Genomic DNA, 72,089 nt, shown 5'->3' with positions numbered 1-72,089 from the left:
TGCAAAACTGCTGCTAGAAGCAGAAGCATCTAGCACATTGTTTCCCTGCAAATCTTGAGTTAGTTTTTGAAAGAAATACTTCCTGTAACTTAGGTGTTTCAAGGTGGAGATAGGTGCAGTTTATCAAAATAGGCACCTTCAGCAGAATAGAAGAAACACCTATATCTCTTAAAAGAAAACCCTATGTGTTAGAGGAAGGAGCATCTAACACATTGTTTCCATGTGAGAACTGCGTCAGTTTTTGAAAGGAATGCTTCCTGCAAATCATAGTTTTCAAGGTGGTGATACTTTAATTTTGCCGCAAATAGACCTATGCAACTAAGTTGATGAAACACATGTATCTCTCGAAGAAAACCATCTGTGTTAGATGAAAGAGCATCTAGCACTTTGTTTCCCTGTGAGAATTGAGGTGTTTTTTAAAAGAGCACTTCCTACAGCTTAGGTCTTTCAAGGCAGAGATAGGTGATGTTTGCTCCAAATATGAATATTCAGCTGAGTTTAAGAAATACATGTGTCTCTCTAAAGAAAACAATCTATGTTATCAGCACCATATTTGGGCATTGTTTTATTGTGAGAATTGTGTTAGTTTTGGAAGGAATACTTCCTGCAAATCATAGTTTTCAATGTGGAGAATAGCTCATTTCCATGCAAAAAGGCCTATTCAGCTATGTTGAGGGAACACAAGAATCTGACGACTTAAACCATCTGTCTTAGAAGAAGAAAGTTGTAGCACATGGTGCAACTGTGAGAATTGCGTTAGCTTTTGACAGAAATACTTGGTGAAAATCATAGTTTCCAAGGTGGATATCAGCTCATTTTGTTCCAAATAGGACTATTCAGCTAGGCTGAGAAACACATGTAACTCTCGAATAAAAACACTGTGCTAGAAGCAGGAGCCTCTAGCACATTGTTTCCCTGTGAGAACTGAGTTAGTTTTTGAAAGGAATACTTCCTCCAACTTTGGTGTTTCCAGGTGGATATACACACTTTTTGTTACAAATAGGGTTGTTCATCTGATTTGAAGAGACACATGTATCTCTCCAAAGAAAACCATCTGTGTTATAAGCTGCAACATCTAGTGCATTGTTTCCCTGTGAGGAATGAGTAAGTTTTGGAAGGAATGCTCCCTGCAAATCATAGTTTTCAATGTGGTGAAATGCTCATTTTGTTGCAAATAGGCCTATACAGCTCAGTTGAAGAAACACATGTACCTTTCCAAAGAAAACCATGTATTTTAGAAACTGCACCATCTAGCCCATTGCTTCTCGGTGAGAATAGAGTTACTTTTTGCATAGAACACTTCCTGGAACTTACATGCTTCAAGGTGGAGAGAGGCTTTGTTTGCTTCAAATAGGCCTATTCATCTAAGTTGAAACACATGTATCTATTGAAAGAAAACCATCTGTGTTAGAAGAAGGAGCATCTAGCACATTGTTTCCCTGTGAGATTGATTCAGTTTTTAAAAAGAAAACTTCATGCAAATCATAGGTTTAAAGGTGGAGAAACACTACTTTGTTGCAAATAGGCCTATTCAGCTATGTTGAAAAAACACATGTATCTCTCAAAGAAAACCATCTCTGTTAGGTGCAAGACCATCTTGCACATTATTCCTCTTTGAGGATTGAGTTAATTTTCATAGGAATACTTCCTACAGCTTAGGTATTTCAAATTGGACATAGGTGCTGTTTGTTCCAAACAGGCCGATTCAGCTGAGTTGAAGAGACAAATGTATCTCTCCAAAGAAAACAATCTATTTTATAAGCACAGACACTAGTGTATTGTATCCCTTTGAGAACTGAGTTTGTTTTCGGAGGAATACTACCTGCAAATGATAGTTTTCAGTGTGGAGAAAGGCTCATTTTGTTGCAAAATGTCCTATTCAGCTATGTTGTAGACACACATATGTTTTCGAAGAGAATGATTTGTGTGAGAAGCAGGAGCATCTAGCACATTGTTTACCTGTGAGAACTGAGTTAGGTTTTGAAAGGAATACTTCCTGCAAATCATAGTTTTCAAGGTGGAAACATGTTCTTATTGTTCCAAATAGGCCTACTCAGCTAAGCTGAAGAAACACATGTATCTCTTCAAGGAACCCTCTCTGTTAGGAGTTGAAACATCTAGCACACTTTTACACTCTGAGAATTCAGTTCGTTTTTGAGAGAATACTTCCTACAACTTACATATTTCAAATTGGAGATAGGTGCTGTTTGTTCCAAATAGGCCTATTCAGCTGAGTTGAAGAGACAAATGTATCTCTCCAAAAAAACAATCTATTTTACAAGCACAGAAACTAGTGTATTGTATCTCTGTGAGAATTGAGTTAGTTTTCAAAGGAATACTACCTGCAAATGATAGTTCTCAGTGTGGAGAAAGGCTCATTTTGTTGCAAAAAGTCCTATTCAGCTATGTTGGAGAAACACATGTGTCTATCGAAGAGAATGATTTGTGTTAGAAGTATTAACATCTACCACATTGTTTACCTGTGAGAATTGAGTTAGGTTTTGAAAGGAATACTTCCTGCAAATCAGAGTTTTCAAGGTGGTGACATGATCATTTTGTTGCTAATAGACCTGTACAACTAAGTTGATGAAACACATGTATCTCTCGAAGAAAACCATCTGTGTTAAATGAAAGAGCATCTAGCACTTTGTTGCCCTGTGAGAATTGAGTCAGTTTTTCAAAAGAATACTTCATGGAAATCATAGGTTTAAAGGTGGAGAAATGCTCATTTTGTTGCAAATAGGCCTATTCAGCTATGTTGAGAAAACACATGTATCTCTCAAAGAAAACCATCTCTGTTAGATGCAAGACCATCTAGCACATTATTCCTCTGTGAGAATTGAGTTAATTTTTGATAGGAATACTTCCTACAGCTTAGGTATTTCAAGTTGGAGATAGGTGTTGTTTGTTCCAAATAGGCCTATTCAGCTGAGTTGAAGAGACAAATGTATCTCTCCAAAGACAACAATCTATTTTATAAGCACAGAAACTAGTGGACTGTATCCCTGTGAGAATTGAGTTAGTTTTGGAAGGAATACTACCTGCAAATCATAGTTTTCATTGTGGAAAAAGCCTCATTTTGTTGCAAAAAGGCCTATTCAGCTATGTTGTAGAAACACATGTGTCTATCGAAGAGAATATTTTGTGTTAGAAGCAGGAGCCTGTGGCACATTGTTTCCCTGTGAGAACTGAGTTAGTTTTTAAAAGGAATACTTCCTCCAACTTTGGTGTTTCCAGGTTGAGATAGACACTTTTCGCTACATATAGGACTATTCATCTGATTTGTAGAGACACATGTCTATCTTCCAAGAAAACCATCTATGTTATAAGCGGCAGCATCTAGTGCATTGTTTCCCTGTGAGGAATAAGTAAGTTTTGGAAGGAATGCTTCCTGCAAATCATAGTTTTCAATGTGTTGAAATGCTCATTTTGTTGCAAATAGGTCTATACAGCTTAGTTGAAGAAACACATGTACTTCTCCAAAGAAAACAAGATATTCTAGAAGCTGCAGCATTTAGTCCATTGTTGCTCTGTGAGAATTGAGTTACATTTTGAATGGAACACTTCCTACAACTTACATGTTTCAAGGTGGAGAGAGGCTTTGTTTGTTTCAACAGTCCTATTCATCTGAGTTGAAACACATGTATCACTTGAAAGAAAAACATCTGTGTTACAAGAAGGTGCATCTAGCACATTGTTTCCCTGTGAGAATTGAGTCAGTTTTTCAAAAGAATACTTCATGCAAATCATAGGTTTAAACGTGGAGAAACGCTCATTTGGTTTCAAATAGGCCTATTCAGCTATGTTGAAAAAACACATGTATCTCTCAAAGAAAACCATCTCTGTTAGATGCAAGACCATCTAGCACATTATTCCTCTGTGAGAATTGAGTTAGTGTTTGGTACAAATACTTGCTACAGATTAGGTATTTCAAATTGGAGATAGGTGCTGTTTGTTCCAAATAGGCCTATTCAGCTGAGTTGAAGAGACAAATGTATCTCTCCAAAGACAACAATCTATTTTATAAGCACAGAAACTAGTGTACTGTATCCCAGTTAGAACTGAGTTAGTGTTGGAAGGAATACTACCTGCAAATCATAATTTTCAGTGTGGAGAAAGGCTCATTTTGTTGCAAAACTTCTGCTAGAAGCAGAAGCATCTAGCACATTGTTTCCCTGCAAATCTTGAGTTAGTTTTTGAAAGAAATACTTCCTGTAACTTAGGTGTTTCAAGGTGGAGATAGGTGCAGTTTATCAAAATAGGCACCTTCAGCAGAATAGAAGAAACACCTATATCTCTTAAAAGAAAACCCTATGTGTTAGAGGAAGGAGCATCTAACACATTGTTTCCATGTGAGAACTGCGTCAGTTTTTGAAAGGAATGCTTCCTGCAAATCATAGTTTTCAAGGTGGTGATACTTTAATTTTGCCGCAAATAGACCTATGCAACTAAGTTGATGAAACACATGTATCTCTCGAAGAAAACCATCTGTGTTAGATGAAAGAGCATCTAGCACTTTGTTTCCCTGTGAGAATTGAGGTGTTTTTTAAAAGAGCACTTCCTACAGCTTAGGTCTTTCAAGGCAGAGATAGGTGATGTTTGCTCCAAATATGAATATTCAGCTGAGTTTAAGAAATACATGTGTCTCTCTAAAGAAAACAATCTATGTTATCAGCACCATATTTGGGCATTGTTTTATTGTGAGAATTGTGTTAGTTTTGGAAGGAATACTTCCTGCAAATCATAGTTTTCAATGTGGAGAATAGCTCATTTCCCTGCAAAAAGGCCTATTCAGCTATGTTGAGGGAACACAAGAATCTGACGACTTAAACCATCTGTCTTAGAAGAAGAAAGTTGTAGCACATGGTGCAACTGTGAGAATTGCGTTAGCTTTTGACAGAAATACTTGGTGAAAATCATAGTTTCCAAGGTGGATATCAGCTCATTTTGTTCCAAATAGGACTATTCAGCTAGGCTGAGAAACACATGTAACTCTCGAATAAAAACACTGTGCTAGAAGCAGGAGCCTCTAGCACATTGTTTCCCTGTGAGAACTGAGTTAGTTTTTGAAAGGAATACTTCCTCCAACTTTGGTGTTTCCAGGTGGATATACACACTTTTTGTTACAAATAGGGTTGTTCATCTGATTTGAAGAGACACATGTATCTCTCCAAAGAAAACCATCTGTGTTATAAGCTGCAACATCTAGTGCATTGTTTCCCTGTGAGGAATGAGTAAGTTTTGGAAGGAATGCTCCCTGCAAATCATAGTTTTCAATGTGGTGAAATGCTCATTTTGTTGCAAATAGGCCTATACAGCTCAGTTGAAGAAACACATGTACCTTTCCAAAGAAAACCATGTATTTTAGAAACTGCACCATCTAGCCCATTGCTTCTCGGTGAGAATAGAGTTACTTTTTGCATAGAACACTTCCTGGAACTTACATGCTTCAAGGTGGAGAGAGGCTTTGTTTGCTTCAAATAGGCCTATTCATCTAAGTTGAAACACATGTATCTATTGAAAGAAAACCATCTGTGTTAGAAGAAGGAGCATCTAGCACATTGTTTTCCTGTGAGATTGATTCAGTTTTTAAAAAGAAAACTTCATGCAAATCATAGGTTTAAAGGTGGAGAAACACTACTTTGTTGCAAATAGGCCTATTCAGCTATGTTGAAAAAACACATGTATCTCTCAAAGAAAACCATCTCTGTTAGGTGCAAGACCATCTTGCACATTATTCCTCTTTGAGGATTGAGTTAATTTTCATAGGAATACTTCCTACAGCTTAGGTATTTCAAATTGGACATAGGTGCTGTTTGTTCCAAACAGGCCGATTCAGCTGAGTTGAAGAGACAAATGTATCTCTCCAAAGAAAACAATCTATTTTATAAGCACAGACACTAGTGTATTGTATCCCTTTGAGAACTGAGTTTGTTTTCGGAGGAATACTACCTGCAAATGATAGTTTTCAGTGTGGAGAAAGGCTCATTTTGTTGCAAAATGTCCTATTCAGCTATGTTGTAGACACACATATGTTTTCGAAGAGAATGATTTGTGTGAGAAGCAGGAGCATCTAGCACATTGTTTACCTGTGAGAACTGAGTTAGGTTTTGAAAGGAATACTTCCTGCAAATCATAGTTTTCAAGGTGGAAACATGTTCTTATTGTTCCAAATAGGCCTACTCAGCTAAGCTGAAGAAACACATGTATCTCTTCAAGGAACCCTCTCTGTTAGGAGTTGAAACATCTAGCACACTTTTACACTCTGAGAATTCAGTTCGTTTTTTAGAGAATACTTCCTACAACTTACATATTTCAAATTGGAGATAGGTGCTGTTTGTTCCAAATAGGGCTATTCAGCTGAGTTGAAGAGACAAATGTATCTCTCCAAAAAAACAATCTATTTTACAAGCACAGAAACTAGTGTATTGTATCTCTGTGAGAATTGAGTTAGTTTTCAAAGGAATACTACCTGCAAATGATAGTTCTCAGTGTGGAGAAAGGCTCATTTTGTTGCAAAAAGTCCTTTTCAGCTATGTTGGAGAAACACATGTGTCTATCGAAGAGAATGATTTGTGTTAGAAGTATTAACATCTACCACATTGTTTACCTGTGAGAATTGAGTTAGGTTTTGAAAGGAATACTTCCTGCAAATCAGAGTTTTCAAGGTGGTGACATGATCATTTTGTTGCTAATAGACCTGTACAACTAAGTTGATGAAACACATGTATCTCTCGAAGAAAACCATCTGTGTTAAATGAAAGAGCATCTAGCACTTTGTTGCCCTGTGAGAATTGAGTCAGTTTTTCAAAAGAATACTTCATGGAAATCATAGGTTTAAAGGTGGAGAAATGCTCATTTTGTTGCAAATAGGCCTATTCAGCTATGTTGAGAAAACACATGTATCTCTCAAAGAAAACCATCTCTGTTAGATGCAAGACCATCTAGCACATTATTCCTCTGTGAGAATTGAGTTAATTTTTGATAGGAATACTTCCTACAGCTTAGGTATTTCAAGTTGGAGATAGGTGTTGTTTGTTCCAAATAGGCCTATTCAGCTGAGTTGAAGAGACAAATGTATCTCTCCAAAGACAACAATCTATTTTATAAGCACAGAAACTAGTGGACTGTATCCCTGTGAGAATTGAGTTAGTTTTGGAAGGAATACTACCTGCAAATCATAGTTTTCATTGTGGAAAAAGCCTCATTTTGTTGCAAAAAGGCCTATTCAGCTATGTTGTAGAAACACATGTGTCTATCGAAGAGAATATTTTGTGTTAGAAGCAGGAGCCTGTGGCACATTGTTTCCCTGTGAGAACTGAGTTAGTTTTTAAAAGGAATACTTCCTCCAACTTTGGTGTTTCCAGGTTGAGATAGACACTTTTCGCTACATATAGGACTATTCATCTGATTTGTAGAGACACATGTCTATCTTCCAAGAAAACCATCTATGTTATAAGCGGCAGCATCTAGTGCATTGTTTCCCTGTGAGGAATAAGTAAGTTTTGGAAGGAATGCTTCCTGCAAATCATAGTTTTCAATGTGTTGAAATGCTCATTTTGTTGCAAATAGGTCTATACAGCTTAGTTGAAGAAACACATGTACTTCTCCAAAGAAAACAAGATATTCTAGAAGCTGCAGCATTTAGTCCATTGTTGCTCTGTGAGAATTGAGTTACATTTTGAATGGAACACTTCCTACAACTTACATGTTTCAAGGTGGAGAGAGGCTTTGTTTGTTTCAACAGTCCTATTCATCTGAGTTGAAACACATGTATCACTTGAAAGAAAAACATCTGTGTTACAAGAAGGTGCATCTAGCACATTGTTTCCCTGTGAGAATTGAGTCAGTTTTTCAAAAGAATACTTCATGCAAATCATAGGTTTAAACGTGGAGAAACGCTCATTTGGTTTCAAATAGGCCTATTCAGCTATGTTGAAAAAACACATGTATCTCTCAAAGAAAACCATCTCTGTTAGATGCAAGACCATCTAGCACATTATTCCTCTGTGAGAATTGAGTTAGTGTTTGGTACAAATACTTGCTACAGATTAGGTATTTCAAATTGGAGATAGGTGCTGTTTGTTCCAAATAGGCCTATTCAGCTGAGTTGAAGAGACAAATGTATCTCTCCAAAGACAACAATCTATTTTATAAGCACAGAAACTAGTGTACTGTATCCCAGTTAGAACTGAGTTAGTGTTGGAAGGAATACTACCTGCAAATCATAATTTTCAGTGTGGAGAAAGGCTCATTTTGTTGCAAAACTTCTGCTAGAAGCAGAAGCATCTAGCACATTGTTTCCCTGCAAATCTTGAGTTAGTTTTTGAAAGAAATACTTCCTGTAACTTAGGTGTTTCAAGGTGGAGATAGGTGCAGTTTATCAAAATAGGCACCTTCAGCAGAATAGAAGAAACACCTATATCTCTTAAAAGAAAACCCTATGTGTTAGAGGAAGGAGCATCTAACACATTGTTTCCATGTGAGAACTGAGTCAGTTTTTGAAAGGAATGCTTCCTGCAAATCATAGTTTTCAAGGTGGTGATACTTTAATTTTGCCGCAAATAGACCTATGCAACTAAGTTGATGAAACACATGTATCTCTCGAAGAAAACCATCTGTGTTAGATGAAAGAGCATCTAGCACTTTGTTTCCCTGTGAGAATTGAGGTGTTTTTTAAAAGAGCACTTCCTACAGCTTAGGTCTTTCAAGGCAGAGATAGGTGATGTTTGCTCCAAATATGAATATTCAGCTGAGTTTAAGAAATACATGTGTCTCTCTAAAGAAAACAATCTATGTTATCAGCACCATATTTGGGCATTGTTTTATTGTGAGAATTGTGTTAGTTTTGGAAGGAATACTTCCTGCAAATCATACTTTTCAATGTGGAGAATAGCTCATTTCCCTGCAAAAAGGCCTATTCAGCTATGTTGAGGGAACACAAGAATCTGACGACTTAAACCATCTGTCTTAGAAGAAGAAAGTTGTAGCCCATGGTGCAACTGTGAGAATTGCGTTAGCTTTTGACAGAAATACTTGGTGAAAATCATAGTTTCCAAGGTGGATATCAGCTCATTTTGTTCCAAATAGGACTATTCAGCTAGGCTGAGAAACACATGTAACTCTCGAATAAAAACACTGTGCTAGAAGCAGGAGCCTCTAGCACATTGTTTCCCTGTGAGAACTGAGTTAGTTTTTGAAAGGAATACTTCCTCCAACTTTGGTGTTTCCAGGTGGATATACACACTTTTTGTTACAAATAGGGTTGTTCATCTGATTTGAAGAGACACATGTATCTCTCCAAAGAAAACCATCTGTGTTATAAGCTGCAACATCTAGTGCATTGTTTCCCTGTGAGGAATGAGTAAGTTTTGGAAGGAATGCTCCCTGCAAATCATAGTTTTCAATGTGGTGAAATGCTCATTTTGTTGCAAATAGGCCTATACAGCTCAGTTGAAGAAACACATGTACCTTTCCAAAGAAAACCATGTATTTTAGAAACTGCACCATCTAGCCCATTGCTTCTCGGTGAGAATAGAGTTACTTTTTGCATAGAACACTTCCTGGAACTTACATGCTTCAAGGTGGAGAGAGGCTTTGTTTGCTTCAAATAGGCCTATTCATCTAAGTTGAAACACATGTATCTATTGAAAGAAAACCATCTGTGTTAGAAGAAGGAGCATCTAGCACATTGTTTCCCTGTGAGATTGATTCAGTTTTTAAAAAGAAAACTTCATGCAAATCATAGGTTTAAAGGTGGAGAAACACTACTTTGTTGCAAATAGGCCTATTCAGCTATGTTGAAAAAACACATGTATCTCTCAAAGAAAACCATCTCTGTTAGGTGCAAGACCATCTTGCACATTATTCCTCTTTGAGGATTGAGTTAATTTTCATAGGAATACTTCCTACAGCTTAGGTATTTCAAATTGGACATAGGTGCTGTTTGTTCCAAACAGGCCGATTCAGCTGAGTTGAAGAGACAAATGTATCTCTCCAAAGAAAACAATCTATTTTATAAGCACAGACACTAGTGTATTGTATCCCTTTGAGAACTGAGTTTGTTTTCGGAGGAATACTCCCTGCAAATGATAGTTTTCAGTGTGGAGAAAGGCTCATTTTGTTGCAAAATGTCCTATTCAGCTATGTTGTAGACACACATATGTTTTTGAAGAGAATGATTTGTGTGAGAAGCAGGAGCATCTAGCACATTGTTTACCTGTGAGAACTGAGTTAGGTTTTGAAAGGAATACTTCCTGCAAATCATAGTTTTCAAGGTGGAAACATGTTCTTATTGTTCCAAATAGGCCTACTCAGCTAAGCTGAAGAAACACATGTATCTCTTCAAGGAACCCTCTCTGTTAGGAGTTGAAACATCTAGCACACTTTTACACTCTGAGAATTCAGTTCATTTTTGAGAGAATACTTCCTACAACTTACATATTTCAAATTGGAGATAGGTGCTGTTTGTTCCAAATAGGCCTATTCAGCTGAGTTGAAGAGACAAATGTATCTCTCCAAAAAAACAATCTATTTTACAAGCACAGAAACTAGTGTATTGTATCTCTGTGAGAATTGAGTTAGTTTTCAAAGGAATACTACCTGCAAATGATAGTTCTCAGTGTGGAGAAAGGCTCATTTTGTTGCAAAAAGTCCTATTCAGCTATGTTGGAGAAACACATGTGTCTATCGAAGAGAATGATTTGTGTTAGAAGTATTAACATCTACCACATTGTTTACCTGTGAGAATTGAGTTAGGTTTTGAAAGGAATACTTCCTGCAAATCAGAGTTTTCAAGGTGGTGACATGATCATTTTGTTGCTAATAGACCTGTACAACTAAGTTGATGAAACACATGTATCTCTCGAAGAAAACCATCTGTGTTAAATGAAAGAGCATCTAGCACTTTGTTGCCCTGTGAGAATTGAGTCAGTTTTTCAAAAGAATACTTCATGGAAATCATAGGTTTAAAGGTGGAGAAATGCTCATTTTGTTGCAAATAGGCCTATTCAGCTATGTTGAGAAAACACATGTATCTCTCAAAGAAAACCATCTCTGTTAGATGCAAGACCATCTAGCACATTATTCCTCTGTGAGAATTGAGTTAATTTTTGATAGGAATACTTCCTACAGCTTAGGTATTTCAAGTTGGAGATAGGTGTTGTTTGTTCCAAATAGGCCTATTCAGCTGAGTTGAAGAGACAAATGTATCTCTCCAAAGACAACAATCTATTTTATAAGCACAGAAACTAGTGGACTGTATCCCTGTGAGAATTGAGTTAGTTTTGGAAGGAATACTACCTGCAAATCATAGTTTTCATTGTGGAAAAAGCCTCATTTTGTTGCAAAAAGGCCTATTCAGCTATGTTGTAGAAACACATGTGTCTATCGAAGAGAATATTTTGTGTTAGAAGCAGGAGCCTGTGGCACATTGTTTCCCTGTGAGAACTGAGTTAGTTTTTAAAAGGAATACTTCCTCCAACTTTGGTGTTTCCAGGTTGAGATAGACACTTTTCGCTACATATAGGACTATTCATCTGATTTGTAGAGACACATGTCTATCTTCCAAGAAAACCATCTATGTTATAAGCGGCAGCATCTAGTGCATTGTTTCCCTGTGAGGAATAAGTAAGTTTTGGAAGGAATGCTTCCTGCAAATCATAGTTTTCAATGTGTTGAAATGCTCATTTTGTTGCAAATAGGTCTATACAGCTTAGTTGAAGAAACACATGTACTTCTCCAAAGAAAACAAGATATTCTAGAAGCTGCAGCATTTAGTCCATTGTTGCTCTGTGAGAATTGAGTTACATTTTGAATGGAACACTTCCTACAACTTACATGTTTCAAGGTGGAGAGAGGCTTTGTTTGTTTCAACAGTCCTATTCATCTGAGTTGAAACACATGTATCACTTGAAAGAAAAACATCTGTGTTACAAGAAGGTGCATCTAGCACATTGTTTCCCTGTGAGAATTGAGTCAGTTTTTCAAAAGAATACTTCATGCAAATCATAGGTTTAAACGTGGAGAAACGCTCATTTTGTTTCAAATAGGCCTATTCAGCTATGTTGAAAAAACACATGTATCTCTCAAAGAAAACCATCTCTGTTAGATGCAAGACCATCTAGCACATTATTCCTCTGTGAGAATTGAGTTAGTGTTTGGTACAAATACTTGCTACAGATTAGGTATTTCAAATTGGAGATAGGTGCTGTTTGTTCCAAATAGGCCTATTCAGCTGAGTTGAAGAGACAAATGTATCTCTCCAAAGACAACAATCTATTTTATAAGCACAGAAACTAGTGTACTGTATCCCAGTTAGAACTGAGTTAGTGTTGGAAGGAATACTACCTGCAAATCATAATTTTCAGTGTGGAGAAAGGCTCATTTTGTTGCAAAACTTCTGCTAGAAGCAGAAGCATCTAGCACATTGTTTCCCTGCAAATCTTGAGTTAGTTTTTGAAAGAAATACTTCCTGTAACTTAGGTGTTTCAAGGTGGAGATAGGTGCAGTTTATCAAAATAGGCACCTTCAGCAGAATAGAAGAAACACCTATATCTCTTAAAAGAAAACCCTATGTGTTAGAGGAAGGAGCATCTAACACATTGTTTCCATGTGAGAACTGCGTCAGTTTTTGAAAGGAATGCTTCCTGCAAATCATAGTTTTCAAGGTGGTGATACTTTAATTTTGCCGCAAATAGACCTATGCAACTAAGTTGATGAAACACATGTATCTCTCGAAGAAAACCATCTGTGTTAGATGAAAGAGCATCTAGCACTTTGTTTCCCTGTGAGAATTGAGGTGTTTTTTAAAAGAGCACTTCCTACAGCTTAGGTCTTTCAAGGCAGAGATAGGTGATGTTTGCTCCAAATATGAATATTCAGCTGAGTTTAAGAAATACATGTGTCTCTCTAAAGAAAACAATCTATGTTATCAGCACCATATTTGGGCATTGTTTTATTGTGAGAATTGTGTTAGTTTTGGAAGGAATACTTCCTGCAAATCATAGTTTTCAATGTGGAGAATAGCTCATTTCCCTGCAAAAAGGCCTATTCAGCTATGTTGAGGGAACACAAGAATCTGACGACTTAAACCATCTGTCTTAGAAGAAGAAAGTTGTAGCACATGGTGCAACTGTGAGAATTGCGTTAGCTTTTGACAGAAATACTTGGTGAAAATCATAGTTTCCAAGGTGGATATCAGCTCATTTTGTTCCAAATAGGACTATTCAGCTAGGCTGAGAAACACATGTAACTCTCGAATAAAAACACTGTGCTAGAAGCAGGAGCCTCTAGCACATTGTTTCCCTGTGAGAACTGAGTTAGTTTTTGAAAGGAATACTTCCTCCAACTTTGGTGTTTCCAGGTGGATATACACACTTTTTGTTACAAATAGGGTTGTTCATCTGATTTGAAGAGACACATGTATCTCTCCAAAGAAAACCATCTGTGTTATAAGCTGCAACATCTAGTGCATTGTTTCCCTGTGAGGAATGAGTAAGTTTTGGAAGGAATGCTCCCTGCAAATCATAGTTTTCAATGTGGTGAAATGCTCATTTTGTTGCAAATAGGCCTATACAGCTCAGTTGAAGAAACACATGTACCTTTCCAAAGAAAACCATGTATTTTAGAAACTGCACCATCTAGCCCATTGCTTCTCGGTGAGAATAGAGTTACTTTTTGCATAGAACACTTCCTGGAACTTACATGCTTCAAGGTGGAGAGAGGCTTTGTTTGCTTCAAATAGGCCTATTCATCTAAGTTGAAACACATGTATCTATTGAAAGAAAACCATCTGTGTTAGAAGAAGGAGCATCTAGCACATTGTTTCCCTGTGAGATTGATTCAGTTTTTAAAAAGAAAACTTCATGCAAATCATAGGTTTAAAGGTGGAGAAACACTACTTTGTTGCAAATAGGCCTATTCAGCTATGTTGAAAAAACACATGTATCTCTCAAAGAAAACCATCTCTGTTAGGTGCAAGACCATCTTGCACATTATTCCTCTTTGAGGATTGAGTTAATTTTCATAGGAATACTTCCTACAGCTTAGGTATTTCAAATTGGACATAGGTGCTGTTTGTTCCAAACAGGCCGATTCAGCTGAGTTGAAGAGACAAATGTATCTCTCCAAAGAAAACAATCTATTTTATAAGCACAGACACTAGTGTATTGTATCCCTTTGAGAACTGAGTTTGTTTTCGGAGGAATACTCCCTGCAAATGATAGTTTTCAGTGTGGAGAAAGGCTCATTTTGTTGCAAAATGTCCTATTCAGCTATGTTGTAGACACACATATGTTTTTGAAGAGAATGATTTGTGTGAGAAGCAGGAGCATCTAGCACATTGTTTACCTGTGAGAACTGAGTTAGGTTTTGAAAGGAATACTTCCTGCAAATCATAGTTTTCAAGGTGGAAACATGTTCTTATTGTTCCAAATAGGCCTACTCAGCTAAGCTGAAGAAACACATGTATCTCTTCAAGGAACCCTCTCTGTTAGGAGTTGAAACATCTAGCACACTTTTACACTCTGAGAATTCAGTTCATTTTTGAGAGAATACTTCCTACAACTTACATATTTCAAATTGGAGATAGGTGCTGTTTGTTCCAAATAGGCCTATTCAGCTGAGTTGAAGAGACAAATGTATCTCTCCAAAAAAACAATCTATTTTACAAGCACAGAAACTAGTGTATTGTATCTCTGTGAGAATTGAGTTAGTTTTCAAAGGAATACTACCTGCAAATGATAGTTCTCAGTGTGGAGAAAGGCTCATTTTGTTGCAAAAAGTCCTATTCAGCTATGTTGGAGAAACACATGTGTCTATCGAAGAGAATGATTTGTGTTAGAAGTATTAACATCTACCACATTGTTTACCTGTGAGAATTGAGTTAGGTTTTGAAAGGAATACTTCCTGCAAATCAGAGTTTTCAAGGTGGTGACATGATCATTTTGTTGCTAATAGACCTGTACAACTAAGTTGATGAAACACATGTATCTCTCGAAGAAAACCATCTGTGTTAAATGAAAGAGCATCTAGCACTTTGTTGCCCTGTGAGAATTGAGTCAGTTTTTCAAAAGAATACTTCATGGAAATCATAGGTTTAAAGGTGGAGAAATGCTCATTTTGTTGCAAATAGGCCTATTCAGCTATGTTGAGAAAACACATGTATCTCTCAAAGAAAACCATCTCTGTTAGATGCAAGACCATCTAGCACATTATTCCTCTGTGAGAATTGAGTTAATTTTTGATAGGAATACTTCCTACAGCTTAGGTATTTCAAGTTGGAGATAGGTGTTGTTTGTTCCAAATAGGCCTATTCAGCTGAGTTGAAGAGACAAATGTATCTCTCCAAAGACAACAATCTATTTTATAAGCACAGAAACTAGTGGACTGTATCCCTGTGAGAATTGAGTTAGTTTTGGAAGGAATACTACCTGCAAATCATAGTTTTCATTGTGGAAAAAGCCTCATTTTGTTGCAAAAAGGCCTATTCAGCTATGTTGTAGAAACACATGTGTCTATCGAAGAGAATATTTTGTGTTAGAAGCAGGAGCCTGTGGCACATTGTTTCCCTGTGAGAACTGAGTTAGTTTTTAAAAGGAATACTTCCTCCAACTTTGGTGTTTCCAGGTTGAGATAGACACTTTTCGCTACATATAGGACTATTCATCTGATTTGTAGAGACACATGTCTATCTTCCAAGAAAACCATCTATGTTATAAGCGGCAGCATCTAGTGCATTGTTTCCCTGTGAGGAATAAGTAAGTTTTGGAAGGAATGCTTCCTGCAAATCATAGTTTTCAATGTGTTGAAATGCTCATTTTGTTGCAAATAGGTCTATACAGCTTAGTTGAAGAAACACATGTACTTCTCCAAAGAAAACAAGATATTCTAGAAGCTGCAGCATTTAGTCCATTGTTGCTCTGTGAGAATTGAGTTACATTTTGAATGGAACACTTCCTACAACTTACATGTTTCAAGGTGGAGAGAGGCTTTGTTTGTTTCAACAGTCCTATTCATCTGAGTTGAAACACATGTATCACTTGAAAGAAAAACATCTGTGTTACAAGAAGGTGCATCTAGCACATTGTTTCCCTGTGAGAATTGAGTCAGTTTTTCAAAAGAATACTTCATGCAAATCATAGGTTTAAACGTGGAGAAACGCTCATTTTGTTTCAAATAGGCCTATTCAGCTATGTTGAAAAAACACATGTATCTCTCAAAGAAAACCATCTCTGTTAGATGCAAGACCATCTAGCACATTATTCCTCTGTGAGAATTGAGTTAGTGTTTGGTACAAATACTTGCTACAGATTAGGTATTTCAAATTGGAGATAGGTGCTGTTTGTTCCAAATAGGCCTATTCAGCTGAGTTGAAGAGACAAATGTATCTCTCCAAAGACAACAATCTATTTTATAAGCACAGAAACTAGTGTACTGTACCCCAGTTAGAACTGAGTTAGTGTTGGAAGGAATACTACCTGCAAATCATAATTTTCAGTGTGGAGAAAGGCTCATTTTGTTGCAAAACTTCTGCTAGAAGCAGAAGCATCTAGCACATTGTTTCCCTGCAAATCTTGAGTTAGTTTTTGAAAGAAATACTTCCTGTAACTTAGGTGTTTCAAGGTGGAGATAGGTGCAGTTTATCAAAATAGGCACCTTCAGCAGAATAGAAGAAACACCTATATCTCTTAAAAGAAAACCCTATGTGTTAGAGGAAGGAGCATCTAACACATTGTTTCCATGTGAGAACTGCGTCAGTTTTTGAAAGGAATGCTTCCTGCAAATCATAGTTTTCAAGGTGGTGATACTTTAATTTTGCCGCAAATAGACCTATGCAACTAAGTTGATGAAACACATGTATCTCTCGAAGAAAACCATCTGTGTTAGATGAAAGAGCATCTAGCACTTTGTTTCCCTGTGAGAATTGAGGTGTTTTTTAAAAGAGCACTTCCTACAGCTTAGGTCTTTCAAGGCAGAGATAGGTGATGTTTGCTCCAAATATGAATATTCAGCTGAGTTTAAGAAATACATGTGTCTCTCTAAAGAAAACAATCTATGTTATCAGCACCATATTTGGGCATTGTTTTATTGTGAGAATTGTGTTAGTTTTGGAAGGAATACTTCCTGCAAATCATAGTTTTCAATGTGGAGAATAGCTCATTTCCCTGCAAAAAGGCCTATTCAGCTATGTTGAGGGAACACAAGAATCTGACGACTTAAACCATCTGTCTTAGAAGAAGAAAGTTGTAGCACATGGTGCAACTGTGAGAATTGCGTTAGCTTTTGACAGAAATACTTGGTGAAAATCATAGTTTCCAAGGTGGATATCAGCTCATTTTGTTCCAAATAGGACTATTCAGCTAGGCTGAGAAACACATGTAACTCTCGAATAAAAACACTGTGCTAGAAGCAGGAGCCTCTAGCACATTGTTTCCCTGTGAGAACTGAGTTAGTTTTTGAAAGGAATACTTCCTCCAACTTTGGTGTTTCCAGGTGGATATACACACTTTTTGTTACAAATAGGGTTGTTCATCTGATTTGAAGAGACACATGTATCTCTCCAAAGAAAACCATCTGTGTTATAAGCTGCAACATCTAGTGCATTGTTTCCCTGTGAGGAATGAGTAAGTTTTGGAAGGAATGCTCCCTGCAAATCATAGTTTTCAATGTGGTGAAGTGCTCTTTTTGTTGCAAATAGGCCTATACAGCTCAGTTGAAGAAACACATGTACCTTTCCAAAGAAAACCATGTATTTTAGAAACTGCACCATCTAGCCCATTGCTTCTCGGTGAGAATAGAGTTACTTTTTGCATAGAACACTTCCTGGAACTTACATGCTTCAAGGTGGAGAGAGGCTTTGTTTGCTTCAAATAGGCCTATTCATCTAAGTTGAAACACATGTATCTATTGAAAGAAAACCATCTGTGTTAGAAGAAGGAGCATCTAGCACATTGTTTTCCTGTGAGATTGATTCAGTTTTTAAAAAGAAAACTTCATGCAAATCATAGGTTTAAAGGTGGAGAAACACTACTTTGTTGCAAATAGGCCTATTCAGCTATGTTGAAAAAACACATGTATCTCTCAAAGAAAACCATCTCTGTTAGGTGCAAGACCATCTTGCACATTATTCCTCTTTGAGGATTGAGTTAATTTTCATAGGAATACTTCCTACAGCTTAGGTATTTCAAATTGGACATAGGTGCTGTTTGTTCCAAACAGGCCGATTCAGCTGAGTTGAAGAGACAAATGTATCTCTCCAAAGAAAACAATCTATTTTATAAGCACAGACACTAGTGTATTGTATCCCTTTGAGAACTGAGTTTGTTTTCGGAGGAATACTACCTGCAAATGATAGTTTTCAGTGTGGAGAAAGGCTCATTTTGTTGCAAAATGTCCTATTCAGCTATGTTGTAGACACACATATGTTTTCGAAGAGAATGATTTGTGTGAGAAGCAGGAGCATCTAGCACATTGTTTACCTGTGAGAACTGAGTTAGGTTTTGAAAGGAATACTTCCTGCAAATCATAGTTTTCAAGGTGGAAACATGTTCTTATTGTTCCAAATAGGCCTACTCAGCTAAGCTGAAGAAACACATGTATCTCTTCAAGGAACCCTCTCTGTTAGGAGTTGAAACATCTAGCACACTTTTACACTCTGAGAATTCAGTTCGTTTTTGAGAGAATACTTCCTACAACTTACATATTTCAAATTGCAGATAGGTGCTGTTTGTTCCAAATAGGGCTATTCAGCTGAGTTGAAGAGACAAATGTATCTCTCCAAAAAAACAATCTATTTTACAAGCACAGAAACTAGTGTATTGTATCTCTGTGAGAATTGAGTTAGTTTTCAAAGGAATACTACCTGCAAATGATAGTTCTCAGTGTGGAGAAAGGCTCATTTTGTTGCAAAAAGTCCTTTTCAGCTATGTTGGAGAAACACATGTGTCTATCGAAGAGAATGATTTGTGTTAGAAGTATTAACATCTACCACATTGTTTACCTGTGAGAATTGAGTTAGGTTTTGAAAGGAATACTTCCTGCAAATCAGAGTTTTCAAGGTGGTGACATGATCATTTTGTTGCTAATAGACCTGTACAACTAAGTTGATGAAACACATGTATCTCTCGAAGAAAACCATCTGTGTTAAATGAAAGAGCATCTAGCACTTTGTTGCCCTGTGAGAATTGAGTCAGTTTTTCAAAAGAATACTTCATGGAAATCATAGGTTTAAAGGTGGAGAAATGCTCATTTTGTTGCAAATAGGCCTATTCAGCTATGTTGAGAAAACACATGTATCTCTCAAAGAAAACCATCTCTGTTAGATGCAAGACCATCTAGCACATTATTCCTCTGTGAGAATTGAGTTAATTTTTGATAGGAATACTTCCTACAGCTTAGGTATTTCAAGTTGGAGATAGGTGTTGTTTGTTCCAAATAGGCCTATTCAGCTGAGTTGAAGAGACAAATGTATCTCTCCAAAGACAACAATCTATTTTATAAGCACAGAAACTAGTGGACTGTATCCCTGTGAGAATTGAGTTAGTTTTGGAAGGAATACTACCTGCAAATCATAGTTTTCATTGTGGAAAAAGCCTCATTTTGTTGCAAAAAGGCCTATTCAGCTATGTTGTAGAAACACATGTGTCTATCGAAGAGAATATTTTGTGTTAGAAGCAGGAGCCTGTGGCACATTGTTTCCCTGTGAGAACTGAGTTAGTTTTTAAAAGGAATACTTCCTCCAACTTTGGTGTTTCCAGGTTGAGATAGACACTTTTCGCTACATATAGGACTATTCATCTGATTTGTAGAGACACATGTCTATCTTCCAAGAAAACCATCTATGTTATAAGCGGCAGCATCTAGTGCATTGTTTCCCTGTGAGGAATAAGTAAGTTTTGGAAGGAATGCTTCCTGCAAATCATAGTTTTCAATGTGTTGAAATGCTCATTTTGTTGCAAATAGGTCTATACAGCTTAGTTGAAGAAACACATGTACTTCTCCAAAGAAAACAAGATATTCTAGAAGCTGCAGCATTTAGTCCATTGTTGCTCTGTGAGAATTGAGTTACATTTTGAATGGAACACTTCCTACAACTTACATGTTTCAAGGTGGAGAGAGGCTTTGTTTGTTTCAACAGTCCTATTCATCTGAGTTGAAACACATGTATCACTTGAAAGAAAAACATCTGTGTTACAAGAAGGTGCATCTAGCACATTGTTTCCCTGTGAGAATTGAGTCAGTTTTTCAAAAGAATACTTCATGCAAATCATAGGTTTAAACGTGGAGAAACGCTCATTTTGTTTCAAATAGGCCTATTCAGCTATGTTGAAAAAACACATGTATCTCTCAAAGAAAACCATCTCTGTTAGATGCAAGACCATCTAGCACATTATTCCTCTGTGAGAATTGAGTTAGTGTTTGGTACAAATACTTGCTACAGATTAGGTATTTCAAATTGGAGATAGGTGCTGTTTGTTCCAAATAGGCCTATTCAGCTGAGTTGAAGAGACAAATGTATCTCTCCAAAGACAACAATCTATTTTATAAGCACAGAAACTAGTGTACTGTATCCCAGTTAGAACTGAGTTAGTGTTGGAAGGAATACTACCTGCAAATCATAATTTTCAGTGTGGAGAAAGGCTCATTTTGTTGCAAAACTTCTGCTAGAAGCAGAAGCATCTAGCACATTGTTTCCCTGCAAATCTTGAGTTAGTTTTTGAAAGAAATACTTCCTGTAACTTAGGTGTTTCAAGGTGGAGATAGGTGCAGTTTATCAAAATAGGCACCTTCAGCAGAATAGAAGAAACACCTATATCTCTTAAAAGAAAACCCTATGTGTTAGAGGAAGGAGCATCTAACACATTGTTTCCATGTGAGAACTGAGTCAGTTTTTGAAAGGAATGCTTCCTGCAAATCATAGTTTTCAAGGTGGTGATACTTTAATTTTGCCGCAAATAGACCTATGCAACTAAGTTGATGAAACACATGTATCTCTCGAAGAAAACCATCTGTGTTAGATGAAAGAGCATCTAGCACTTTGTTTCCCTGTGAGAATTGAGGTGTTTTTTAAAAGAGCACTTCCTACAGCTTAGGTCTTTCAAGGCAGAGATAGGTGATGTTTGCTCCAAATATGAATATTCAGCTGAGTTTAAGAAATACATGTGTCTCTCTAAAGAAAACAATCTATGTTATCAGCACCATATTTGGGCATTGTTTTATTGTGAGAATTGTGTTAGTTTTGGAAGGAATACTTCCTGCAAATCATACTTTTCAATGTGGAGAATAGCTCATTTCCCTGCAAAAAGGCCTATTCAGCTATGTTGAGGGAACACAAGAATCTGACGACTTAAACCATCTGTCTTAGAAGAAGAAAGTTGTAGCCCATGGTGCAACTGTGAGAATTGCGTTAGCTTTTGACAGAAATACTTGGTGAAAATCATAGTTTCCAAGGTGGATATCAGCTCATTTTGTTCCAAATAGGACTATTCAGCTAGGCTGAGAAACACATGTAACTCTCGAATAAAAACACTGTGCTAGAAGCAGGAGCCTCTAGCACATTGTTTCCCTGTGAGAACTGAGTTAGTTTTTGAAAGGAATACTTCCTCCAACTTTGGTGTTTCCAGGTGGATATACACACTTTTTGTTACAAATAGGGTTGTTCATCTGATTTGAAGAGACACATGTATCTCTCCAAAGAAAACCATCTGTGTTATAAGCTGCAACATCTAGTGCATTGTTTCCCTGTGAGGAATGAGTAAGTTTTGGAAGGAATGCTCCCTGCAAATCATAGTTTTCAATGTGGTGAAATGCTCATTTTGTTGCAAATAGGCCTATACAGCTCAGTTGAAGAAACACATGTACCTTTCCAAAGAAAACCATGTATTTTAGAAACTGCACCATCTAGCCCATTGCTTCTCGGTGAGAATAGAGTTACTTTTTGCATAGAACACTTCCTGGAACTTACATGCTTCAAGGTGGAGAGAGGCTTTGTTTGCTTCAAATAGGCCTATTCATCTAAGTTGAAACACATGTATCTATTGAAAGAAAACCATCTGTGTTAGAAGAAGGAGCATCTAGCACATTGTTTTCCTGTGAGATTGATTCAGTTTTTAAAAAGAAAACTTCATGCAAATCATAGGTTTAAAGGTGGAGAAACACTACTTTGTTGCAAATAGGCCTATTCAGCTATGTTGAAAAAACACATGTATCTCTCAAAGAAAACCATCTCTGTTAGGTGCAAGACCATCTTGCACATTATTCCTCTTTGAGGATTGAGTTAATTTTCATAGGAATACTTCCTACAGCTTAGGTATTTCAAATTGGACATAGGTGCTGTTTGTTCCAAACAGGCCGATTCAGCTGAGTTGAAGAGACAAATGTATCTCTCCAAAGAAAACAATCTATTTTATAAGCACAGACACTAGTGTATTGTATCCCTTTGAGAACTGAGTTTGTTTTCGGAGGAATACTACCTGCAAATGATAGTTTTCAGTGTGGAGAAAGGCTCATTTTGTTGCAAAATGTCCTATTCAGCTATGTTGTAGACACACATATGTTTTCGAAGAGAATGATTTGTGTGAGAAGCAGGAGCATCTAGCACATTGTTTACCTGTGAGAACTGAGTTAGGTTTTGAAAGGAATACTTCCTGCAAATCATAGTTTTCAAGGTGGAAACATGTTCTTATTGTTCGAAATAGGCCTACTCAGCTAAGCTGAAGAAACACATGTATCTCTTCAAGGAACCCTCTCTGTTAGGAGTTGAAACATCTAGCACACTTTTACACTCTGAGAATTCAGTTCGTTTTTGAGAGAATACTTCCTACAACTTACATATTTCAAATTGGAGATAGGTGCTGTTTGTTCCAAATAGGGCTATTCAGCTGAGTTGAAGAGACAAATGTATCTCTCCAAAAAAACAATCTATTTTACAAGCACAGAAACTAGTGTATTGTATCTCTGTGAGAATTGAGTTAGTTTTCAAAGGAATACTACCTGCAAATGATAGTTCTCAGTGTGGAGAAAGGCTCATTTTGTTGCAAAAAGTCCTATTCAGCTATGTTGGAGAAACACATGTGTCTATCGAAGAGAATGATTTGTGTTAGAAGTATTAACATCTACCACATTGTTTACCTGTGAGAATTGAGTTAGGTTTTGAAAGGAATACTTCCTGCAAATCAGAGTTTTCAAGGTGGTGACATGATCATTTTGTTGCTAATAGACCTGTACAACTAAGTTGATGAAACACATGTATCTCTCGAAGAAAACCATCTGTGTTAAATGAAAGAGCATCTAGCACTTTGTTGCCCTGTGAGAATTGAGTCAGTTTTTCAAAAGAATACTTCATGGAAATCATAGGTTTAAAGGTGGAGAAATGCTCATTTTGTTGCAAATAGGCCTATTCAGCTATGTTGAGAAAACACATGTATCTCTCAAAGAAAACCATCTCTGTTAGATGCAAGACCATCTAGCACATTATTCCTCTGTGAGAATTGAGTTAATTTTTGATAGGAATACTTCCTACAGCTTAGGTATTTCAAGTTGGAGATAGGTGTTGTTTGTTCCAAATAGGCCTATTCAGCTGAGTTGAAGAGACAAATGTATCTCTCCAAAGACAACAATCTATTTTATAAGCACAGAAACTAGTGGACTGTATCCCTGTGAGAATTGAGTTAGTTTTGGAAGGAATACTACCTGCAAATCATAGTTTTCATTGTGGAAAAAGCCTCATTTTGTTGCAAAAAGGCCTATTCAGCTATGTTGTAGAAACACATGTGTCTATCGAAGAGAATATTTTGTGTTAGAAGCAGGAGCCTGTGGCACATTGTTTCCCTGTGAGAACTGAGTTAGTTTTTAAAAGGAATACTTCCTCCAACTTTGGTGTTTCCAGGTTGAGATAGACACTTTTCGCTACATATAGGACTATTCATCTGATTTGTAGAGACACATGTCTATCTTCCAAGAAAACCATCTATGTTATAAGCGGCAGCATCTAGTGCATTGTTTCCCTGTGAGGAATAAGTAAGTTTTGGAAGGAATGCTTCCTGCAAATCATAGTTTTCAATGTGTTGAAATGCTCATTTTGTTGCAAATAGGTCTATACAGCTTAGTTGAAGAAACACATGTACTTCTCCAAAGAAAACAAGATATTCTAGAAGCTGCAGCATTTAGTCCATTGTTGCTCTGTGAGAATTGAGTTACATTTTGAATGGAACACTTCCTACAACTTACATGTTTCAAGGTGGAGAGAGGCTTTGTTTGTTTCAACAGTCCTATTCATCTGAGTTGAAACACATGTATCACTTGAAAGAAAAACATCTGTGTTACAAGAAGGTGCATCTAGCACATTGTTTCCCTGTGAGAATTGAGTCAGTTTTTCAAAAGAATACTTCATGCAAATCATAGGTTTAAACGTGGAGAAACGCTCATTTGGTTTCAAATAGGCCTATTCAGCTATGTTGAAAAAACACATGTATCTCTCAAAGAAAACCATCTCTGTTAGATGCAAGACCATCTAGCACATTATTCCTCTGTGAGAATTGAGTTAGTGTTTGGTACAAATACTTGCTACAGATTAGGTATTTCAAATTGGAGATAGGTGCTGTTTGTTCCAAATAGGCCTATTCAGCTGAGTTGAAGAGACAAATGTATCTCTCCAAAGACAACAATCTATTTTATAAGCACAGAAACTAGTGTACTGTATCCCAGTTAGAACTGAGTTAGTGTTGGAAGGAATACTACCTGCAAATCATAATTTTCAGTGTGGAGAAAGGCTCATTTTGTTGCAAAACTTCTGCTAGAAGCAGAAGCATCTAGCACATTGTTTCCCTGCAAATCTTGAGTTAGTTTTTGAAAGAAATACTTCCTGTAACTTAGGTGTTTCAAGGTGGAGATAGGTGCAGTTTATCAAAATAGGCACCTTCAGCAGAATAGAAGAAACACCTATATCTCTTAAAAGAAAACCCTATGTGTTAGAGGAAGGAGCATCTAACACATTGTTTCCATGTGAGAACTGCGTCAGTTTTTGAAAGGAATGCTTCCTGCAAATCATAGTTTTCAAGGTGGTGATACTTTAATTTTGCCGCAAATAGACCTATGCAACTAAGTTGATGAAACACATGTATCTCTCGAAGAAAACCATCTGTGTTAGATGAAAGAGCATCTAGCACTTTGTTTCCCTGTGAGAATTGAGGTGTTTTTTAAAAGAGCACTTCCTACAGCTTAGGTCTTTCAAGGCAGAGATAGGTGATGTTTGCTCCAAATATGAATATTCAGCTGAGTTTAAGAAATACATGTGTCTCTCTAAAGAAAACAATCTATGTTATCAGCACCATATTTGGGCATTGTTTTATTGTGAGAATTGTGTTAGTTTTGGAAGGAATACTTCCTGCAAATCATACTTTTCAATGTGGAGAATAGCTCATTTCCCTGCAAAAAGGCCTATTCAGCTATGTTGAGGGAACACAAGAATCTGACGACTTAAACCATCTGTCTTAGAAGAAGAAAGTTGTAGCACATGGTGCAACTGTGAGAATTGCGTTAGCTTTTGACAGAAATACTTGGTGAAAATCATAGTTTCCAAGGTGGATATCAGCTCATTTTGTTCCAAATAGGACTATTCAGCTAGGCTGAGAAACAAATGTAACTCTCGAATAAAAACACTGTGCTAGAAGCAGGAGCCTCTAGCACATTGTTTCCCTGTGAGAACTGAGTTAGTTTTTGAAAGGAATACTTCCTCCAACTTTGGTGTTTCCAGGTGGATATACACACTTTTTGTTACAAATAGGGTTGTTCATCTGATTTGAAGAGACACATGTATCTCTCCAAAGAAAACCATCTGTGTTATAAGCTGCAACATCTAGTGCATTGTTTCCCTGTGAGGAATGAGTAAGTTTTGGAAGGAATGCTCCCTGCAAATCATAGTTTTCAATGTGGTGAAGTGCTCTTTTTGTTGCAAATAGGCCTATACAGCTCAGTTGAAGAAACACATGTACCTTTCCAAAGAAAACCATGTATTTTAGAAACTGCACCATCTAGCCCATTGCTTCTCGGTGAGAATAGAGTTACTTTTTGCATAGAACACTTCCTGGAACTTACATGCTTCAAGGTGGAGAGAGGCTTTGTTTGCTTCAAATAGGCCTATTCATCTAAGTTGAAACACATGTATCTATTGAAAGAAAACCATCTGTGTTAGAAGAAGGAGCATCTAGCACATTGTTTTCCTGTGAGATTGATTCAGTTTTTAAAAAGAAAACTTCATGCAAATCATAGGTTTAAAGGTGGAGAAACACTACTTTGTTGCAAATAGGCCTATTCAGCTATGTTGAAAAAACACATGTATCTCTCAAAGAAAACCATCTCTGTTAGGTGCAAGACCATCTTGCACATTATTCCTCTTTGAGGATTGAGTTAATTTTCATAGGAATACTTCCTACAGCTTAGGTATTTCAAATTGGACATAGGTGCTGTTTGTTCCAAACAGGCCGATTCAGCTGAGTTGAAGAGACAAATGTATCTCTCCAAAGAAAACAATCTATTTTATAAGCACAGACACTAGTGTATTGTATCCCTTTGAGAACTGAGTTTGTTTTCGGAGGAATACTACCTGCAAATGATAGTTTTCAGTGTGGAGAAAGGCTCATTTTGTTGCAAAATGTCCTATTCAGCTATGTTGTAGACACACATATGTTTTCGAAGAGAATGATTTGTGTGAGAAGCAGGAGCATCTAGCACATTGTTTACCTGTGAGAACTGAGTTAGGTTTTGAAAGGAATACTTCCTGCAAATCATAGTTTTCAAGGTGGAAACATGTTCTTATTGTTCCAAATAGGCCTACTCAGCTAAGCTGAAGAAACACATGTATCTCTTCAAGGAACCCTCTCTGTTAGGAGTTGAAACATCTAGCACACTTTTACACTCTGAGAATTCAGTTCGTTTTTGAGAGAATACTTCCTACAACTTACATATTTCAAATTGGAGATAGGTGCTGTTTGTTCCAAATAGGGCTATTCAGCTGAGTTGAAGAGACAAATGTATCTCTCCAAAAAAACAATCTATTTTACAAGCACAGAAACTAGTGTATTGTATCTCTGTGAGAATTGAGTTAGTTTTCAAAGGAATACTACCTGCAAATGATAGTTCTCAGTGTGGAGAAAGGCTCATTTTGTTGCAAAAAGTCCTTTTCAGCTATGTTGGAGAAACACATGTGTCTATCGAAGAGAATGATTTGTGTTAGAAGTATTAACATCTACCACATTGTTTACCTGTGAGAATTGAGTTAGGTTTTGAAAGGAATACTTCCTGCAAATCAGAGTTTTCAAGGTGGTGACATGATCATTTTGTTGCTAATAGACCTGTACAACTAAGTTGATGAAACACATGTATCTCTCGAAGAAAACCATCTGTGTTAAATGAAAGAGCATCTAGCACTTTGTTGCCCTGTGAGAATTGAGTCAGTTTTTCAAAAGAATACTTCATGGAAATCATAGGTTTAAAGGTGGAGAAATGCTCATTTTGTTGCAAATAGGCCTATTCAGCTATGTTGAGAAAACACATGTATCTCTCAAAGAAAACCATCTCTGTTAGATGCAAGACCATCTAGCACATTATTCCTCTGTGAGAATTGAGTTAATTTTTGATAGGAATACTTCCTACAGCTTAGGTATTTCAAGTTGGAGATAGGTGTTGTTTGTTCCAAATAGGCCTATTCAGCTGAGTTGAAGAGACAAATGTATCTCTCCAAAGACAACAATCTATTTTATAAGCACAGAAACTAGTGGACTGTATCCCTGTGAGAATTGAGTTAGTTTTGGAAGGAATACTACCTGCAAATCATAGTTTTCATTGTGGAAAAAGCCTCATTTTGTTGCAAAAAGGCCTATTCAGCTATGTTGTAGAAACACATGTGTCTATCGAAGAGAATATTTTGTGTTAGAAGCAGGAGCCTGTGGCACATTGTTTCCCTGTGAGAACTGAGTTAGTTTTTAAAAGGAATACTTCCTCCAACTTTGGTGTTTCCAGGTTGAGATAGACACTTTTCGCTACATATAGGACTATTCATCTGATTTGTAGAGACACATGTCTATCTTCCAAGAAAACCATCTATGTTATAAGCGGCAGCATCTAGTGCATTGTTTCCCTGTGAGGAATAAGTAAGTTTTGGAAGGAATGCTTCCTGCAAATCATAGTTTTCAATGTGTTGAAATGCTCATTTTGTTGCAAATAGGTCTATACAGCTTAGTTGAAGAAACACATGTACTTCTCCAAAGAAAACAAGATATTCTAGAAGCTGCAGCATTTAGTCCATTGTTGCTCTGTGAGAATTGAGTTACATTTTGAATGGAACACTTCCTACAACTTACATGTTTCAAGGTGGAGAGAGGCTTTGTTTGTTTCAACAGTCCTATTCATCTGAGTTGAAACACATGTATCACTTGAAAGAAAAACATCTGTGTTACAAGAAGGTGCATCTAGCACATTGTTTCCCTGTGAGAATTGAGTCAGTTTTTCAAAAGAATACTTCATGCAAATCATAGGTTTAAACGTGGAGAAACGCTCATTTGGTTTCAAATAGGCCTATTCAGCTATGTTGAAAAAACACATGTATCTCTCAAAGAAAACCATCTCTGTTAGATGCAAGACCATCTAGCACATTATTCCTCTGTGAGAATTGAGTTAGTGTTTGGTACAAATACTTGCTACAGATTAGGTATTTCAAATTGGAGATAGGTGCTGTTTGTTCCAAATAGGCCTATTCAGCTGAGTTGAAGAGACAAATGTATCTCTCCAAAGACAACAATCTATTTTATAAGCACAGAAACTAGTGTACTGTATCCCAGTTAGAACTGAGTTAGTGTTGGAAGGAATACTACCTGCAAATCATAATTTTCAGTGTGGAGAAAGGCTCATTTTGTTGCAAAACTTCTGCTAGAAGCAGAAGCATCTAGCACATTGTTTCCCTGCAAATCTTGAGTTAGTTTTTGAAAGAAATACTTCCTGTAACTTAGGTGTTTCAAGGTGGAGATAGGTGCAGTTTATCAAAATAGGCACCTTCAGCAGAATAGAAGAAACACCTATATCTCTTAAAAGAAAACCCTATGTGTTAGAGGAAGGAGCATCTAACACATTGTTTCCATGTGAGAACTGAGTCAGTTTTTGAAAGGAATGCTTCCTGCAAATCATAGTTTTCAAGGTGGTGATACTTTAATTTTGCCGCAAATAGACCTATGCAACTAAGTTGATGAAACACATGTATCTCTCGAAGAAAACCATCTGTGTTAGATGAAAGAGCATCTAGCACTTTGTTTCCCTGTGAGAATTGAGGTGTTTTTTAAAAGAGCACTTCCTACAGCTTAGGTCTTTCAAGGCAGAGATAGGTGATGTTTGCTCCAAATATGAATATTCAGCTGAGTTTAAGAAATACATGTGTCTCTCTAAAGAAAACAATCTATGTTATCAGCACCATATTTGGGCATTGTTTTATTGTGAGAATTGTGTTAGTTTTGGAAGGAATACTTCCTGCAAATCATACTTTTCAATGTGGAGAATAGCTCATTTCCCTGCAAAAAGGCCTATTCAGCTATGTTGAGGGAACACAAGAATCTGTCGACTTAAACCATCTGTCTTAGAAGAAGAAAGTTGTAGCACATGGTGCAACTGTGAGAATTGCGTTAGCTTTTGACAGAAATACTTGGTGAAAATCATAGTTTCCAAGGTGGATATCAGCTCATTTTGTTCCAAATAGGACTATTCAGCTAGGCTGAGAAACACATGTAACTCTCGAATAAAAACACTGTGCTAGAAGCAGGAGCCTCTAGCACATTGTTTCCCTGTGAGAACTGAGTTAGTTTTTGAAAGGAATACTTCCTCCAACTTTGGTGTTTCCAGGTGGATATACACACTTTTTGTTACAAATAGGGTTGTTCATCTGATTTGAAGAGACACATGTATCTCTCCAAAGAAAACCATCTGTGTTATAAGCTGCAACATCTAGTGCATTGTTTCCCTGTGAGGAATGAGTAAGTTTTGGAAGGAATGCTCCCTGCAAATCATAGTTTTCAATGTGGTGAAGTGCTCTTTTTGTTGCAAATAGGCCTATACAGCTCAGTTGAAGAAACACATGTACCTTTCCAAAGAAAACCATGTATTTTAGAAACTGCACCATCTAGCCCATTGCTTCTCGGTGAGAATAGAGTTACTTTTTGCATAGAACACTTCCTGGAACTTACATGCTTCAAGGTGGAGAGAGGCTTTGTTTGCTTCAAATAGGCCTATTCATCTAAGTTGAAACACATGTATCTATTGAAAGAAAACCATCTGTGTTAGAAGAAGGAGCATCTAGCACATTGTTTTCCTGTGAGATTGATTCAGTTTTTAAAAAGAAAACTTCATGCAAATCATAGGTTTAAAGGTGGAGAAACACTACTTTGTTGCAAATAGGCCTATTCAGCTATGTTGAAAAAACACATGTATCTCTCAAAGAAAACCATCTCTGTTAGGTGCAAGACCATCTTGCACATTATTCCTCTTTGAGGATTGAGTTAATTTTCATAGGAATACTTCCTACAGCTTAGGTATTTCAAATTGGACATAGGTGCTGTTTGTTCCAAACAGGCCGATTCAGCTGAGTTGAAGAGACAAATGTATCTCTCCAAAGAAAACAATCTATTTTATAAGCACAGACACTAGTGTATTGTATCCCTTTGAGAACTGAGTTTGTTTTCGGAGGAATACTACCTGCAAATGATAGTTTTCAGTGTGGAGAAAGGCTCATTTTGTTGCAAAATGTCCTATTCAGCTATGTTGTAGACACACATATGTTTTCGAAGAGAATGATTTGTGTGAGAAGCAGGAGCATCTAGCACATTGTTTACCTGTGAGAACTGAGTTAGGTTTTGAAAGGAATACTTCCTGCAAATCATAGTTTTCAAGGTGGAAACATGTTCTTATTGTTCCAAATAGGCCTACTCAGCTAAGCTGAAGAAACACATGTATCTCTTCAAGGAACCCTCTCTGTTAGGAGTTGAAACATCTAGCACACTTTTACACTCTGAGAATTCAGTTCGTTTTTGAGAGAATACTTCCTACAACTTACATATTTCAAATTGGAGATAGGTGCTGTTTGTTCCAAATAGGGCTATTCAGCTGAGTTGAAGAGACAAATGTATCTCTCCAAAAAAACAATCTATTTTACAAGCACAGAAACTAGTGTATTGTATCTCTGTGAGAATTGAGTTAGTTTTCAAAGGAATACTACCTGCAAATGATAGTTCTCAGTGTGGAGAAAGGCTCATTTTGTTGCAAAAAGTCCTTTTCAGCTATGTTGGAGAAACACATGTGTCTATCGAAGAGAATGATTTGTGTTAGAAGTATTAACATCTACCACATTGTTTACCTGTGAGAATTGAGTTAGGTTTTGAAAGGAATACTTCCTGCAAATCAGAGTTTTCAAGGTGGTGACATGATCATTTTGTTGCTAATAGACCTGTACAACTAAGTTGATGAAACACATGTATCTCTCGAAGAAAACCATCTGTGTTAAATGAAAGAGCATCTAGCACTTTGTTGCCCTGTGAGAATTGAGTCAGTTTTTCAAAAGAATACTTCATGGAAATCATAGGTTTAAAGGTGGAGAAATGCTCATTTTGTTGCAAATAGGCCTATTCAGCTATGTTGAGAAAACACATGTATCTCTCAAAGAAAACCATCTCTGTTAGATGCAAGACCATCTAGCACATTATTCCTCTGTGAGAATTGAGTTAATTTTTGATAGGAATACTTCCTACAGCTTAGGTATTTCAAGTTGGAGATAGGTGTTGTTTGTTCCAAATAGGCCTATTCAGCTGAGTTGAAGAGACAAATGTATCTCTCCAAAGACAACAATCTATTTTATAAGCACAGAAACTAGTGGACTGTATCCCTGTGAGAATTGAGTTAGTTTTGGAAGGAATACTACCTGCAAATCATAGTTTTCATTGTGGAAAAAGCCTCATTTTGTTGCAAAAAGGCCTATTCAGCTATGTTGTAGAAACACATGTGTCTATCGAAGAGAATATTTTGTGTTAGAAGCAGGAGCCTGTGGCACATTGTTTCCCTGTGAGAACTGAGTTAGTTTTTAAAAGGAATACTTCCTCCAACTTTGGTGTTTCCAGGTTGAGATAGACACTTTTCGCTACATATAGGACTATTCATCTGATTTGTAGAGACACATGTCTATCTTCCAAGAAAACCATCTATGTTATAAGCGGCAGCATCTAGTGCATTGTTTCCCTGTGAGGAATAAGTAAGTTTTGGAAGGAATGCTTCCTGCAAATCATAGTTTTCAATGTGTTGAAATGCTCATTTTGTTGCAAATAGGTCTATACAGCTTAGTTGAAGAAACACATGTACTTCTCCAAAGAAAACAAGATATTCTAGAAGCTGCAGCATTTAGTCCATTGTTGCTCTGTGAGAATTGAGTTACATTTTGAATGGAACACTTCCTACAACTTACATGTTTCAAGGTGGAGAGAGGCTTTGTTTGTTTCAACAGTCCTATTCATCTGAGTTGAAACACATGTATCACTTGAAAGAAAAACATCTGTGTTACAAGAAGGTGCATCTAGCACATTGTTTCCCTGTGAGAATTGAGTCAGTTTTTCAAAAGAATACTTCATGCAAATCATAGGTTTAAACGTGGAGAAACGCTCATTTGGTTTCAAATAGGCCTATTCAGCTATGTTGAAAAAACACATGTATCTCTCAAAGAAAACCATCTCTGTTAGATGCAAGACCATCTAGCACATTATTCCTCTGTGAGAATTGAGTTAGTGTTTGGTACAAATACTTGCTACAGATTAGGTATTTCAAATTGGAGATAGGTGCTGTTTGTTCCAAATAGGCCTATTCAGCTGAGTTGAAGAGACAAATGTATCTCTCCAAAGACAACAATCTATTTTATAAGCACAGAAACTAGTGTACTGTATCCCAGTTAGAACTGAGTTAGTGTTGGAAGGAATACTACCTGCAAATCATAATTTTCAGTGTGGAGAAAGGCTCATTTTGTTGCAAAACTTCTGCTAGAAGCAGAAGCATCTAGCACATTGTTTCCCTGCAAATCTTGAGTTAGTTTTTGAAAGAAATACTTCCTGTAACTTAGGTGTTTCAAGGTGGAGATAGGTGCAGTTTATCAAAATAGGCACCTTCAGCAGAATAGAAGAAACACCTATATCTCTTAAAAGAAAACCCTATGTGTTAGAGGAAGGAGCATCTAACACATTGTTTCCATGTGAGAACTGAGTCAGTTTTTGAAAGGAATGCTTCCTGCAAATCATAGTTTTCAAGGTGGTGATACTTTAATTTTGCCGCAAATAGACCTATGCAACTAAGTTGATGAAACACATGTATCTCTCGAAGAAAACCATCTGTGTTAGATGAAAGAGCATCTAGCACTTTGTTTCCCTGTGAGAATTGAGGTGTTTTTTAAAAGAGCACTTCCTACAGCTTAGGTCTTTCAAGGCAGAGATAGGTGATGTTTGCTCCAAATATGAATATTCAGCTGAGTTTAAGAAATACATGTGTCTCTCTAAAGAAAACAATCTATGTTATCAGCACCATATTTGGGCATTGTTTTATTGTGAGAATTGTGTTAGTTTTGGAAGGAATACTTCCTGCAAATCATACTTTTCAATGTGGAGAATAGCTCATTTCCCTGCAAAAAGGCCTATTCAGCTATGTTGAGGGAACACAAGAATCTGACGACTTAAACCATCTGTCTTAGAAGAAGAAAGTTGTAGCACATGGTGCAACTGTGAGAATTGCGTTAGCTTTTGACAGAAATACTTGGTGAAAATCATAGTTTCCAAGGTGGATATCAGCTCATTTTGTTCCAAATAGGACTATTCAGCTAGGCTGAGAAACACATGTAACTCTCGAATAAAAACACTGTGCTAGAAGCAGGAGCCTCTAGCACATTGTTTCCCTGTGAGAACTGAGTTAGTTTTTGAAAGGAATACTTCCTCCAACTTTGGTGTTTCCAGGTGGATATACACACTTTTTGTTACAAATAGGGTTGTTCATCTGATTTGAAGAGACACATGTATCTCTCCAAAGAAAACCATCTGTGTTATAAGCTGCAACATCTAGTGCATTGTTTCCCTGTGAGGAATGAGTAAGTTTTGGAAGGAATGCTCCCTGCAAATCATAGTTTTCAATGTGGTGAAATGCTCATTTTGTTGCAAATAGGCCTATACAGCTCAGTTGAAGAAACACATGTACCTTTCCAAAGAAAACCATGTATTTTAGAAACTGCACCATCTAGCCCATTGCTTCTCGGTGAGAATAGAGTTACTTTTTGCATAGAACACTTCCTGGAACTTACATGCTTCAAGGTGGAGAGAGGCTTTGTTTGCTTCAAATAGGCCTATTCATCTAAGTTGAAACACATGTATCTATTGAAAGAAAACCATCTGTGTTAGAAGAAGGAGCATCTAGCACATTGTTTCCCTGTGAGATTGATTCAGTTTTTAAAAAGAAAACTTCATGCAAATCATAGGTTTAAAGGTGGAGAAACACTACTTTGTTGCAAATAGGCCTATTCAGCTATGTTGAAAAAACACATGTATCTCTCAAAGAAAACCATCTCTGTTAGGTGCAAGACCATCTTGCACATTATTCCTCTTTGAGGATTGAGTTAATTTTCATAGGAATACTTCCTACAGCTTAGGTATTTCAAATTGGACATAGGTGCTGTTTGTTCCAAACAGGCCGATTCAGCTGAGTTGAAGAGACAAATGTATCTCTCCAAAGAAAACAATCTATTTTATAAGCACAGACACTAGTGTATTGTATCCCTTTGAGAACTGAGTTTGTTTTCGGAGGAATACTACCTGCAAATGATAGTTTTCAGTGTGGAGAAAGGCTCATTTTGTTGCAAAATGTCCTATTCAGCTATGTTGTAGACACACATATGTTTTCGAAGAGAATGATTTGTGTGAGAAGCAGGAGCATCTAGCACATTGTTTACCTGTGAGAACTGAGTTAGGTTTTGAAAGGAATACTTCCTGCAAATCATAGTTTTCAAGGTGGAAACATGTTCTTATTGTTCCAAATAGGCCTACTCAGCTAAGCTGAAGAAACACATGTATCTCTTCAAGGAACCCTCTCTGTTAGGAGTTGAAACATCTAGCACACTTTTACACTCTGAGAATTCAGTTCATTTTTGAGAGAATACTTCCTACAACTTACATATTTCAAATTGGAGATAGGTGCTGCTTGTTCCAAATAGGCCTATTCAGCTGAGTTGAAGAGACAAATGTATCTCTCCAAAAAAACAATCTATTTTACAAGCACAGAAACTAGTGTATTGTATCTCTGTGAGAATTGAGTTAGTTTTCAAAGGAATACTACCTGCAAATGATAGTTCTCAGTGTGGAGAAAGGCTCATTTTGTTGCAAAAAGTCCTATTCAGCTATGTTGGAGAAACACATGTGTCTATCGAAGAGAATGATTTGTGTTAGAAGTATTAACATCTACCACATTGTTTACCTGTGAGAATTGAGTTAGGTTTTGAAAGGAATACTTCCTGCAAATCAGAGTTTTCAAGGTGGTGACATGATCATTTTGTTGCTAATAGACCTGTACAACTAAGTTGATGAAACACATGTATCTCTCGAAGAAAACCATCTGTGTTAAATGAAAGAGCATCTAGCACTTTGTTGCCCTGTGAGAATTGAGTCAGTTTTTCAAAAGAATACTTCATGGAAATCATAGGTTTAAAGGTGGAGAAATGCTCATTTTGTTGCAAATAGGCCTATTCAGCTATGTTGAGAAAACACATGTATCTCTCAAAGAAAACCATCTCTGTTAGATGCAAGACCATCTAGCACATTATTCCTCTGTGAGAATTGAGTTAATTTTTGATAGGAATACTTCCTACAGCTTAGGTATTTCAAGTTGGAGATAGGTGTTGTTTGTTCCAAATAGGCCTATTCAGCTGAGTTGAAGAGACAAATGTATCTCTCCAAAGACAACAATCTATTTTATAAGCACAGAAACTAGTGGACTGTATCCCTGTGAGAATTGAGTTAGTTTTGGAAGGAATACTACCTGCAAATCATAGTTTTCATTGTGGAAAAAGCCTCATTTTGTTGCAAAAAGGCCTATTCAGCTATGTTGTAGAAACACATGTGTCTATCGAAGAGAATATTTTGTGTTAGAAGCAGGAGCCTGTGGCACATTGTTTCCCTGTGAGAACTGAGTTAGTTTTTAAAAGGAATACTTCCTCCAACTTTGGTGTTTCCAGGTTGAGATAGACACTTTTCGCTACATATAGGACTATTCATCTGATTTGTAGAGACACATGTCTATCTTCCAAGAAAACCATCTATGTTATAAGCGGCAGCATCTAGTGCATTGTTTCCCTGTGAGGAATAAGTAAGTTTTGGAAGGAATGCTTCCTGCAAATCATAGTTTTCAATGTGTTGAAATGCTCATTTTGTTGCAAATAGGTCTATACAGCTTAGTTGAAGAAACACATGTACTTCTCCAAAGAAAACAAGATATTCTAGAAGCTGCAGCATTTAGTCCATTGTTGCTCTGTGAGAATTGAGTTACATTTTGAATGGAACACTTCCTACAACTTACATGTTTCAAGGTGGAGAGAGGCTTTGTTTGTTTCAACAGTCCTATTCATCTGAGTTGAAACACATGTATCACTTGAAAGAAAAACATCTGTGTTACAAGAAGGTGCATCTAGCACATTGTTTCCCTGTGAGAATTGAGTCAGTTTTTCAAAAGAATACTTCATGCAAATCATAGGTTTAAACGTGGAGAAACGCTCATTTTGTTTCAAATAGGCCTATTCAGCTATGTTGAAAAAACACATGTATCTCTCAAAGAAAACCATCTCTGTTAGATGCAATACCATCTAGCACATTATTCCTCTGTGAGAATTGAGTTAGTGTTTGGTACAAATACTTGCTACAGATTAGGTATTTCAAATTGGAGATAGGTGCTGTTTGTTCCAAATAGGCCTATTCAGCTGAGTTGAAGAGACAAATGTATCTCTCCAAAGACAACAATCTATTTTATAAGCACAGAAACTAGTGTACTGTATCCCAGTTAGAACTGAGTTAGTGTTGGAAGGAATACTACCTGCAAATCATAATTTTCAGTGTGGAGAAAGGCTCATTTTGTTGCAAAACTTCTGCTAGAAGCAGAAGCATCTAGCACATTGTTTCCCTGCAAATCTTGAGTTAGTTTTTGAAAGAAATACTTCCTGTAACTTAGGTGTTTCAAGGTGGAGATAGGTGCAGTTTATCAAAATAGGCACCTTCAGCAGAATAGAAGAAACACCTATATCTCTTAAAAGGAAACCCTATGTGTTAGAGGAAGGAGCATCTAACACATTGTTTCCATGTGAGAACTGCGTCAGTTTTTGAAAGGAATGCTTCCTGCAAATCATAGTTTTCAAGGTGGTGATACTTTAATTTTGCCGCAAATAGACCTATGCAACTAAGTTGATGAAACACATGTATCTCTCGAAGAAAACCATCTGTGTTAGATGAAAGAGCATCTAGCACTTTGTTTCCCTGTGAGAATTGAGGTGTTTTTTAAAAGAGCACTTCCTACAGCTTAGGTCTTTCAAGGCAGAGATAGGTGATGTTTGCTCCAAATATGAATATTCAGCTGAGTTTAAGAAATACATGTGTCTCTCTAAAGAAAACAATCTATGTTATCAGCACCATATTTGGGCATTGTTTTATTGTGAGAATTGTGTTAGTTTTGGAAGGAATACTTCCTGCAAATCATACTTTTCAATGTGGAGAATAGCTCATTTCCCTGCAAAAAGGCCTATTCAGCTATGTTGAGGGAACACAAGAATCTGACGACTTAAACCATCTGTCTTAGAAGAAGAAAGTTGTAGCACATGGTGCAACTGTGAGAATTGCGTTAGCTTTTGACAGAAATACTTGGTGAAAATCATAGTTTCCAAGGTGGATATCAGCTCATTTTGTTCCAAATAGGACTATTCAGCTAGGCTGAGAAACACATGTAACTCTCGAATAAAAACACTGTGCTAGAAGCAGGAGCCTCTAGCACATTGTTTCCCTGTGAGAACTGAGTTAGTTTTTGAAAGGAATACTTCCTCCAACTTTGGTGTTTCCAGGTGGATATACACACTTTTTGTTACAAATAGGGTTGTTCATCTGATTTGAAGAGACACATGTATCTCTCCAAAGAAAACCATCTGTGTTATAAGCTGCAACATCTAGTGCATTGTTTCCCTGTGAGGAATGAGTAAGTTTTGGAAGGAATGCTCCCTGCAAATCATAGTTTTCAATGTGGTGAAGTGCTCTTTTTGTTGCAAATAGGCCTATACAGCTCAGTTGAAGAAACACATGTACCTTTCCAAAGAAAACCATGTATTTTAGAAACTGCACCATCTAGCCCATTGCTTCTCGGTGAGAATAGAGTTACTTTTTGCATAGAACACTTCCTGGAACTTACATGCTTCAAGGTGGAGAGAGGCTTTGTTTGCTTCAAATAGGCCTATTCATCTAAGTTGAAACACATGTATCTATTGAAAGAAAACCATCTGTGTTAGAAGAAGGAGCATCTAGCACATTGTTTTCCTGTGAGATTGATTCAGTTTTTAAAAAGAAAACTTCATGCAAATCATAGGTTTAAAGGTGGAGAAACACTACTTTGTTGCAAATAGGCCTATTCAGCTATGTTGAAAAAACACATGTATCTCTCAAAGAAAACCATCTCTGTTAGGTGCAAGACCATCTTGCACATTATTCCTCTTTGAGGATTGAGTTAATTTTCATAGGAATACTTCCTACAGCTTAGGTATTTCAAATTGGACATAGGTGCTGTTTGTTCCAAACAGGCCGATTCAGCTGAGTTGAAGAGACAAATGTATCTCTCCAAAGAAAACAATCTATTTTATAAGCACAGACACTAGTGTATTGTATCCCTTTGAGAACTGAGTTTGTTTTCGGAGGAATACTACCTGCAAATGATAGTTTTCAGTGTGGAGAAAGGCTCATTTTGTTGCAAAATGTCCTATTCAGCTATGTTGTAGACACACATATGTTTTCGAAGAGAATGATTTGTGTGAGAAGCAGGAGCATCTAGCACATTGTTTACCTGTGAGAACTGAGTTAGGTTTTGAAAGGAATACTTCCTGCAAATCATAGTTTTCAAGGTGGAAACATGTTCTTATTGTTCCAAATAGGCCTACTCAGCTAAGCTGAAGAAACACATGTATCTCTTCAAGGAACCCTCTCTGTTAGGAGTTGAAACATCTAGCACACTTTTACACTCTGAGAATTCAGTTCGTTTTTGAGAGAATACTTCCTACAACTTACATATTTCAAATTGGAGATAGGTGCTGTTTGTTCCAAATAGGGCTATTCAGCTGAGTTGAAGAGACAAATGTATCTCTCCAAAAAAATAATCTATTTTACAAGCACAGAAACTAGTGTATTGTATCTCTGTGAGAATTGAGTTAGTTTTCAAAGGAATACTACCTGCAAATGATAGTTCTCAGTGTGGAGAAAGGCTCATTTTGTTGCAAAAAGTCCTATTCAGCTATGTTGGAGAAACACATGTGTCTATCGAAGAGAATGATTTGTGTTAGAAGTATTAACATCTACCACATTGTTTACCTGTGAGAATTGAGTTAGGTTTTGAAAGGAATACTTCCTGCAAATCAGAGTTTTCAAGGTGGTGACATGATCATTTTGTTGCTAATAGACCTGTACAACTAAGTTGATGAAACACATGTATCTCTCGAAGAAAACCATCTGTGTTAAATGAAAGAGCATCTAGCACTTTGTTGCCCTGTGAGAATTGAGTCAGTTTTTCAAAAGAATACTTCATGGAAATCATAGGTTTAAAGGTGGAGAAATGCTCATTTTGTTGCAAATAGGCCTATTCAGCTATGTTGAGAAAACACATGTATCTCTCAAAGAAAACCATCTCTGTTAGATGCAAGACCATCTAGCACATTATTCCTCTGTGAGAATTGAGTTAATTTTTGATAGGAATACTTCCTACAGCTTAGGTATTTCAAGTTGGAGATAGGTGTTGTTTGTTCCAAATAGGCCTATTCAGCTGAGTTGAAGAGACAAATGTATCTCTCCAAAGACAACAATCTATTTTATAAGCACAGAAACTAGTGGACTGTATCCCTGTGAGAATTGAGTTAGTTTTGGAAGGAATACTACCTGCAAATCATAGTTTTCATTGTGGAAAAAGCCTCATTTTGTTGCAAAAAGGCCTATTCAGCTATGTTGTAGAAACACATGTGTCTATCGAAGAGAATATTTTGTGTTAGAAGCAGGAGCCTGTGGCACATTGTTTCCCTGTGAGAACTGAGTTAGTTTTTAAAAGGAATAGTTCCTCCAACTTTGGTGTTTCCAGGTTGAGATAGACACTTTTCGCTACATATAGGACTATTCATCTGATTTGTAGAGACACATGTCTATCTTCCAAGAAAACCATCTATGTTATAAGCGGCAGCATCTAGTGCATTGTTTCCCTGTGAGGAATAAGTAAGTTTTGGAAGGAATGCTTCCTGCAAATCATAGTTTTCAATGTGTTGAAATGCTCATTTTGTTGCAAATAGGTCTATACAGCTTAGTTGAAGAAACACATGTACTTCTCCAAAGAAAACAAGATATTCTAGAAGCTGCAGCATTTAGTCCATTGTTGCTCTGTGAGAATTGAGTTACATTTTGAATGGAACACTTCCTACAACTTACATGTTTCAAGGTGGAGAGAGGCTTTGTTTGTTTCAACAGTCCTATTCATCTGAGTTGAAACACATGTATCACTTGAAAGAAAAACATCTGTGTTACAAGAAGGTGCATCTAGCACATTGTTTCCCTGTGAGAATTGAGTCAGTTTTTCAAAAGAATACTTCATGCAAATCATAGGTTTAAACGTGGAGAAACGCTCATTTTGTTTCAAATAGGCCTATTCAGCTATGTTGAAAAAACACATGTATCTCTCAAAGAAAACCATCTCTGTTAGATGCAAGACCATCTAGCACATTATTCCTCTGTGAGAATTGAGTTAGTGTTTGGTACAAATACTTGCTACAGATTAGGTATTTCAAATTGGAGATAGGTGCTGTTTGTTCCAAATAGGCCTATTCAGCTGAGTTGAAGAGACAAATGTATCTCTCCAAAGACAACAATCTATTTTATAAGCACAGAAACTAGTGTACTGTATCCCAGTTAGAACTGAGTTAGTGTTGGAAGGAATACTACCTGCAAATCATAATTTTCAGTGTGGAGAAAGGCTCATTTTGTTGCAAAACTTCTGCTAGAAGCAGAAGCATCTAGCACATTGTTTCCCTGCAAATCTTGAGTTAGTTTTTGAAAGAAATACTTCCTGTAACTTAGGTGTTTCAAGGTGGAGATAGGTGCAGTTTATCAAAATAGGCACCTTCAGCAGAATAGAAGAAACACCTATATCTCTTAAAAGAAAACCCTATGTGTTAGAGGAAGGAGCATCTAACACATTGTTTCCATGTGAGAACTGCGTCAGTTTTTGAAAGGAATGCTTCCTGCAAATCATAGTTTTCAAGGTGGTGATACTTTAATTTTGCCGCAAATAGACCTATGCAACTAAGTTGATGAAACACATGTATCTCTCGAAGAAAACCATCTGTGTTAGATGAAAGAGCATCTAGCACTTTGTTTCCCTGTGAGAATTGAGGTGTTTTTTAAAAGAGCACTTCCTACAGCTTAGGTCTTTCAAGGCAGAGATAGGTGATGTTTGCTCCAAATATGAATATTCAGCTGAGTTTAAGAAATACATGTGTCTCTCTAAAGAAAACAATCTATGTTATCAGCACCATATTTGGGCATTGTTTTATTGTGAGAATTGTGTTAGTTTTGGAAGGAATACTTCCTGCAAATCATAGTTTTCAATGTGGAGAATAGCTCATTTCCCTGCAAAAAGGCCTATTCAGCTATGTTGAGGGAACACAAGAATCTGACGACTTAAACCATCTGTCTTAGAAGAAGAAAGTTGTAGCACATGGTGCAACTGTGAGAATTGCGTTAGCTTTTGACAGAAATACTTGGTGAAAATCATAGTTTCCAAGGTGGATATCAGCTCATTTTGTTCCAAATAGGACTATTCAGCTAGGCTGAGAAACACATGTAACTCTCGAATAAAAACACTGTGCTAGAAGCAGGAGCCTCTAGCACATTGTTTCCCTGTGAGAACTGAGTTAGTTTTTGAAAGGAATACTTCCTCCAACTTTGGTGTTTCCAGGTGGATATACACACTTTTTGTTACAAATAGGGTTGTTCATCTGATTTGAAGAGACACATGTATCTCTCCAAAGAAAACCATCTGTGTTATAAGCTGCAACATCTAGTGCATTGTTTCCCTGTGAGGAATGAGTAAGTTTTGGAAGGAATGCTCCCTGCAAATCATAGTTTTCAATGTGGTGAAGTGCTCTTTTTGTTGCAAATAGGCCTATACAGCTCAGTTGAAGAAACACATGTACCTTTCCAAAGAAAACCATGTATTTTAGAAACTGCACCATCTAGCCCATTGCTTCTCGGTGAGAATAGAGTTACTTTTTGCATAGAACACTTCCTGGAACTTACATGCTTCAAGGTGGAGAGAGGCTTTGTTTGCTTCAAATAGGCCTATTCATCTAAGTTGAAACACATGTATCTATTGAAAGAAAACCATCTGTGTTAGAAGAAGGAGCATCTAGCACATTGTTTTCCTGTGAGATTGATTCAGTTTTTAAAAAGAAAACTTCATGCAAATCATAGGTTTAAAGGTGGAGAAACACTACTTTGTTGCAAATAGGCCTATTCAGCTATGTTGAAAAAACACATGTATCTCTCAAAGAAAACCATCTCTGTTAGGTGCAAGACCATCTTGCACATTATTCCTCTTTGAGGATTGAGTTAATTTTCATAGGAATACTTCCTACAGCTTAGGTATTTCAAATTGGACATAGGTGCTGTTTGTTCCAAACAGGCCGATTCAGCTGAGTTGAAGAGACAAATGTATCTCTCCAAAGAAAACAATCTATTTTATAAGCACAGACACTAGTGTATTGTATCCCTTTGAGAACTGAGTTTGTTTTCGGAGGAATACTACCTGCAAATGATAGTTTTCAGTGTGGAGAAAGGCTCATTTTGTTGCAAAATGTCCTATTCAGCTATGTTGTAGACACACATATGTTTTCGAAGAGAATGATTTGTGTGAGAAGCAGGAGCATCTAGCACATTGTTTACCTGTGAGAACTGAGTTAGGTTTTGAAAGGAATACTTCCTGCAAATCATAGTTTTCAAGGTGGAAACATGTTCTTATTGTTCCAAATAGGCCTACTCAGCTAAGCTGAAGAAACACATGTATCTCTTCAAGGAACCCTCTCTGTTAGAAGTTGAAACATCTAGCACACTTTTACACTCTGAGAATTCAGTTCGTTTTTGAGAGAATACTTCCTACAACTTACATATTTCAAATTGGAGATAGGTGCTGTTTGTTCCAAATAGGCCTATTCAGCTGAGTTGAAGAGACAAATGTATCTCTCCAAAAAAACAATCTATTTTACAAGCACAGAAACTAGTGTATTGTATCTCTGTGAGAATTGAGTTAGTTTTCAAAGGAATACTACCTGCAAATGATAGTTCTCAGTGTGGAGAAAGGCTCATTTTGTTGCAAAAAGTCCTATTCAGCTATGTTGGAGAAACACATGTGTCTATCGAAGAGAATGATTTGTGTTAGAAGTATTAACATCTACCACATTGTTTACCTGTGAGAATTGAGTTAGGTTTTGAAAGGAATACTTCCTGCAAATCAGAGTTTTCAAGGTGGTGACATGATCATTTTGTTGCTAATAGACCTGTACAACTAAGTTGATGAAACACATGTATCTCTCGAAGAAAACCATCTGTGTTAAATGAAAGAGCATCTAGCACTTTGTTGCCCTGTGAGAATTGAGTCAGTTTTTCAAAAGAATACTTCATGGAAATCATAGGTTTAAAGGTGGAGAAATGCTCATTTTGTTGCAAATAGGCCTATTCAGCTATGTTGAGAAAACACATGTATCTCTCAAAGAAAACCATCTCTGTTAGATGCAAGACCATCTAGCACATTATTCCTCTGTGAGAATTGAGTTAATTTTTGATAGGAATACTTCCTACAGCTTAGGTATTTCAAGTTGGAGATAGGTGTTGTTTGTTCCAAATAGGCCTATTCAGCTGAGTTGAAGAGACAAATGTATCTCTCCAAAGACAACAATCTATTTTATAAGCACAGAAACTAGTGGACTGTATCCCTGTGAGAATTGAGTTAGTTTTGGAAGGAATACTACCTGCAAATCATAGTTTTCATTGTGGAAAAAGCCTCATTTTGTTGCAAAAAGGCCTATTCAGCTATGTTGTAGAAACACATGTGTCTATCGAAGAGAATATTTTGTGTTAGAAGCAGGAGCCTGTGGCACATTGTTTCCCTGTGAGAACTGAGTTAGTTTTTAAAAGGAATACTTCCTCCAACTTTGGTGTTTCCAGGTTGAGATAGACACTTTTCGCTACATATAGGACTATTCATCTGATTTGTAGAGACACATGTCTATCTTCCAAGAAAACCATCTATGTTATAAGCGGCAGCATCTAGTGCATTGTTTCCCTGTGAGGAATAAGTAAGTTTTGGAAGGAATGCTTCCTGCAAATCATAGTTTTCAATGTGTTGAAATGCTCATTTTGTTGCAAATAGGTCTATACAGCTTAGTTGAAGAAACACATGTACTTCTCCAAAGAAAACAAGATATTCTAGAAGCTGCAGCATTTAGTCCATTGTTGCTCTGTGAGAATTGAGTTACATTTTGAATGGAACACTTCCTACAACTTACATGTTTCAAGGTGGAGAGAGGCTTTGTTTGTTTCAACAGTCCTATTCATCTGAGTTGAAACACATGTATCACTTGAAAGAAAAACATCTGTGTTACAAGAAGGTGCATCTAGCACATTGTTTCCCTGTGAGAATTGAGTCAGTTTTTCAAAAGAATACTTCATGCAAATCATAGGTTTAAACGTGGAGAAACGCTCATTTTGTTTCAAATAGGCCTATTCAGCTATGTTGAAAAAACACATGTATCTCTCAAAGAAAACCATCTCTGTTAGATGCAAGACCATCTAGCACATTATTCCTCTGTGAGAATTGAGTTAGTGTTTGGTACAAATACTTGCTACAGATTAGGTATTTCAAATTGGAGATAGGTGCTGTTTGTTCCAAATAGGCCTATTCAGCTGAGTTGAAGAGACAAATGTATCTCTCCAAAGACAACAATCTATTTTATAAGCACAGAAACTAGTGTACTGTATCCCAGTTAGAACTGAGTTAGTGTTGGAAGGAATACTACCTGCAAATCATAATTTTCAGTGTGGAGAAAGGCTCATTTTGTTGCAAAACTTCTGCTAGAAGCAGAAGCATCTAGCACATTGTTTCCCTGCAAATCTTGAGTTAGTTTTTGAAAGAAATACTTCCTGTAACTTAGGTGTTTCAAGGTGGAGATAGGTGCAGTTTATCAAAATAGGCACCTTCAGCAGAATAGAAGAAACACCTATATCTCTTAAAAGAAAACCCTATGTGTTAGAGGAAGGAGCATCTAACACATTGTTTCCATGTGAGAACTGCGTCAGTTTTTGAAAGGAATGCTTCCTGCAAATCATAGTTTTCAAGGTGGTGATACTTTAATTTTGCCGCAAATAGACCTATGCAACTAAGTTGATGAAACACATGTATCTCTCGAAGAAAACCATCTGTGTTAGATGAAAGAGCATCTAGCACTTTGTTTCCCTGTGAGAATTGAGGTGTTTTTTAAAAGAGCACTTCCTACAGCTTAGGTCTTTCAAGGCAGAGATAGGTGATGTTTGCTCCAAATATGAATATTCAGCTGAGTTTAAGAAATACATGTGTCTCTCTAAAGAAAACAATCTATGTTATCAGCACCATATTTGGGCATTGTTTTATTGTGAGAATTGTGTTAGTTTTGGAAGGAATACTTCCTGCAAATCATACTTTTCAATGTGGAGAATAGCTCATTTCCCTGCAAAAAGGCCTATTCAGCTATGTTGAGGGAACACAAGAATCTGACGACTTAAACCATCTGTCTTAGAAGAAGAAAGTTGTAGCACATGGTGCAACTGTGAGAATTGCGTTAGCTTTTGACAGAAATACTTGGTGAAAATCATAGTTTCCAAGGTGGATATCAGCTCATTTTGTTCCAAATAGGACTATTCAGCTAGGCTGAGAAACACATGTAACTCTCGAATAAAAACACTGTGCTAGAAGCAGGAGCCTCTAGCACATTGTTTCCCTGTGAGAACTGAGTTAGTTTTTGAAAGGAATACTTCCTCCAACTTTGGTGTTTCCAGGTGGATATACACACTTTTTGTTACAAATAGGGTTGTTCATCTGATTTGAAGAGACACATGTATCTCTCCAAAGAAAACCATCTGTGTTATAAGCTGCAACATCTAGTGCATTGTTTCCCTGTGAGGAATGAGTAAGTTTTGGAAGGAATGCTCCCTGCAAATCATAGTTTTCAATGTGGTGAAGTGCTCTTTTTGTTGCAAATAGGCCTATACAGCTCAGTTGAAGAAACACATGTACCTTTCCAAAGAAAACCATGTATTTTAGAAACTGCACCATCTAGCCCATTGCTTCTCGGTGAGAATAGAGTTACTTTTTGCATAGAACACTTCCTGGAACTTACATGCTTCAAGGTGGAGAGAGGCTTTGTTTGCTTCAAATAGGCCTATTCATCTAAGTTGAAACACATGTATCTATTGAAAGAAAACCATCTGTGTTAGAAGAAGGAGCATCTAGCACATTGTTTTCCTGTGAGATTGATTCAGTTTTTAAAAAGAAAACTTCATGCAAATCATAGGTTTAAAGGTGGAGAAACACTACTTTGTTGCAAATAGGCCTATTCAGCTATGTTGAAAAAACACATGTATCTCTCAAAGAAAACCATCTCTGTTAGGTGCAAGACCATCTTGCACATTATTCCTCTTTGAGGATTGAGTTAATTTTCATAGGAATACTTCCTACAGCTTAGGTATTTCAAATTGGACATAGGTGCTGTTTGTTCCAAACAGGCCGATTCAGCTGAGTTGAAGAGACAAATGTATCTCTCCAAAGAAAACAATCTATTTTATAAGCACAGATACTAGTGTATTGTATCCCTTTGAGAACTGAGTTTGTTTTCGGAGGAATACTACCTGCAAATGATAGTTTTCAGTGTGGAGAAAGGCTCATTTTGTTGCAAAATGTCCTATTCAGCTATGTTGTAGACACACATATGTTTTCGAAGAGAATGATTTGTGTGAGAAGCAGGAGCATCTAGCACATTGTTTACCTGTGAGAACTGAGTTAGGTTTTGAAAGGAATACTTCCTGCAAATCATAGTTTTCAAGGTGGAAACATGTTCTTATTGTTCCAAATAGGCCTACTCAGCTAAGCTGAAGAAACACATGTATCTCTTCAAGGAACCCTCTCTGTTAGAAGTTGAAACATCTAGCACACTTTTACACTCTGAGAATTCAGTTCGTTTTTGAGAGAATACTTCCTACAACTTACATATTTCAAATTGGAGATAGGTGCTGTTTGTTCCAAATAGGCCTATTCAGCTGAGTTGAAGAGACAAATGTATCTCTCCAAAAAAACAATCTATTTTACAAGCACAGAAACTAGTGTATTGTATCTCTGTGAGAATTGAGTTAGTTTTCAAAGGAATACTACCTGCAAATGATAGTTCTCAGTGTGGAGAAAGGCTCATTTTGTTGCAAAAAGTCCTATTCAGCTATGTTGGAGAAACACATGTGTCTATCGAAGAGAATGATTTGTGTTAGAAGTATTAACATCTACCACATTGTTTACCTGTGAGAATTGAGTTAGGTTTTGAAAGGAATACTTCCTGCAAATCAGAGTTTTCAAGGTGGTGACATGATCATTTTGTTGCTAATAGACCTGTACAACTAAGTTGATGAAACACATGTATCTCTCGAAGAAAACCATCTGTGTTAAATGAAAGAGCATCTAGCACTTTGTTGCCCTGTGAGAATTGAGTCAGTTTTTCAAAAGAATACTTCATGGAAATCATAGGTTTAAAGGTGGAGAAATGCTCATTTTGTTGCAAATAGGCCTATTCAGCTATGTTGAGAAAACACATGTATCTCTCAAAGAAAACCATCTCTGTTAGATGCAAGACCATCTAGCACATTATTCCTCTGTGAGAATTGAGTTAATTTTTGATAGGAATACTTCCTACAGCTTAGGTATTTCAAGTTGGAGATAGGTGTTGTTTGTTCCAAATAGGCCTATTCAGCTGAGTTGAAGAGACAAATGTATCTCTCCAAAGACAACAATCTATTTTATAAGCACAGAAACTAGTGGACTGTATCCCTGTGAGAATTGAGTTAGTTTTGGAAGGAATACTACCTGCAAATCATAGTTTTCATTGTGGAAAAAGCCTCATTTTGTTGCAAAAAGGCCTATTCAGCTATGTTGTAGAAACACATGTGTCTATCGAAGAGAATATTTTGTGTTAGAAGCAGGAGCCTGTGGCACATTGTTTCCCTGTGAGAACTGAGTTAGTTTTTAAAAGGAATACTTCCTCCAACTTTGGTGTTTCCAGGTTGAGATAGACACTTTTCGCTACATATAGGACTATTCATCTGATTTGTAGAGACACATGTCTATCTTCCAAGAAAACCATCTATGTTATAAGCGGCAGCATCTAGTGCATTGTTTCCCTGTGAGGAATAAGTAAGTTTTGGAAGGAATGCTTCCTGCAAATCATAGTTTTCAATGTGTTGAAATGCTCATTTTGTTGCAAATAGGTCTATACAGCTTAGTTGAAGAAACACATGTACTTCTCCAAAGAAAACAAGATATTCTAGAAGCTGCAGCATTTAGTCCATTGTTGCTCTGTGAGAATTGAGTTACATTTTGAATGGAACACTTCCTACAACTTACATGTTTCAAGGTGGAGAGAGGCTTTGTTTGTTTCAACAGTCCTATTCATCTGAGTTGAAACACATGTATCACTTGAAAGAAAAACATCTGTGTTACAAGAAGGTGCATCTAGCACATTGTTTCCCTGTGAGAATTGAGTCAGTTTTTCAAAAGAATACTTCATGCAAATCATAGGTTTAAACGTGGAGAAACGCTCATTTTGTTTCAAATAGGCCTATTCAGCTATGTTGAAAAAACACATGTATCTCTCAAAGAAAACCATCTCTGTTAGATGCAAGACCATCTAGCACATTATTCCTCTGTGAGAATTGAGTTAGTGTTTGGTACAAATACTTGCTACAGATTAGGTATTTCAAATTGGAGATAGGTGCTGTTTGTTCCAAATAGGCCTATTCAGCTGAGTTGAAGAGACAAATGTATCTCTCCAAAGACAACAATCTATTTTATAAGCACAGAAACTAGTGTACTGTATCCCAGTTAGAACTGAGTTAGTGTTGGAAGGAATACTACCTGCAAATCATAATTTTCAGTGTGGAGAAAGGCTCATTTTGTTGCAAAACTTCTGCTAGAAGCAGAAGCATCTAGCACATTGTTTCCCTGCAAATCTTGAGTTAGTTTTTGAAAGAAATACTTCCTGTAACTTAGGTGTTTCAAGGTGGAGATAGGTGCAGTTTATCAAAATAGGCACCTTCAGCAGAATAGAAGAAACACCTATATCTCTTAAAAGAAAACCCTATGTGTTAGAGGAAGGAGCATCTAACACATTGTTTCCATGTGAGAACTGCGTCAGTTTTTGAAAGGAATGCTTCCTGCAAATCATAGTTTTCAAGGTGGTGATACTTTAATTTTGCCGCAAATAGACCTATGCAACTAAGTTGATGAAACACATGTATCTCTCGAAGAAAACCATCTGTGTTAGATGAAAGAGCATCTAGCACTTTGTTTCCCTGTGAGAATTGAGGTGTTTTTTAAAAGAGCACTTCCTACAGCTTAGGTCTTTCAAGGCAGAGATAGGTGATGTTTGCTCCAAATATGAATATTCAGCTGAGTTTAAGAAATACATGTGTCTCTCTAAAGAAAACAATCTATGTTATCAGCACCATATTTGGGCATTGTTTTATTGTGAGAATTGTGTTAGTTTTGGAAGGAATACTTCCTGCAAATCATACTTTTCAATGTGGAAATAGCTCATTTCCCTGCAAAAAGGCCTATTCAGCTATGTTGAGGGAACACAAGAATCTGACGACTTAAACCATCTGTCTTAGAAGAAGAAAGTTGTAGCACATGGTGCAACTGTGAGAATTGCGTTAGCTTTTGACAGAAATACTTGGTGAAAATCATAGTTTCCAAGGTGGATATCAGCTCATTTTGTTCCAAATAGGACTATTCAGCTAGGCTGAGAAACACATGTAACTCTCGAATAAAAACACTGTGCTAGAAGCAGGAGCCTCTAGCACATTGTTTCCCTGTGAGAACTGAGTTAGTTTTTGAAAGGAATACTTCCTCCAACTTTGGTGTTTCCAGGTGGATATACACACTTTTTGTTACAAATAGGGTTGTTCATCTGATTTGAAGAGACACATGTATCTCTCCAAAGAAAACCATCTGTGTTATAAGCTGCAACATCTAGTGCATTGTTTCCCTGTGAGGAATGAGTAAGTTTTGGAAGGAATGCTCCCTGCAAATCATAGTTTTCAATGTGGTGAAGTGCTCTTTTTGTTGCAAATAGGCCTATACAGCTCAGTTGAAGAAACACATGTACCTTTCCAAAGAAAACCATGTATTTTAGAAACTGCACCATCTAGCCCATTGCTTCTCGGTGAGAATAGAGTTACTTTTTGCATAGAACACTTCCTGGAACTTACATGCTTCAAGGTGGAGAGAGGCTTTGTTTGCTTCAAATAGGCCTATTCATCTAAGTTGAAACACATGTATCTATTGAAAGAAAACCATCTGTGTTAGAAGAAGGAGCATCTAGCACATTGTTTTCCTGTGAGATTGATTCAGTTTTTAAAAAGAAAACTTCATGCAAATCATAGGTTTAAAGGTGGAGAAACACTACTTTGTTGCAAATAGGCCTATTCAGCTATGTTGAAAAAACACATGTATCTCTCAAAGAAAACCATCTCTGTTAGGTGCAAGACCATCTTGCACATTATTCCTCTTTGAGGATTGAGTTAATTTTCATAGGAATACTTCCTACAGCTTAGGTATTTCAAATTGGACATAGGTGCTGTTTGTTCCAAACAGGCCGATTCAGCTGAGTTGAAGAGACAAATGTATCTCTCCAAAGAAAACAATCTATTTTATAAGCACAGACACTAGTGTATTGTATCCCTTTGAGAACTGAGTTTGTTTTCGGAGGAATACTACCTGCAAATGATAGTTTTCAGTGTGGAGAAAGGCTCATTTTGTTGCAAAATGTCCTATTCAGCTATGTTGTAGACACACATATGTTTTCGAAGAGAATGATTTGTGTGAGAAGCAGGAGCATCTAGCACATTGTTTACCTGTGAGAACTGAGTTAGGTTTTGAAAGGAATACTTCCTGCAAATCATAGTTTTCAAGGTGGAAACATGTTCTTATTGTTCCAAATAGGCCTACTCAGCTAAGCTGAAGAAACACATGTATCTCTTCAAGGAACCCTCTCTGTTAGGAGTTGAAACATCTAGCACACTTTTACACTCTGAGAATTCAGTTCGTTTTTGAGAGAATACTTCCTACAACTTACATATTTCAAATTGGAGATAGGTGCTGTTTGTTCCAAATAGGCCTATTCAGCTGACTTGAAGAGACAAATGTATCTCTCCAAAAAAACAATCTATTTTACAAGCACAGAAACTAGTGTATTGTATCTCTGTGAGAATTGAGTTAGTTTTCAAAGGAATACTACCTGCAAATGATAGTTCTCAGTGTGGAGAAAGGCTCATTTTGTTGCAAAAAGTCCTATTCAGCTATGTTGGAGAAACACATGTGTCTATCGAAGAGAATGATTTGTGTTAGAAGTATTAACATCTACCACATTGTTTACCTGTGAGAATTGAGTTAGGTTTTGAAAGGAATACTTCCTGCAAATCAGAGTTTTCAAGGTGGTGACATGATCATTTTGTTGCTAATAGACCTGTACAACTAAGTTGATGAAACACATGTATCTCTCGAAGAAAACCATCTGTGTTAAATGAAAGAGCATCTAGCACTTTGTTGCCCTGTGAGAATTGAGTCAGTTTTTCAAAAGAATACTTCATGGAAATCATAGGTTTAAAGGTGGAGAAATGCTCATTTTGTTGCAAATAGGCCTATTCAGCTATGTTGAGAAAACACATGTATCTCTCAAAGAAAACCATCTCTGTTAGATGCAAGACCATCTAGCACATTATTCCTCTGTGAGAATTGAGTTAATTTTTGATAGGAATACTTCCTACAGCTTAGGTATTTCAAGTTGGAGATAGGTGTTGTTTGTTCCAAATAGGCCTATTCAGCTGAGTTGAAGAGACAAATGTATCTCTCCAAAGACAACAATCTATTTTATAAGCACAGAAACTAGTGGACTGTATCCCTGTGAGAATTGAGTTAGTTTTGGAAGGAATACTACCTGCAAATCATAGTTTTCATTGTGGAAAAAGCCTCATTTTGTTGCAAAAAGGCCTATTCAGCTATGTTGTAGAAACACATGTGTCTATCGAAGAGAATATTTTGTGTTAGAAGCAGGAGCCTGTGGCACATTGTTTCCCTGTGAGAACTGAGTTAGTTTTTAAAAGGAATACTTCCTCCAACTTTGGTGTTTCCAGGTTGAGATAGACACTTTTCGCTACATATAGGACTATTCATCTGATTTGTAGAGACACATGTCTATCTTCCAAGAAAACCATCTATGTTATAAGCGGCAGCATCTAGTGCATTGTTTCCCTGTGAGGAATAAGTAAGTTTTGGAAGGAATGCTTCCTGCAAATCATAGTTTTCAATGTGTTGAAATGCTCATTTTGTTGCAAATAGGTCTATACAGCTTAGTTGAAGAAACACATGTACTTCTCCAAAGAAAACAAGATATTCTAGAAGCTGCAGCATTTAGTCCATTGTTGCTCTGTGAGAATTGAGTTACATTTTGAATGGAACACTTCCTACAACTTACATGTTTCAAGGTGGAGAGAGGCTTTGTTTGTTTCAACAGTCCTATTCATCTGAGTTGAAACACATGTATCACTTGAAAGAAAAACATCTGTGTTACAAGAAGGTGCATCTAGCACATTGTTTCCCTGTGAGAATTGAGTCAGTTTTTCAAAAGAATACTTCATGCAAATCATAGGTTTAAACGTGGAGAAACGCTCATTTGGTTTCAAATAGGCCTATTCAGCTATGTTGAAAAAACACATGTATCTCTCAAAGAAAACCATCTCTGTTAGATGCAAGACCATCTAGCACATTATTCCTCTGTGAGAATTGAGTTAGTGTTTGGTACAAATACTTGCTACAGATTAGGTATTTCAAATTGGAGATAGGTGCTGTTTGTTCCAAATAGGCCTATTCAGCTGAGTTGAAGAGACAAATGTATCTCTCCAAAGACAACAATCTATTTTATAAGCACAGAAACTAGTGTACTGTATCCCAGTTAGAACTGAGTTAGTGTTGGAAGGAATACTACCTGCAAATCATAATTTTCAGTGTGGAGAAAGGCTCATTTTGTTGCAAAACTTCTGCTAGAAGCAGAAGCATCTAGCACATTGTTTCCCTGCAAATCTTGAGTTAGTTTTTGAAAGAAATACTTCCTGTAACTTAGGTGTTTCAAGGTGGAGATAGGTGCAGTTTATCAAAATAGGCACCTTCAGCAGAATAGAAGAAACACCTATATCTCTTAAAAGAAAACCCTATGTGTTAGAGGAAGGAGCATCTAACACATTGTTTCCATGTGAGAACTGCGTCAGTTTTTGAAAGGAATGCTTCCTGCAAATCATAGTTTTCAAGGTGGTGATACTTTAATTTTGCCGCAAATAGACCTATGCAACTAAGTTGATGAAACACATGTATCTCTCGAAGAAAACCATCTGTGTTAGATGAAAGAGCATCTAGCACTTTGTTTCCCTGTGAGAATTGAGGTGTTTTTTAAAAGAGCACTTCCTACAGCTTAGGTCTTTCAAGGCAGAGATAGGTGATGTTTGCTCCAAATATGAATATTCAGCTGAGTTTAAGAAATACATGTGTCTCTCTAAAGAAAACAATCTATGTTATCAGCACCATATTTGGGCATTGTTTTATTGTGAGAATTGTGTTAGTTTTGGAAGGAATACTTCCTGCAAATCATAGTTTTCAATGTGGAGAATAGCTCATTTCCCTGCAAAAAGGCCTATTCAGCTATGTTGAGGGAACACAAGAATCTGACGACTTAAACCATCTGTCTTAGAAGAAGAAAGTTGTAGCACATGGTGCAACTGTGAGAATTGCGTTAGCTTTTGACAGAAATACTTGGTGAAAATCATAGTTTCCAAGGTGGATATCAGCTCATTTTGTTCCAAATAGGACTATTCAGCTAGGCTGAGAAACACATGTAACTCTCGAATAAAAACACTGTGCTAGAAGCAGGAGCCTCTAGCACATTGTTTCCCTGTGAGAACTGAGTTAGTTTTTGAAAGGAATACTTCCTCCAACTTTGGTGTTTCCAGGTGGATATACACACTTTTTGTTACAAATAGGGTTGTTCATCTGATTTGAAGAGACACATGTATCTCTCCAAAGAAAACCATCTGTGTTATAAGCTGCAACATCTAGTGCATTGTTTCCCTGTGAGGAATGAGTAAGTTTTGGAAGGAATGCTCCCTGCAAATCATAGTTTTCAATGTGGTGAAGTGCTCTTTTTGTTGCAAATAGGCCTATACAGCTCAGTTGAAGAAACACATGTACCTTTCCAAAGAAAACCATGTATTTTAGAAACTGCACCATCTAGCCCATTGCTTCTCGGTGAGAATAGAGTTACTTTTTGCATAGAACACTTCCTGGAACTTACATGCTTCAAGGTGGAGAGAGGCTTTGTTTGCTTCAAATAGGCCTATTCATCTAAGTTGAAACACATGTATCTATTGAAAGAAAACCATCTGTGTTAGAAGAAGGAGCATCTAGCACATTGTTTTCCTGTGAGATTGATTCAGTTTTTAAAAAGAAAACTTCATGCAAATCATAGGTTTAAAGGTGGAGAAACACTACTTTGTTGCAAATAGGCCTATTCAGCTATGTTGAAAAAACACATGTATCTCTCAAAGAAAACCATCTCTGTTAGGTGCAAGACCATCTTGCACATTATTCCTCTTTGAGGATTGAGTTAATTTTCATAGGAATACTTCCTACAGCTTAGGTATTTCAAATTGGACATAGGTGCTGTTTGTTCCAAACAGGCCGATTCAGCTGAGTTGAAGAGACAAATGTATCTCTCCAAAGAAAACAATCTATTTTATAAGCACAGACACTAGTGTATTGTATCCCTTTGAGAACTGAGTTTGTTTTCGGAGGAATACTACCTGCAAATGATAGTTTTCAGTGTGGAGAAAGGCTCATTTTGTTGCAAAATGTCCTATTCAGCTATGTTGTAGACACACATATGTTTTCGAAGAGAATGATTTGTGTGAGAAGCAGGAGCATCTAGCACATTGTTTACCTGTGAGAACTGAGTTAGGTTTTGAAAGGAATACTTCCTGCAAATCATAGTTTTCAAGGTGGAAACATGTTCTTATTGTTCCAAATAGGCCTACTCAGCTAAGCTGAAGAAACACATGTATCTCTTCAAGGAACCCTCTCTGTTAGAAGTTGAAACATCTAGCACACTTTTACACTCTGAGAATTCAGTTCGTTTTTGAGAGAATACTTCCTACAACTTACATATTTCAAATTGGAGATAGGTGCTGTTTGTTCCAAATAGGCCTATTCAGCTGAGTTGAAGAGACAAATGTATCTCTCCAAAAAAACAATCTATTTTACAAGCACAGAAACTAGTGTATTGTATCTCTGTGAGAATTGAGTTAGTTTTCAAAGGAATACTACCTGCAAATGATAGTTCTCAGTGTGGAGAAAGGCTCATTTTGTTGCAAAAAGTCCTATTCAGCTATGTTGGAGAAACACATGTGTCTATCGAAGAGAATGATTTGTGTTAGAAGTATTAACATCTACCACATTGTTTACCTGTGAGAATTGAGTTAGGTTTTGAAAGGAATACTTCCTGCAAATCAGAGTTTTCAAGGTGGTGACATGATCATTTTGTTGCTAATAGACCTGTACAACTAAGTTGATGAAACACATGTATCTCTCGAAGAAAACCATCTGTGTTAAATGAAAGAGCATCTAGCACTTTGTTGCCCTGTGAGAATTGAGTCAGTTTTTCAAAAGAATACTTCATGGAAATCATAGGTTTAAAGGTGGAGAAATGCTCATTTTGTTGCAAATAGGCCTATTCAGCTATGTTGAGAAAACACATGTATCTCTCAAAGAAAACCATCTCTGTTAGATGCAAGACCATCTAGCACATTATTCCTCTGTGAGAATTGAGTTAATTTTTGATAGGAATACTTCCTACAGCTTAGGTATTTCAAGTTGGAGATAGGTGTTGTTTGTTCCAAATAGGCCTATTCAGCTGAGTTGAAGAGACAAATGTATCTCTCCAAAGACAACAATCTATTTTATAAGCACAGAAACTAGTGGACTGTATCCCTGTGAGAATTGAGTTAGTTTTGGAAGGAATACTACCTGCAAATCATAGTTTTCATTGTGGAAAAAGCCTCATTTTGTTGCAAAAAGGCCTATTCAGCTATGTTGTAGAAACACATGTGTCTATCGAAGAGAATATTTTGTGTTAGAAGCAGGAGCCTGTGGCACATTGTTTCCCTGTGAGAACTGAGTTAGTTTTTAAAAGGAATACTTCCTCCAACTTTGGTGTTTCCAGGTTGAGATAGACACTTTTCGCTACATATAGGACTATTCATCTGATTTGTAGAGACACATGTCTATCTTCCAAGAAAACCATCTATGTTATAAGCGGCAGCATCTAGTGCATTGTTTCCCTGTGAGGAATAAGTAAGTTTTGGAAGGAATGCTTCCTGCAAATCATAGTTTTCAATGTGTTGAAATGCTCATTTTGTTGCAAATAGGTCTATACAGCTTAGTTGAAGAAACACATGTACTTCTCCAAAGAAAACAAGATATTCTAGAAGCTGCAGCATTTAGTCCATTGTTGCTCTGTGAGAATTGAGTTACATTTTGAATGGAACACTTCCTACAACTTACATGTTTCAAGGTGGAGAGAGGCTTTGTTTGTTTCAACAGTCCTATTCATCTGAGTTGAAACACATGTATCACTTGAAAGAAAAACATCTGTGTTACAAGAAGGTGCATCTAGCACATTGTTTCCCTGTGAGAATTGAGTCAGTTTTTCAAAAGAATACTTCATGCAAATCATAGGTTTAAACGTGGAGAAACGCTCATTTTGTTTCAAATAGGCCTATTCAGCTATGTTGAAAAAACACATGTATCTCTCAAAGAAAACCATCTCTGTTAGATGCAAGACCATCTAGCACATTATTCCTCTGTGAGAATTGAGTTAGTGTTTGGTACAAATACTTGCTACAGATTAGGTATTTCAAATTGGAGATAGGTGCTGTTTGTTCCAAATAGGCCTATTCAGCTGAGTTGAAGAGACAAATGTATCTCTCCAAAGACAACAATCTATTTTATAAGCACAGAAACTAGTGTACTGTATCCCAGTTAGAACTGAGTTAGTGTTGGAAGGAATACTACCTGCAAATCATAATTTTCAGTGTGGAGAAAGGCTCATTTTGTTGCAAAACTTCTGCTAGAAGCAGAAGCATCTAGCACATTGTTTCCCTGCAAATCTTGAGTTAGTTTTTGAAAGAAATACTTCCTGTAACTTAGGTGTTTCAAGGTGGAGATAGGTGCAGTTTATCAAAATAGGCACCTTCAGCAGAATAGAAGAAACACCTATATCTCTTAAAAGAAAACCCTATGTGTTAGAGGAAGGAGCATCTAACACATTGTTTCCATGTGAGAACTGCGTCAGTTTTTGAAAGGAATGCTTCCTGCAAATCATAGTTTTCAAGGTGGTGATACTTTAATTTTGCCGCAAATAGACCTATGCAACTAAGTTGATGAAACACATGTATCTCTCGAAGAAAACCATCTGTGTTAGATGAAAGAGCATCTAGCACTTTGTTTCCCTGTGAGAATTGAGGTGTTTTTTAAAAGAGCACTTCCTACAGCTTAGGTCTTTCAAGGCAGAGATAGGTGATGTTTGCTCCAAATATGAATATTCAGCTGAGTTTAAGAAATACATGTGTCTCTCTAAAGAAAACAATCTATGTTATCAGCACCATATTTGGGCATTGTTTTATTGTGAGAATTGTGTTAGTTTTGGAAGGAATACTTCCTGCAAATCATAGTTTTCAATGTGGAGAATAGCTCATTTCCCTGCAAAAAGGCCTATTCAGCTATGTTGAGGGAACACAAGAATCTGACGACTTAAACCATCTGTCTTAGAAGAAGAAAGTTGTAGCACATGGTGCAACTGTGAGAATTGCGTTAGCTTTTGACAGAAATACTTGGTGAAAATCATAGTTTCCAAGGTGGATATCAGCTCATTTTGTTCCAAATAGGACTATTCAGCTAGGCTGAGAAACACATGTAACTCTCGAATAAAAACACTGTGCTAGAAGCAGGAGCCTCTAGCACATTGTTTCCCTGTGAGAACTGAGTTAGTTTTTGAAAGGAATACTTCCTCCAACTTTGGTGTTTCCAGGTGGATATACACACTTTTTGTTACAAATAGGGTTGTTCATCTGATTTGAAGAGACACATGTATCTCTCCAAAGAAAACCATCTGTGTTATAAGCTGCAACATCTAGTGCATTGTTTCCCTGTGAGGAATGAGTAAGTTTTGGAAGGAATGCTCCCTGCAAATCATAGTTTTCAATGTGGTGAAGTGCTCTTTTTGTTGCAAATAGGCCTATACAGCTCAGTTGAAGAAACACATGTACCTTTCCAAAGAAAACCATGTATTTTAGAAACTGCACCATCTAGCCCATTGCTTCTCGGTGAGAATAGAGTTACTTTTTGCATAGAACACTTCCTGGAACTTACATGCTTCAAGGTGGAGAGAGGCTTTGTTTGCTTCAAATAGGCCTATTCATCTAAGTTGAAACACATGTATCTATTGAAAGAAAACCATCTGTGTTAGAAGAAGGAGCATCTAGCACATTGTTTTCCTGTGAGATTGATTCAGTTTTTAAAAAGAAAACTTCATGCAAATCATAGGTTTAAAGGTGGAGAAACACTACTTTGTTGCAAATAGGCCTATTCAGCTATGTTGAAAAAACACATGTATCTCTCAAAGAAAACCATCTCTGTTAGGTGCAAGACCATCTTGCACATTATTCCTCTTTGAGGATTGAGTTAATTTTCATAGGAATACTTCCTACAGCTTAGGTATTTCAAATTGGACATAGGTGCTGTTTGTTCCAAACAGGCCGATTCAGCTGAGTTGAAGAGACAAATGTATCTCTCCAAAGAAAACAATCTATTTTATAAGCACAGACACTAGTGTATTGTATCCCTTTGAGAACTGAGTTTGTTTTCGGAGGAATACTACCTGCAAATGATAGTTTTCAGTGTGGAGAAAGGCTCATTTTGTTGCAAAATGTCCTATTCAGCTATGTTGTAGACACACATATGTTTTCGAAGAGAATGATTTGTGTGAGAAGCAGGAGCATCTAGCACATTGTTTACTTGTGAGAACTGAGTTAGGTTTTGAAAGGAATACTTCCTGCAAATCATAGTTTTCAAGGTGGAAACATGTTCTTATTGTTCCAAATAGGCCTACTCAGCTAAGCTGAAGAAACACATGTATCTCTTCAAGGAACCCTCTCTGTTAGGAGTTGAAACATCTAGCACACTTTTACACTCTGAGAATTCAGTTCGTTTTTGAGAGAATACTTCCTACAACTTACATATTTCAAATTGGAGATAGGTGCTGTTTGTTCCAAATAGGGCTATTCAGCTGAGTTGAAGAGACAAATGTATCTCTCCAAAAAAACAATCTATTTTACAAGCACAGAAACTAGTGTATTGTATCTCTGTGAGAATTGAGTTAGTTTTCAAAGGAATACTACCTGCAAATGATAGTTCTCAGTGTGGAGAAAGGCTCATTTTGTTGCAAAAAGTCCTATTCAGCTATGTTGGAGAAACACATGTGTCTATCGAAGAGAATGATTTGTGTTAGAAGTATTAACATCTACCACATTGTTTACCTGTGAGAATTGAGTTAGGTTTTGAAAGGAATACTTCCTGCAAATCAGAGTTTTCAAGGTGGTGACATGATCATTTTGTTGCTAATAGACCTGTACAACTAAGTTGATGAAACACATGTATCTCTCGAAGAAAACCATCTGTGTTAAATGAAAGAGCATCTAGCACTTTGTTGCCCTGTGAGAATTGAGTCAGTTTTTCAAAAGAATACTTCATGGAAATCATAGGTTTAAAGGTGGAGAAATGCTCATTTTGTTGCAAATAGGCCTATTCAGCTATGTTGAGAAAACACATGTATCTCTCAAAGAAAACCATCTCTGTTAGATGCAAGACCATCTAGCACATTATTCCTCTGTGAGAATTGAGTTAATTTTTGATAGGAATACTTCCTACAGCTTAGGTATTTCAAGTTGGAGATAGGTGTTGTTTGTTCCAAATAGGCCTATTCAGCTGAGTTGAAGAGACAAATGTATCTCTCCAAAGACAACAATCTATTTTATAAGCACAGAAACTAGTGGACTGTATCCCTGTGAGAATTGAGTTAGTTTTGGAAGGAATACTACCTGCAAATCATAGTTTTCATTGTGGAAAAAGCCTCATTTTGTTGCAAAAAGGCCTATTCAGCTATGTTGTAGAAACACATGTGTCTATCGAAGAGAATATTTTGTGTTAGAAGCAGGAGCCTGTGGCACATTGTTTCCCTGTGAGAACTGAGTTAGTTTTTAAAAGGAATACTTCCTCCAACTTTGGTGTTTCCAGGTTGAGATAGACACTTTTCGCTACATATAGGACTATTCATCTGATTTGTAGAGACACATGTCTATCTTCCAAGAAAACCATCTATGTTATAAGCGGCAGCATCTAGTGCATTGTTTCCCTGTGAGGAATAAGTAAGTTTTGGAAGGAATGCTTCCTGCAAATCATAGTTTTCAATGTGTTGAAATGCTCATTTTGTTGCAAATAGGTCTATACAGCTTAGTTGAAGAAACACATGTACTTCTCCAAAGAAAACAAGATATTCTAGAAGCTGCAGCATTTAGTCCATTGTTGCTCTGTGAGAATTGAGTTACATTTTGAATGGAACACTTCCTACAACTTACATGTTTCAAGGTGGAGAGAGGCTTTGTTTGTTTCAACAGTCCTATTCATCTGAGTTGAAACACATGTATCACTTGAAAGAAAAACATCTGTGTTACAAGAAGGTGCATCTAGCACATTGTTTCCCTGTGAGAATTGAGTCAGTTTTTCAAAAGAATACTTCATGCAAATCATAGGTTTAAACGTGGAGAAACGCTCATTTTGTTTCAAATAGGCCTATTCAGCTATGTTGAAAAAACACATGTATCTCTCAAAGAAAACCATCTCTGTTAGATGCAAGACCATCTAGCACATTATTCCTCTGTGAGAATTGAGTTAGTGTTTGGTACAAATACTTGCTACAGATTAGGTATTTCAAATTGGAGATAGGTGCTGTTTGTTCCAAATAGGCCTATTCAGCTGAGTTGAAGAGACAAATGTATCTCTCCAAAGACAACAATCTATTTTATAAGCACAGAAACTAGTGTACTGTATCCCAGTTAGAACTGAGTTAGTGTTGGAAGGAATACTACCTGCAAATCATAATTTTCAGTGTGGAGAAAGGCTCATTTTGTTGCAAAACTTCTGCTAGAAGCAGAAGCATCTAGCACATTGTTTCCCTGCAAATCTTGAGTTAGTTTTTGAAAGAAATACTTCCTGTAACTTAGGTGTTTCAAGGTGGAGATAGGTGCAGTTTATCAAAATAGGCACCTTCAGCAGAATAGAAGAAACACCTATATCTCTTAAAAGAAAACCCTATGTGTTAGAGGAAGGAGCATCTAACACATTGTTTCCATGTGAGAACTGAGTCAGTTTTTGAAAGGAATGCTTCCTGCAAATCATAGTTTTCAAGGTGGTGATACTTTAATTTTGCCGCAAATAGACCTATGCAACTAAGTTGATGAAACACATGTATCTCTCGAAGAAAACCATCTGTGTTAGATGAAAGAGCATCTAGCACTTTGTTTCCCTGTGAGAATTGAGGTGTTTTTTAAAAGAGCACTTCCTACAGCTTAGGTCTTTCAAGGCAGAGATAGGTGATGTTTGCTCCAAATATGAATATTCAGCTGAGTTTAAGAAATACATGTGTCTCTCTAAAGAAAACAATCTATGTTATCAGCACCATATTTGGGCATTGTTTTATTGTGAGAATTGTGTTAGTTTTGGAAGGAATACTTCCTGCAAATCATACTTTTCAATGTGGAGAATAGCTCATTTCCCTGCAAAAAGGCCTATTCAGCTATGTTGAGGGAACACAAGAATCTGACGACTTAAACCATCTGTCTTAGAAGAAGAAAGTTGTAGCCCATGGTGCAACTGTGAGAATTGCGTTAGCTTTTGACAGAAATACTTGGTGAAAATCATAGTTTCCAAGGTGGATATCAGCTCATTTTGTTCCAAATAGGACTATTCAGCTAGGCTGAGAAACACATGTAACTCTCGAATAAAAACACTGTGCTAGAAGCAGGAGCCTCTAGCACATTGTTTCCCTGTGAGAACTGAGTTAGTTTTTGAAAGGAATACTTCCTCCAACTTTGGTGTTTCCAGGTGGATATACACACTTTTTGTTACAAATAGGGTTGTTCATCTGATTTGAAGAGACACATGTATCTCTCCAAAGAAAACCATCTGTGTTATAAGCTGCAACATCTAGTGCATTGTTTCCCTGTGAGGAATGAGTAAGTTTTGGAAGGAATGCTCCCTGCAAATCATAGTTTTCAATGTGGTGAAATGCTCATTTTGTTGCAAATAGGCCTATACAGCTCAGTTGAAGAAACACATGTACCTTTCCAAAGAAAACCATGTATTTTAGAAACTGCACCATCTAGCCCATTGCTTCTCGGTGAGAATAGAGTTACTTTTTGCATAGAACACTTCCTGGAACTTACATGCTTCAAGGTGGAGAGAGGCTTTGTTTGCTTCAAATAGGCCTATTCATCTAAGTTGAAACACATGTATCTATTGAAAGAAAACCATCTGTGTTAGAAGAAGGAGCATCTAGCACATTGTTTTCCTGTGAGATTGATTCAGTTTTTAAAAAGAAAACTTCATGCAAATCATAGGTTTAAAGGTGGAGAAACACTACTTTGTTGCAAATAGGCCTATTCAGCTATGTTGAAAAAACACATGTATCTCTCAAAGAAAACCATCTCTGTTAGGTGCAAGACCATCTTGCACATTATTCCTCTTTGAGGATTGAGTTAATTTTCATAGGAATACTTCCTACAGCTTAGGTATTTCAAATTGGACATAGGTGCTGTTTGTTCCAAACAGGCCGATTCAGCTGAGTTGAAGAGACAAATGTATCTCTCCAAAGAAAACAATCTATTTTATAAGCACAGACACTAGTGTATTGTATCCCTTTGAGAACTGAGTTTGTTTTCGGAGGAATACTACCTGCAAATGATAGTTTTCAGTGTGGAGAAAGGCTCATTTTGTTGCAAAATGTCCTATTCAGCTATGTTGTAGACACACATATGTTTTCGAAGAGAATGATTTGTGTGAGAAGCAGGAGCATCTAGCACATTGTTTACCTGTGAGAACTGAGTTAGGTTTTGAAAGGAATACTTCCTGCAAATCATAGTTTTCAAGGTGGAAACATGTTCTTATTGTTCCAAATAGGCCTACTCAGCTAAGCTGAAGAAACACATGTATCTCTTCAAGGAACCCTCTCTGTTAGAAGTTGAAACATCTAGCACACTTTTACACTCTGAGAATTCAGTTCGTTTTTGAGAGAATACTTCCTACAACTTACATATTTCAAATTGGAGATAGGTGCTGTTTGTTCCAAATAGGCCTATTCAGCTGACTTGAAGAGACAAATGTATCTCTCCAAAAAAACAATCTATTTTACAAGCACAGAAACTAGTGTATTGTATCTCTGTGAGAATTGAGTTAGTTTTCAAAGGAATACTACCTGCAAATGATAGTTCTCAGTGTGGAGAAAGGCTCATTTTGTTGCAAAAAGTCCTATTCAGCTATGTTGGAGAAACACATGTGTCTATCGAAGAGAATGATTTGTGTTAGAAGTATTAACATCTACCACATTGTTTACCTGTGAGAATTGAGTTAGGTTTTGAAAGGAATACTTCCTGCAAATCAGAGTTTTCAAGGTGGTGACATGATCATTTTGTTGCTAATAGACCTGTACAACTAAGTTGATGAAACACATGTATCTCTCGAAGAAAACCATCTGTGTTAAATGAAAGAGCATCTAGCACTTTGTTGCCCTGTGAGAATTGAGTCAGTTTTTCAAAAGAATACTTCATGGAAATCATAGGTTTAAAGGTGGAGAAATGCTCATTTTGTTGCAAATAGGCCTATTCAGCTATGTTGAGAAAACACATGTATCTCTCAAAGAAAACCATCTCTGTTAGATGCAAGACCATCTAGCACATTATTCCTCTGTGAGAATTGAGTTAATTTTTGATAGGAATACTTCCTACAGCTTAGGTATTTCAAGTTGGAGATAGGTGTTGTTTGTTCCAAATAGGCCTATTCAGCTGAGTTGAAGAGACAAATGTATCTCTCCAAAGACAACAATCTATTTTATAAGCACAGAAACTAGTGGACTGTATCCCTGTGAGAATTGAGTTAGTTTTGGAAGGAATACTACCTGCAAATCATAGTTTTCATTGTGGAAAAAGCCTCATTTTGTTGCAAAAAGGCCTATTCAGCTATGTTGTAGAAACACATGTGTCTATCGAAGAGAATATTTTGTGTTAGAAGCAGGAGCCTGTGGCACATTGTTTCCCTGTGAGAACTGAGTTAGTTTTTAAAAGGAATACTTCCTCCAACTTTGGTGTTTCCAGGTTGAGATAGACACTTTTCGCTACATATAGGACTATTCATCTGATTTGTAGAGACACATGTCTATCTTCCAAGAAAACCATCTATGTTATAAGCGGCAGCATCTAGTGCATTGTTTCCCTGTGAGGAATAAGTAAGTTTTGGAAGGAATGCTTCCTGCAAATCATAGTTTTCAATGTGTTGAAATGCTCATTTTGTTGCAAATAGGTCTATACAGCTTAGTTGAAGAAACACATGTACTTCTCCAAAGAAAACAAGATATTCTAGAAGCTGCAGCATTTAGTCCATTGTTGCTCTGTGAGAATTGAGTTACATTTTGAATGGAACACTTCCTACAACTTACATGTTTCAAGGTGGAGAGAGGCTTTGTTTGTTTCAACAGTCCTATTCATCTGAGTTGAAACACATGTATCACTTGAAAGAAAAACATCTGTGTTACAAGAAGGTGCATCTAGCACATTGTTTCCCTGTGAGAATTGAGTCAGTTTTTCAAAAGAATACTTCATGCAAATCATAGGTTTAAACGTGGAGAAACGCTCATTTTGTTTCAAATAGGCCTATTCAGCTATGTTGAAAAAACACATGTATCTCTCAAAGAAAACCATCTCTGTTAGATGCAAGACCATCTAGCACATTATTCCTCTGTGAGAATTGAGTTAGTGTTTGGTACAAATACTTGCTACAGATTAGGTATTTCAAATTGGAGATAGGTGCTGTTTGTTCCAAATAGGCCTATTCAGCTGAGTTGAAGAGACAAATGTATCTCTCCAAAGACAACAATCTATTTTATAAGCACAGAAACTAGTGTACTGTATCCCAGTTAGAACTGAGTTAGTGTTGGAAGGAATACTACCTGCAAATCATAATTTTCAGTGTGGAGAAAGGCTCATTTTGTTGCAAAACTTCTGCTAGAAGCAGAAGCATCTAGCACATTGTTTCCCTGCAAATCTTGAGTTAGTTTTTGAAAGAAATACTTCCTGTAACTTAGGTGTTTCAAGGTGGAGATAGGTGCAGTTTATCAAAATAGGCACCTTCAGCAGAATAGAAGAAACACCTATATCTCTTAAAAGAAAACCCTATGTGTTAGAGGAAGGAGCATCTAACACATTGTTTCCATGTGAGAACTGCGTCAGTTTTTGAAAGGAATGCTTCCTGCAAATCATAGTTTTCAAGGTGGTGATACTTTAATTTTGCCGCAAATAGACCTATGCAACTAAGTTGATGAAACACATGTATCTCTCGAAGAAAACCATCTGTGTTAGATGAAAGAGCATCTAGCACTTTGTTTCCCTGTGAGAATTGAGGTGTTTTTTAAAAGAGCACTTCCTACAGCTTAGGTCTTTCAAGGCAGAGATAGGTGATGTTTGCTCCAAATATGAATATTCAGCTGAGTTTAAGAAATACATGTGTCTCTCTAAAGAAAACAATCTATGTTATCAGCACCATATTTGGGCATTGTTTTATTGTGAGAATTGTGTTAGTTTTGGAAGGAATACTTCCTGCAAATCATAGTTTTCAATGTGGAGAATAGCTCATTTCCCTGCAAAAAGGCCTATTCAGCTATGTTGAGGGAACACAAGAATCTGACGACTTAAACCATCTGTCTTAGAAGAAGAAAGTTGTAGCACATGGTGCAACTGTGAGAATTGCGTTAGCTTTTGACAGAAATACTTGGTGAAAATCATAGTTTCCAAGGTGGATATCAGCTCATTTTGTTCCAAATAGGACTATTCAGCTAGGCTGAGAAACACATGTAACTCTCGAATAAAAACACTGTGCTAGAAGCAGGAGCCTCTAGCACATTGTTTCCCTGTGAGAACTGAGTTAGTTTTTGAAAGGAATACTTCCTCCAACTTTGGTGTTTCCAGGTGGATATACACACTTTTTGTTACAAATAGGGTTGTTCATCTGATTTGAAGAGACACATGTATCTCTCCAAAGAAAACCATCTGTGTTATAAGCTGCAACATCTAGTGCATTGTTTCCCTGTGAGGAATGAGTAAGTTTTGGAAGGAATGCTCCCTGCAAATCATAGTTTTCAATGTGGTGAAGTGCTCTTTTTGTTGCAAATAGGCCTATACAGCTCAGTTGAAGAAACACATGTACCTTTCCAAAGAAAACCATGTATTTTAGAAACTGCACCATCTAGCCCATTGCTTCTCGGTGAGAATAGAGTTACTTTTTGCATAGAACACTTCCTGGAACTTACATGCTTCAAGGTGGAGAGAGGCTTTGTTTGCTTCAAATAGGCCTATTCATCTAAGTTGAAACACATGTATCTATTGAAAGAAAACCATCTGTGTTAGAAGAAGGAGCATCTAGCACATTGTTTTCCTGTGAGATTGATTCAGTTTTTAAAAAGAAAACTTCATGCAAATCATAGGTTTAAAGGTGGAGAAACACTACTTTGTTGCAAATAGGCCTATTTAGCTATGTTGAAAAAACACATGTATCTCTCAAAGAAAACCATCTCTGTTAGGTGCAAGACCATCTTGCACATTATTCCTCTTTGAGGATTGAGTTAATTTTCATAGGAATACTTCCTACAGCTTAGGTATTTCAAATTGGACATAGGTGCTGTTTGTTCCAAACAGGCCGATTCAGCTGAGTTGAAGAGACAAATGTATCTCTCCAAAGAAAACAATCTATTTTATAAGCACAGACACTAGTGTATTGTATCCCTTTGAGAACTGAGTTTGTTTTCGGAGGAATACTACCTGCAAATGATAGTTTTCAGTGTGGAGAAAGGCTCATTTTGTTGCAAAATGTCCTATTCAGCTATGTTGTAGACACACATATGTTTTCGAAGAGAATGATTTGTGTGAGAAGCAGGAGCATCTAGCACATTGTTTACCTGTGAGAACTGAGTTAGGTTTTGAAAGGAATACTTCCTGCAAATCATAGTTTTCAAGGTGGAAACATGTTCTTATTGTTCCAAATAGGCCTACTCAGCTAAGCTGAAGAAACACATGTATCTCTTCAAGGAACCCTCTCTGTTAGGAGTTGAAACATCTAGCACACTTTTACACTCTGAGAATTCAGTTCGTTTTTGAGAGAATACTTCCTACAACTTACATATTTCAAATTGGAGATAGGTGCTGTTTGTTCCAAATAGGCCTATTCAGCTGACTTGAAGAGACAAATGTATCTCTCCAAAAAAACAATCTATTTTACAAGCACAGAAACTAGTGTATTGTATCTCTGTGAGAATTGAGTTAGTTTTCAAAGGAATACTACCTGCAAATGATAGTTCTCAGTGTGGAGAAAGGCTCATTTTGTTGCAAAAAGTCCTATTCAGCTATGTTGGAGAAACACATGTGTCTATCGAAGAGAATGATTTGTGTTAGAAGTATTAACATCTACCACATTGTTTACCTGTGAGAATTGAGTTAGGTTTTGAAAGGAATACTTCCTGCAAATCAGAGTTTTCAAGGTGGTGACATGATCATTTTGTTGCTAATAGACCTGTACAACTAAGTTGATGAAACACATGTATCTCTCGAAGAAAACCATCTGTGTTAAATGAAAGAGCATCTAGCACTTTGTTGCCCTGTGAGAATTGAGTCAGTTTTTCAAAAGAATACTTCATGGAAATCATAGGTTTAAAGGTGGAGAAATGCTCATTTTGTTGCAAATAGGCCTATTCAGCTATGTTGAGAAAACACATGTATCTCTCAAAGAAAACCATCTCTGTTAGATGCAAGACCATCTAGCACATTATTCCTCTGTGAGAATTGAGTTAATTTTTGATAGGAATACTTCCTACAGCTTAGGTATTTCAAGTTGGAGATAGGTGTTGTTTGTTCCAAATAGGCCTATTCAGCTGAGTTGAAGAGACAAATGTATCTCTCCAAAGACAACAATCTATTTTATAAGCACAGAAACTAGTGGACTGTATCCCTGTGAGAATTGAGTTAGTTTTGGAAGGAATACTACCTGCAAATCATAGTTTTCATTGTGGAAAAAGCCTCATTTTGTTGCAAAAAGGCCTATTCAGCTATGTTGTAGAAACACATGTGTCTATCGAAGAGAATATTTTGTGTTAGAAGCAGGAGCCTGTGGCACATTGTTTCCCTGTGAGAACTGAGTTAGTTTTTAAAAGGAATACTTCCTCCAACTTTGGTGTTTCCAGGTTGAGATAGACACTTTTCGCTACATATAGGACTATTCATCTGATTTGTAGAGACACATGTCTATCTTCCAAGAAAACCATCTATGTTATAAGCGGCAGCATCTAGTGCATTGTTTCCCTGTGAGGAATAAGTAAGTTTTGGAAGGAATGCTTCCTGCAAATCATAGTTTTCAATGTGTTGAAATGCTCATTTTGTTGCAAATAGGTCTATACAGCTTAGTTGAAGAAACACATGTACTTCTCCAAAGAAAACAAGATATTCTAGAAGCTGCAGCATTTAGTCCATTGTTGCTCTGTGAGAATTGAGTTACATTTTGAATGGAACACTTCCTACAACTTACATGTTTCAAGGTGGAGAGAGGCTTTGTTTGTTTCAACAGTCCTATTCATCTGAGTTGAAACACATGTATCACTTGAAAGAAAAACATCTGTGTTACAAGAAGGTGCATCTAGCACATTGTTTCCCTGTGAGAATTGAGTCAGTTTTTCAAAAGAATACTTCATGCAAATCATAGGTTTAAACGTGGAGAAACGCTCATTTTGTTTCAAATAGGCCTATTCAGCTATGTTGAAAAAACACATGTATCTCTCAAAGAAAACCATCTCTGTTAGATGCAAGACCATCTAGCACATTATTCCTCTGTGAGAATTGAGTTAGTGTTTGGTACAAATACTTGCTACAGATTAGGTATTTCAAATTGGAGATAGGTGCTGTTTGTTCCAAATAGGCCTATTCAGCTGAGTTGAAGAGACAAATGTATCTCTCCAAAGACAACAATCTATTTTATAAGCACAGAAACTAGTGTACTGTATCCCAGTTAGAACTGAGTTAGTGTTGGAAGGAATACTACCTGCAAATCATAATTTTCAGTGTGGAGAAAGGCTCATTTTGTTGCAAAACTTCTGCTAGAAGCAGAAGCATCTAGCACATTGTTTCCCTGCAAATCTTGAGTTAGTTTTTGAAAGAAATACTTCCTGTAACTTAGGTGTTTCAAGGTGGAGATAGGTGCAGTTTATCAAAATAGGCACCTTCAGCAGAATAGAAGAAACACCTATATCTCTTAAAAGAAAACCCTATGTGTTAGAGGAAGGAGCATCTAACACATTGTTTCCATGTGAGAACTGAGTCAGTTTTTGAAAGGAATGCTTCCTGCAAATCATAGTTTTCAAGGTGGTGATACTTTAATTTTGCCGCAAATAGACCTATGCAACTAAGTTGATGAAACACATGTATCTCTCGAAGAAAACCATCTGTGTTAGATGAAAGAGCATCTAGCACTTTGTTTCCCTGTGAGAATTGAGGTGTTTTTTAAAAGAGCACTTCCTACAGCTTAGGTCTTTCAAGGCAGAGATAGGTGATGTTTGCTCCAAATATGAATATTCAGCTGAGTTTAAGAAATACATGTGTCTCTCTAAAGAAAACAATCTATGTTATCAGCACCATATTTGGGCATTGTTTTATTGTGAGAATTGTGTTAGTTTTGGAAGGAATACTTCCTGCAAATCATACTTTTCAATGTGGAGAATAGCTCATTTCCCTGCAAAAAGGCCTATTCAGCTATGTTGAGGGAACACAAGAATCTGACGACTTAAACCATCTGTCTTAGAAGAAGAAAGTTGTAGCCCATGGTGCAACTGTGAGAATTGCGTTAGCTTTTGACAGAAATACTTGGTGAAAATCATAGTTTCCAAGGTGGATATCAGCTCATTTTGTTCCAAATAGGACTATTCAGCTAGGCTGAGAAACACATGTAACTCTCGAATAAAAACACTGTGCTAGAAGCAGGAGCCTCTAGCACATTGTTTCCCTGTGAGAACTGAGTTAGTTTTTGAAAGGAATACTTCCTCCAACTTTGGTGTTTCCAGGTGGATATACACACTTTTTGTTACAAATAGGGTTGTTCATCTGATTTGAAGAGACACATGTATCTCTCCAAAGAAAACCATCTGTGTTATAAGCTGCAACATCTAGTGCATTGTTTCCCTGTGAGGAATGAGTAAGTTTTGGAAGGAATGCTCCCTGCAAATCATAGTTTTCAATGTGGTGAAATGCTCATTTTGTTGCAAATAGGCCTATACAGCTCAGTTGAAGAAACACATGTACCTTTCCAAAGAAAACCATGTATTTTAGAAACTGCACCATCTAGCCCATTGCTTCTCGGTGAGAATAGAGTTACTTTTTGCATAGAACACTTCCTGGAACTTACATGCTTCAAGGTGGAGAGAGGCTTTGTTTGCTTCAAATAGGCCTATTCATCTAAGTTGAAACACATGTATCTATTGAAAGAAAACCATCTGTGTTAGAAGAAGGAGCATCTAGCACATTGTTTCCCTGTGAGATTGATTCAGTTTTTAAAAAGAAAACTTCATGCAAATCATAGGTTTAAAGGTGGAGAAACACTACTTTGTTGCAAATAGGCCTATTTAGCTATGTTGAAAAAACACATGTATCTCTCAAAGAAAACCATCTCTGTTAGGTGCAAGACCATCTTGCACATTATTCCTCTTTGAGGATTGAGTTAATTTTCATAGGAATACTTCCTACAGCTTAGGTATTTCAAATTGGACATAGGTGCTGTTTGTTCCAAACAGGCCGATTCAGCTGAGTTGAAGAGACAAATGTATCTCTCCAAAGAAAACAATCTATTTTATAAGCACAGACACTAGTGTATTGTATCCCTTTGAGAACTGAGTTTGTTTTCGGAGGAATACTACCTGCAAATGATAGTTTTCAGTGTGGAGAAAGGCTCATTTTGTTGCAAAATGTCCTATT

This window comes from Castor canadensis, chromosome 2 (genome assembly GCF_047511655.1).
Source record: "Castor canadensis chromosome 2, mCasCan1.hap1v2, whole genome shotgun sequence".
Classification (NCBI taxonomy): Eukaryota; Metazoa; Chordata; class Mammalia; order Rodentia; family Castoridae; genus Castor; species Castor canadensis.
The sequence above is the reverse complement of the archived record's forward strand: the minus strand, read 5'-3'. Positions refer to the sequence as shown.